Here is a 72,089-nt window from a genome sequence, read left to right as displayed (position 1 = left end):
ATGCCTGGTTAGCCACCCTAGACCTAAAAGAAGCCTATTTTCACATCCCTAGAGGGACTCATGTAGGAAATTCCTATGTTTCAGGGCAGGATCTATGCATTATCAGTTCTCTGCACTTCCCTTTGGCTTATCCACTGCTCCCACAGTCTTCACAAAATGCCTGGCTCCAGCCATTGCCTATTGCAGACAGAGAAAATTTCAAATTTACCCTTACTTGGATGACTGCCTGATTCAGGCAGACAGTCAGGAAAAGCTGCTGCAGCACCTAACATTTGTAAAGAACCTTCTAACCTCCCTGGGGTACACTATCAACAAAAAGAAATCCAAACTAGTCCCCAGTCAAAAGATTGTATTCCTGGAAGCAAGCTTGGACACAGCATCCCAGATGGCATTCCTTACTCCAGAAAAACAAGCCTATCTAACAGGCTACTTCGCTCTAATGGCTACCAGAACCAAGCTGTCCGCAAGGAAAATCCTGCAGGCCCCAGGGTTCATGGCCTCTTGCATTCTACTAATTCCATATGCCAGACTGCATATGAGGAATCTTCAATGGTACTTAAAAAGTCTTTGGTGCCAACATTCTCAGGACCTGGAAACAGTCATATCTATCATACCTTGGCAAAGGACAGAGTTTCTTTGGTGAGCAGCAGCATGCATCCACAACAAGGGACTTCCCTTTACTCAACCCCATGCTGCCCAGACCCTAACCACATACACATCAAACTATGCCTGGGGGGCACATCTGGATGACAAGTGCACTCAGGGCCACTGGAGCCCAAGTCATATTCATCTGCACATCAACCAAAAAGAGATGCTAGCTGTTCAGCATGCTCTAACAGCTTTCAGATCCCTACTCTCACCAGGACACCTGCTAGTAAAAACATGCAACACCACAGTTATGTGGTACATCAACAAGCAGGAGGGGACACACTCTCACAAAAGATGTCTACATCATTAGTGAAGTGCATCACAAAACTAACTCCATTAGTCTGCATATCACCTACAGACCAAGTACAACTCTGTAACCTCTGACCTTCAGAAAAATAGGGTCGAGTAGAAGTACTTCTTAGAGTTTGAACTTCACTAGCCATGTTCATGACTTCACCCTCTCTATAACCCCTATTTCTGAACTCTTGTGACAGAGTGGTAAGATTAGTTTCAAAACTGCTTTTGCAGACTATTCAGTCTCGATTTTCATCCCTTGACCGTTCAGTCATCATCTTCTTCTTCTTTCAGCTGTTCCCATTAGGGGTCGCCACAGCAGATCAACTGTTTCCATTTCCTCCTGTCCTCTGCATCTTGCTCTGTCACACCAACCACCTGCATATCCTCTCTCACCACATCCATAAACCTTATCTTAGGCCTTCTTCTTTTCCTGTTACCTGGCAGCTTCATCCTTAGCATCTTTTTCCCAATATACTCTGCATCCCCCCTCAGCACATGTCCAAACCAACGTAATCTTGCCTCTCTGGCTTTGTTTCCAAACCTTCCAACCTGGACTGACCCTCTAATTTACTTATTCCTAATCCTGTCCATCCTCGTCATACCCAGTGCAAATCTTAACATCTTCAACTCTGCCACATCAAGCTCTGACTCCTGCCTTTTTGTCAGTGCCACTGTCTCCAACCCGTATAACATAGCTGGTCTCACTACCCTCTTGTAGACCTTCCCTTTCACTCTTACTGATACTCGTCTGTCACAAATTACTCCTGATACTCTTCTTCACCCACTCCATCCTGCCTGTACTCTCTTCTTCACCTCTCTTCCACACTCACCATTACTCTGAACTGTTGATCCCAAGTACTTAAACTCATTCACCTTCACCACCTCTACTCCCTGCATCCTCACCATTCCTCTATCCTTCCTCTCATTCACACACATATATTCTGTCTTAGTCCTGCTTACCTTCATTCCTCTTCTCTCTAGAGCATATCTCCACCTCTCCAGGGTCTCCTCCACCTGTTCCCTACTCTCACTACAGATCACAATGTCATCTGCAAACATCATAGTCCACGGGGACTCCTGTCTGATCTCGTCTGTCAACCTGTCCATCACCATTGCAAATAAGAAAAGGCTCAGAGCCGATCCTTGATATAATCCCACCTCCACCTTAAACGCATCTGTCACTCCCACCGCAGACCTCACCACTGTCACACTACCCTTGTACATATCTTGTACCACTCTTACATACTTCTCTGACACTCCCAACTTCCTCATACAATACCGCAACTCCTCTCTAGGCACCCTGTCATATGCTTTCTCTAAGTCCACAAAGACACATTTTAAAAACCTTAGTTGGATGCATGCTATCTCTTCTCAGTGTGGTTTTAACTTGGCATGGCTTCCTGTATAATCTAGTGGCTACATTATTCTTTTCTTTAAGCACTTCCACATCTAAAAAATCCATTTTGGTGGCTGAATACTTATAAGTAAACTTAAGAAATTAAGTTGTCATATGGAGATATTCAACAAATTCTGAGATCAATCCCTCAGGTCCCTGCCATAAAAGAAAAAGGTCATCTACAAACCTCTTAAAAAAATAAAATATATTTAGAGAACCTATCATTGTTCAAAACACATGTTCTTTCCCATTGTGACATGACCAGGTTCGCATACTGCCATTAGTGCATCCCAGCAAAAAGAAATACATTATGCTGTAAAGTCAAACTAACAAGAGAACAAATCAGTGTTATCTTAGCATCACTGAAATTACTAACTTCCTTCAAATATCCACTCAGTAGAATAAAACCCTCTTCATTCAGAATACAGGTGAAGAGTGATTGCAAATCCGGGGTTAAAAAGAATAACCTTTCAACATCATCATCATTATCTACACAGACAAATCTTTTAAAAATTGTTTTGTATTGTGTAGAATGGTATGTGAGGTATTTACTAGCCCTCTCAACTCTTTTTCAACAAAAATCAACATGGATTCTGTCGTCAACCCCTGCCCGTAACAATGGGACCCACTGATGGTCTAATCTTATCCTTGTGCAACTCGGGCAAACCATTCAATATAGGTATCACTGGTAGTGACACTCTGAAATAATTAAAAAGGTCTGTGGTAATCATGCATGCTGCTAAATACCCTCTCAAAACTCTATGAATCTCATTCACAATCTCATGCACTTCATGTGGTCCTACAGCTACATATACATTGTCATCATTCAACATTGCTCTCATTTGCATAACATAAAAATCTTTATGTAAAATAACTAAAGACCCTCCCTTGTCAGCTGGATGGAAAACAACAGTCTCATCCATTTGTAAATCAAGTAAAGCTTGCCACTCACTCTTGTCCAAGTTGTAAAATCTTTTGTGCACGTCCTTTTAAAAAAAATATTCTCTAACATCTTTCTCACACATCTTACTAAAGATGTCTAACACAGGATCTAAAACAGGAACAAAGCTACTAGGTTTTTTATATACATCATAGCTACTACCAGCTTCAAACATAGATTTTAGCATAACATTTCTTGTAAACAGTTTTATATCGATAATAATATCAGTCAATAACATTTGAGAGGTAAGTTATAAAGGATAAACCTTTCCTTAATAACATAAGCTCAGCTTCAGACAAAACCCTTGAAGACAAATTGTGTATTATTCTACGTGATACAAAACTATTTTTAAAAGATTAAAAGATTTGTCTGTGTAGATAATAATCATGGTTTTGAAAGGTTATTCTTTTTAACTCTGGATGTGCAATCACTCTTCACTTGTATTCCAAATGAAGAGGGTCTTGCTCTATTGAGTGGATATTTGAAGGAAGTTAGTAATTTCAGTGATGCTAAGATAAAACTGATTTGTTCTCTTGTTAATTTGATTTTACAGCATGATACATTTCTTTTTGATGGGATGTACTATTGGCAGAAGCAGGGGGCGGTGATGGGCACCCCCTGCGCCAATAGTTATGCGAACCTGGTCATGTCACAATGGAACAGAACATGTGTTTTGAACAATGATAGATTCTCTAAATATATTTTATTATTTTTTAAGAGTTTTGTAAATGACCTTTTTCTTTTATGGTAGGGACCTGAAGGATTGTTCTCAGAATTTGTTGAGTATCTCCATATGACAACTTCATTTCTTAAGTTTACTTATAAGTATTCAGCAACCAAAATGGATTTTTTAGATGTGGAAGTGTTTAAACAAGAGACTAATGTAGCCAATAGATTATATAGGAAGCCGTGCTGAGTTAATACCACACTAAGAAGAGATAGTATGCATCCAACAAAGGTTTTTAAAAATGTATTGAATGGTCAAGGGATGAGAATTTCGAGACTGAATAGTCTGCAAAACAGTTTTGAAATTAGTCTTACCACTCTGTCACAAGAGTTCAAAAATAGGGGTTATAGAGAGGGTGAAGGTATGAACATGACTAGTGAAGTTCGAACTCTAAGAAGTACCTCTGCTCGACCCTATTTTTCTGAAGGTCAGAGGCAACAGAGTTGTACTCTGTCTGTAGGTGATATGCAAACTAATGGAGTTAGTTTTGTGATGCACTTCAATAATGATGTAGAGATCTTTTATGATATAATAAAGAAAAACTGGGTGATTTTGCAACTGAATGATAAGATAGGTAGTATAGTGGGATCATAGCCCCGGTTTGTGTTTAAGAACAAGTGTTCCCTAAAACGACTCCTGTGTTATGATAATAGAGCAAGGAAGAGCCAACAGACATCAGGTGGCACTGTACTCTGTGAGGGTTGTAACTATTTTTGCTGTATAGATAGAGATGATTCTTTTGTACATCCGATTATGAAAGAACAATATAGATTTAGAACTAGGGCTACATGCTCTAGTATTAATGTGGTTTACATATCATCTTTGCCAAGCATGCTCTTGCTTTTATATAGGAAAGATGGTGAGAATGTTTAAGGAAAGGATAAGGGAACATTTGTTAGCCATTAAGAACAAAGACCTTAGAAATGCTGTAGCTAAACATATATATGAAAAAGGTGATAGACATACTTTTAAGTTTAGGGCATTAGATGTCGTGGAAGAAAGGGCACGGATGGGTGATGTGACTAACGTAGTGGAACAGAGGGAGACTAGATGGATAGTGAGATTACAAACTGATACACATCCAGGTTTAAGTGGGTTTGTACCTTGAAAGCCTATTCTTAAGGCCCATGATTTGTTTAAATAATTGATGACCTCACTTGATCATGTGCTTTGTGTTTTAGTATTTATTCAATGTGTATTTTAAAGTTTTTTGTATTGGTCTGAAGAAGTGTTCATTAGGGCATGAAAGCGCTAACCTTTTATTAAAAAGTTTTGAATTTCAGGACTGTCATGGATTGTTCTGTGGATTTTACTTTTTGTGCACCATTGATTTTGTTACTTCCACAGACTTTTTTCACAGTGTATTACCTTTCTCTCATTTTTGTTAACCTCAGCAGTGTGCTCGCATATACCATATTTTCTACCACCTGTTGTCATATTTAGTATTATACACTTGCCTTCTTGAGTATAGTTTATTTCTTTCTTCCCAACTTTTACTATACTTAAAATTATACACTTGCCTTCTTCACTACATTACAACACATACTGTCTGTGAACAGGTGGAGGAGACCCTGGAGAGGTGGAGATATGCTCTAGGAGAAGAGAAATGAAGGTCAGCAGGACTAAGACAGAATATATGTGTGTGAATGAGAGGGAGGATAGAGGAATGGTGAGGATGCAAGGAGTAGAGGTGGCAAAGGTGGATGAGTTTAAATACTTGGGATCAATAGTTCAGAGTAACGGTGAGTGTGGAAGAGAGGTGAAGAAGAGAGTACAGGCAGGATGGAGTGGGTGGAGAAGAGTGCCAGGAGTGATTTGTGACAGACTGGTACCAATAAGAGTGAAAGGAAGGTCTACAAGAAGGTAGTGAGACCAGCTATGTTATATGGGTTGGAGATAGTGGCATTGACAAAAAGGCAGGACTTTGAGCTGGATGTGGCAGAGTTAAAGATGTTAAGATTTGCACTGGGTGTGACGAGGGTGGACAGGATTAGGAATAAGTATATTAGAGGGTCAGCCCAGGTTGGAAGGTTTGGAGACAAAGCCAGAGAGGCAAGATTACGTTGGTTTGGACGTCCTGAGGAGGGATGCTGAATATATTGGGAAAAAGATGCTAAGGATGAAGCTACCAGGTAACATGAAAAGAGGAAGGCCTAAGATAAGGTTTCTGGATGTGGTGAGAGAGGACATGCAGGTGGTTGGTGTGACAGAGCAAGATGCAAAGGACAGGAAGAAATGGAAACAGATAATCCGCTGTGGTGATCCCTAACGGGAGCAGCCGAAAGAAGGTGATGAGATGATGACTGTCGGTCTAGGTGCTTTTTTTGCTCTTCTTCCTACCTGTGTGGAGATAGTTTTTTGCTGGATTCTTGGGCTGTTAGGGCTCCTGAGGTCCGGCGCAAGCAAGTCCCCAAACCATTAGGGCTTCTGAGGTCCAGTGCAAGCAAGTCCCCAGGCCAGAACATTCCCATTTTAGAGGAATTTTTATCATGGATAAACCTAAACATATAAAATGAGACTATAGTCCTAGGAGATACAAATATTAATTGGCAAAATCTAACTTCCAACTCTCCAGTCAACAGCATAAATTTATACAGCTTTACTCAACTTATCAAAACTCCCACCCATGGCCCATCTACAGGATCAGGATCTATCTTAGATTGAATATTATTTACCTGCCCCCACAATTACTCAAACTCTGGCACCCTTCCCAGTATACTAAGTGATCACCTCCCAGCATACACTCACAGGACTCACCCTAATATAGTCAGTACACACTCCTATAAAACATCCAGAAATCTCACCCACTTTGTCCAAAATAATTTCTCAAAAATTCTAAAAACCCATAACTGGCTCCCACTAAAAACTCTCCCCCTAGACGAGACAGTTAATTACATTAATAAGCTCTTCTTGGATACTCTTAATAGTTTAGCCCCCATACTTATCTAGTGAACAAAAGTGAATCACACCCCATGGCTAACAAAACTGACCAAATAATGCATCTTTCATAGAGACAAGGCATGGAAAACTTGGCAAAAAGATAGAACACAACAAAACAAAATTAATTTCAAACAACTAAGAAACCGAGCCAAGAAGCTAGTAATACAAGATAAAAAAAACTATTTTTCCTCTAAGCTAACAACCTTACAAAATAATCCAAAGAAATTCTAGAAGTCAGTCTCCAAAAATCCAAAAATTAATCAAAGACTCCTCAACAAGCCCAAACCAGTACTCCCAGAATACTAATAATCTCATACAAAATGACAATGTACCACTCATTCCTGTCAAAAATTCCAATCCTTCCGCAACTCACCCATTTTCTATTCAACCAGTACCCACATCTCTCATATGTAAACTATTAAAAAAACTCAAACCATGCTGTCTTTCCACAGACAACCTTCCTCCAGAATATTTGCAACTAGTAGCAAATGCAATTGCATATCCAGTTAGTATTCTTATAAACCATCTTGCAGAAGGATACATTCCACATCTATGGAAAAAATATATTATTACTCCACTACATAAAGGTGGAAACTCTCATGACCTCTGAAACTATTGTCCCATCTCTATACTTTCCCCACTGTCCAAAATCCTTGAGAAATGTGCACACACACACACACACACACAAAATTACTCAAGTACCTCATTGATAGTAATCTTCTACCTTCCACTCAACATGGCTTCCAGCCAGAGCACAGCATTATTACAGCCCTGCTCTCATTAACCGATACTGTCAACAAAGCCTTAGATACAAGTCACCCCACTTCAGTAATCCTATTGGATCTAGCTAAGGCTTTTGACACAGTATCACATACTAAACTTCTGATCCAATTAACAAAACTTGGCTGCGCCCCCAAATCCCTCAGCTGGTTTACATCATACCTAAACAATAGACAACAATCTGTAAAGTGGCATAATGTCCAATCTGATTATCTGTGAAACAACATAGGAGTCCCACAGGGTTTCATTCTGGGACCATTACTCTTCAGCATCTTTATTAATGACCTCCACAAAGTCTCTCAACTAGGTAAAATTATCCAATACGCAGACAATTCGACAATAATCCATACTTCAAACAATTTCTCTGACCTCCTCACAGTTACTCAAAATGCTTTTACAGAGATTGAAACATGGCTAAACAATTCACAACTGCTACTAAATGCCAAAAAAAAAAAATTTCTAGTATTCTTTTCAAAACCACAAGATATAGACTTTAAAATCTTTATCTAAAGACAGAACTGAAATAGAAATAGTAAAATCTGTCAAACTGCTAGGCATTACAATTAACGACAAGCTCACCTTTGAAACACACATTCTCAACGCAATAAAGAAAACACACTTTAAACTTAGGCAAACTTTATCATCATAAACTTTACATGGACAAAAACAGTAAAACAAAACTGTCAAATGCCTTACTCATCCCTGCTCTTCTTTATGGTAGTGCCATCTCTACTAACCTTCACTCATCCCTCAGCAAAAAATTTCAGTGTTGTTACTATAAAATAGCTATATTTGCCTCAGGAAAGCCTAACCGCTCACACCACTGCCAAGCAATCTCTGAAGTGAACTGGATGGATTTCCCAAACTATCTTTGCTATACCAACTAATGCTAGCCCATAAACTAATTTATAAGCCAAATACCTCCCCAGCACTCTCATCAATACTACAAACTTATATGCATTCATGTTCCATAAGATCCTCCAACAAACTGCTACTAAGTGTAGCCAAGCCCAACAAAAGAGCTTGACAATGTTTGTTCTCCTATCACATTGCTAAAAAATGGAACTCCTTACCCTCCCATACTACCCAAATAGACTGTAATAAGACATTTAAAGGTAGCATTAAAAACGTACTTCCTACATAACCTCAAATGCTAATGGAAATCAAACAAACCACCATAAAACCTTCACTACTTATTTCTAACCCAGTTCCATAGTAACTTTTACCCTGACAGTAACACAGCTCTATTACCGCTATAACTGTTCAGCAAGAATTGCCATGTTTTTTTTTCATGCAATGCCAAAAAGAAACAACTCAAGCTTTGTACTATACTACCAACTGTTATCTAAGTTTAAGTTCTGATACATACTTATAAGTTTTATATTGTCTATGTATTGTACAAAACTGTTTCAGGACTGCATGACACTTGACTGCTGTTGATGGGAACTACACATTGTTCCCAAACTCTCAGCACATAGCAGTCAGGAATTTGTTTATAAGGTTAGACATTACAGTGTGTAACACTTCTTCTGTGTCATATATATGTCATTGAAATGTCCCAGATGCAGTTAATTCCAGTGACAGATACACTTTCTTAATTAGTGAGAGAGGATTACCCCTCTGGATGTGTGGACTTGTGTGTGTTGCACACAAGTCAAACTGGTCTACACCTGTGCTCTGTCCATTCAGTACCTGTTGATAACCAACTACCAGTTGGTTATCACTTTTTTAAATGAGGCTATTATGCACATTACCAGGAAATGATCTTGTAATCTTTAGGACTACCCTTCACAAAGACAAACTGTTAAGGGTCAAGTCTAACAATATTCTTGATGTCAGATTTTTTGAGGTTGGTTATAATGCATTCCATGAATTTGCAAATGAGGCTTGTAAAGCCAGCACATCTCTGGGTCAGTTGTAAGGCCACCTATATTGAAAAGGGTCACCATTGAATAAGGGACTCAGAAATTCAAGGATATAGTTGGTATGGTAGTCAAGAAAACTTGACTATATTTGCAGATATTATTTTATACCTGGTAAAACCAAGGATATTACCGTGTTATAGAACACTTTGAGACAATTTAAAATCTTTTTGGGATAAAAAAATGAATGAAGCTAAAACAAAGGCAATAGTGGTAAATAATGTACCCACACAAGAATTGGATGAGCAATATCCATATTTATGTAGACATGATAAAATGAAGTACTTAGGAGTATGGATTAAAACTGACTCCAGTGTGGCAGCTAAGGATATGTGGGAAGAGACTAAGCAAAAGATAATAGAAAAGCTGAGACATTAGAAGCTCTGTTTTATGGATATGGATAGTAAGATACAAGCAGTTAAAATGTTTTTAGTCCCTTAAGTCTTATACACAGGTCAGGCATATTTTTATCAACCACAGAAGAAGTTGTACATAACAATTAATAAAGAGCTGAAGGACTTTATCTGGGAGGAAAAGACAGCATGAGTCAAGTGGGATAAGTTGATTCTTCCAGTAGAGCAAGGCAGATTGGCATTGCCCAATTTAAAGGGGTATTTCAGAGCTACACAGTTAAGGATCCTATGCATAGTACAAGCAGAACACTGTAATCAAAAGTTGAAAGGGATAATGATGAAAGAAGGGGGAAGCTCAAGAAACAAGGAGAGACTGGGATTTGGATGCAGACCTTTAATGAGAATAAAAATGATCATACGGATATTCATAATGTAGCAGAAAGTATTCTAAGAACTAAGCCAGCACGGGAATAGATAAAGGAGATTCTGTTGATAGGGATGACTGCAACTAGGGATACAGATATTAGGCAAGAGGGGGCTGGAATTTATTGGAGAAAACTGGCATAGGAACCAAAGTATTGGGAAAAAATAACCAGAGAGGCAACTGTAATAGAATGAGAAGATGCCAAGAATTTATTTGGACTGCAGTTTAGAGATTGCCTTCCCTATCAAAGATTGATATTAGAGTATAGTCAAAGATAAAAAAATGTGGGGGTCCTAAATGAAAGACCAGAACTGGTAGAGTTTTTAGTAGAATCTAGAAGAGAAGTTGCTGTTAAAAAGGGAATAATTAGTAGGGCATACAAAATATTACATGATAACTATAAGAAACAGTCAGAGGAGGTTAGAAAGGATTGGGAAGAGAGACTGGTTAAGCAATTCATAAAGAAACAGTGGGGGATATATGTTTGTCTCCCAAATATGCAACAAAATCTTGACGATTTAAGATCTTTGCTTGGAAATGTTTACATAGATATTTTTATTCCCCAATTAGACTCCAGAGAATTTTCCCTCAGGTAGACAAGTTGGAAGTGTGATGGGGAAGAAAGAGGTAATTGTGAACATATTTTCTGGGAGTGTAATGAGTTGGCAGATTTTAAAGATTCTCTGTAGACTACTGTATTGGATATACAGGGTGAGCTAATTGGTGTAACTAGGGAAATTATTTTTTCTGAGCTATGATACAGAATTGGAATTGCCTAGACAATGTAAAGACTAGCTGAGTCTAATTATGATGGCTGCCAAAAAAGCAATTACTAGAAAATGGAAATCAAAGTCTAAATGAACTGTATTAGAAGTAGTGAATATAGTAACAGAAATAAAACAACTCAAATTTGGATCTTTAGAAAAATGAACAAACTGCATAGGAAAAATGGGAATTGTGGAAAGGATGCATACATGGGAGGAAGGAGGTTTAAAGGAAAGTAGGATTTGAATGAGCTATGTAATGTTTGACTGACAATGATGGGACAGATTATAAGCGATGTATAATGTTTGCAAATAAAATTGTGTCATTGTGGTTTGTGATGTAAAATGCTTGCAACTGGGATTATGTCAATATTGTTTGTTTTCATTTATATAAATGTACGATTGCCTATGTCATAAGTTATAACTTAATAAATATGTTTTGTGTTTAAAAAACACATCACATTGGAACCTGTAGCTCATTACATCTAGCAGCCTAAGAACTGTCACGAGTGACTATTTCAAAATAATGATTTTACTCTAAATTTGCTCTGTATTCCTACAGTGCAGAGGATTTAAATAAATCTGTGTGAAGGTAACTGGACTTGTACAGGTAATGGCAAAAACCCACCTTTCTTTGCCATAGAACATGAAACACCATTCACTGTCACTTAGCAGTGGTGTATTATGCCAATCCCTTCGCAAATGCTGAGGACAAAAAAATTAAGGCTTTTTATGGGCCACGTGTGTTGTGTGTGAGTCTATTTTTGACAAGACTAAATGTGTAAAAAAGGGGTTGGTAGGACAGTGCTGAAAAAGGTAGACAAGCACAGGGTAGGACACAGGAGAAAGAATACAGGAATTTGCAGGATGGTGGTGGGAGAGTACCATAGCTATCCACTTTTTAAGAACATAAATGTAGAATGGTACTCACAGTTTCATGACTTTGGAGAGTCACCACACCAGGGACAACAGAATAATGTTGTATAGGTAATTGGACCAAATCAGTTGTGTCATGATGACACACAGGCAAAGTGGAGAGCTATTTATATGGCATAATGTTTTTGTGGGAAAGGTGTATTTTTGTTTCAGAGAGGAAAGTTGGGAAAGGAGCTTTGGAATGAAGAGTTCATATAGGTTGGATAGGTTAGGTAACAGGCATAGACATTCAGGAGAAACAAGGCAGACAGGGATGAAGATGGACATAAAAGGTTGGAAACACTATAATTGGGAGAGGTAGGTGACATCGGAAGGGCATCCATGTCCAGCTTGTGAACAGCAAAAATCTAGTTCTCACCCTCATAACTGTCATCACACTCTCCTGTGTCAGCTGCCTGGGTTAGTGCCAGATGGGGGCATCATTTTGGTAATGCGATGCAGAACCTTATCAACCCTGACAATTCAGGCACTGAGGCCTCTCTCCATTATGACCACCACCAGACCTGTCAGCTCCTGAAGTGTGAGAAAATCACCACCTCGTGTACTACTGCTTTTGGAGGGTACCACTGCAGCAGCTGCTGGGGCAGAGCTACCTGACACAGGTGGAGCAGGAAGGACAGGAGTTGTAGGGCAATGCTAACAAGTTGTGACCCAGATGTTCAGGATGTCTGTGGTGCCTGTGGCATTGCTGTGACAGCCATCTGTGGAGGTGTGGGGGGCCAAACCCCAGTGGTTGGTCTAGCTTCCTGTGCTGATAGTCATTTTTTCAGCAGCAATGTATTAGAATATGTGTGTGTTTTATATATATATATATATATATATATATATATATATATCAAGAAAGAGAGAGAGGTATGAATAACCAAAACAAAAAAAAATAGACAACTGGGAGGGGCACAAATAGAAAATAAGATCAACAGCATGTTACATCAGTTTTTTTTATTTAAGTACATAAACTAATATGAAAAATAAATATGCACATATTTGCCACATCCAGATATGATGTGAGGGCATCAATGTCTCATAAAATCAATCATGATGATATGGTATGACAAATAGAATCATATACTTGACTATGCCATATCAGATTTATGCTGTCAAAGTTAATAATTACATTTGTAAAATTTATTGTTAATGTCATGCAGTATTGCAGTTAATATCTTATAAATACTATCCTGTAAAAAGAAATTTAATGTGTGCTTCTGGGTATTTAACCCACAAGCAATTAAACTGATGGACTTGTTGCCTAATGCGTTAACTAAGAGCTACTGCAGCAGGAATGTATGCCTGCTCAGGATGATGTAGAGTGATTGGGCTGAAAATACTTCTCTGCTTTGCATTCAGACATGATTAATACTTACCCCGTGTCTCTTTGAGATGAGTTAGTCTCTCCTGAAGCACTTCACAATTTTCTGGTATCTCTGCTGAAACTGCACAGTAGAGAAAAGAAAAAAAGATATATGAAAGTATAATGAATAACTCCATTAGCATGCTAACGCTGTATCATAGACAGGTGATGCATCAGTTTACAAATACAACTGAGAGGTGTTTGCAGTCTTCATCCTCCTGACTCAGGTTGTCACACTTACACCACCCATATACTGACACCTGGTATAATCTCCCTGTAGCAGCCTCCAACTGTAGTGCTTTAGGAAGAGTGCCACAAAAATACCTAACTTCTCAACACCCCAACTTTGTGCTTTAAATGGAACACCATCCTTACTTTTGCCAGCCATATCTACAGAAATCAAGCTAGCTGTATGTCTGAATTATCGTCCCATTCAGATATCACATTAAGAGTTTGTGTGCAAAGATGCTAAGTCCTGCCAGTTGCATTTGTGCAACTGAAAGCACAGCAATGGCTTGGGAGACACATTGGTACTGATTACTTCAAAAAGCACAGAATGTGTGAAGTATGCCAGTGAGATTTGGTCATGTGTGATGTTCAAGCTATTGATGTGTTTCCAGTGTTAAACACTGAAGTGCTTTATGATGCTTGTAATAGTCCTGGTTGATGGGTGGAAAAATTGTATGACATGTGACACACTGAGCTGTTGGGACTTGCACACTAGAAAAATTGAGTAGTACCACCTTGGAATCAAATCCATGAGAAAAAAGAATACATTGTTAAACTTTGTTTATCGACTGTCAGTGCCACAGGAGAACTTGCTTTTTATCATCGTAATTAGAGGTATACTTATTTAGTAATGAATGGAGATATACTTCAAAGATGCTTGTATGTCTCTGACTGTACTTAGTTATGGGATTGCACTTCCATGTAAAAATCCGTAATTTTGTTTGTAAATACATTTCAGACACTTGCAGTTGCATAACCTAATACATGGTAAGTTAGCTTACATACATACTTCACAAGACATACTGTCATAAACAAATACTTATGATCGGTGATGACTCATGCACATCATAACTATGCTTGTGCATTCTACATTAAATAGCAATATTGGCATGTTTAATGTAATTTACACACATTATATTGATCTATAGCAAGCAGTAATAATATATTTGTTGCAATAAACATTTATTTATTACATTAGATTACCGGATAGTGTCTGACTGGGCACGTAGCCCGTTTTCAGCAGAGAGCTGGGGAGTAAAGCTCCTGATACTCATTTGCGTTTATTGTTACATTCCTAATCAAAATGTTGTGAGAAATGGCATTCCGATCTCCCTCCACAAAATTATCAGTAAAGTAGATTCAAACACTACATCATCTGTTCTCTTTCAGCTGCCTGCACTAACACTTTGTGCCACAAAGATAGCTAGTAGATGGAATTCATTCACTGACTACTATTCAGAGTGCTGATAGCAGCGTGCCACAGCCAGGCTTGTTTGCACTGCAGAAGTGGTCCAAATTAAACTTTTTGTACACTGCTGAGTGGAGCTCAAATGTAAAAGGCATTGTGAAAAAAAAGGAATATTAAATTACTCAAAGGGTATATCTAGCAATGACCATAGTCAGAAGTACATTACAGTGACACATTCATCCTTCTCACCTCTCCTTGCCACATCATAATCTTAATTTCTGGCACAAATTATTAGGACTTTAGGTAATGCCAAATAACAAGAAAGGAGGTAGATAACAGCTCACATGTTAGCAATACTGAATACTTGAGTTTCAAACAGCACAATGATATAACAAAATGTGTGTCAATATGTATTCATACCCCTCTGTAAAATTATCTGAATACTGGATTTGAACCCTGTATTAGCTGCCTTCTTTGTCTAAGCTCATCGCACTTGCACCATGTGCCACAGAGAAAGTTACCTAACAGGTGCAGTGTCTTCACTGAGCACTGTCCGGAGTGCTGACTGATGCACACCGGTGCCAGGCTCATTTATGCTACAGACAGCATCTCAAATTAAATGTTTCACTTTTTCTTTAGGAAGTGAACTCCCATCCATTGCTAGGTACCATTGCCATTCAGGTGTGTGCAATACCAAATAGCATGCAAATGATGAAGAGAAAATAAAAAAGTACTTAAATAGAGGAAACATGACATACTTTGTTAAAATGTACAGTTCTGATGTTTCCTCAATTTTGTTGTCTTACAACATGAAAATACGCTATTAATCATCAGTATGTTACATAAAACATCAGCCTCTTTGGACTTGAACACCATGACACCAGGGCATTCACAGCATTTTCCACAGTCACGTACATATGCTGTGAAGAAAATAAAGTAGGTAACATATACTCAACATGTGATATAGTATCGATTGATATTACAGATGCATGAAAGTTGCCCTTTGTAATTTGCAGTTAAATGTTTAGATGACTGGGATACTGGCAACAGTTAAGCTAATCTTTCCTCATAAAATATAAAATAAAAATTAGCAACACTGAAGCTTTTTTCTTCTGTTTATTTTGTGAATATCATTCCCTTATCTATGCTTTTATAGCAAAATTGCGATGCATTTTGCCTTGCTTTTGATACCTGTTTCAATAAGTACTGTACTTATAATTGCAGACATATTTTATTCAGACACACAAATTGTGGTCACATATGATTCATACAAATGTTAGGAATGTTGCTTTCCTAAGTCAGTCAGTGTACTCAAACTTTCTTGTAGGTCTTTTCTCCCTGACATACCCTCGGTAAGTGTTCATCAAAGAGGACTGACTGTCAACTACTCGTCACATTTCCTTTTGTAGTAGACACCATTGTAAATAGTTATTTTAGTTGTTGTTTATTACTGTTATTTTAGATATGTATATTTGTCTTATAATATTTCTTTTATCATATATTAATGCTTTGTTGTTAAAAATTCAATAAAAACAATTGAGAAAAAAAAAGAGGACTGACTGTGAAACCCAGATTGTACCTGCAGTCAGAGTAATCATTCACAGTTGCAAGCCCTTAGCAGGTAACACTTCTCAATGCTTATCATTTCACTGGTCAGGCATATGCACACAGTCATTTAAGTCCTTAAATTAGGCTGATTGATGAATGACTACACTAAGGGCTGCTATTGTACATGGTTTGATGCTCACTGCACACATGATAGATGCTATTTTGTATTCATTAAATGGCTCTATACTTAGTGTAGAGCCTCAAAACAAGAGTAAGTGGCATATGCAAATGAAAGCATAAGTAGCCAAATTACATACTAATTAACCAATCCAATGTGGCAGAACTATTCAGAAACCTATAAAGCAATCATGTACCCTCAGTGTAGCCTTTTGCCCTGAAATCCAAAACTCCTAGGATTATAGCCATGATTACACTTAGAAAAAAATTGTTAGGGGTTGCTGCTGCCGTCATTAACCTGTATGTACAATAGGCTTTAATTCAAGGTGCTGCTGTTCCTGCTGTCACCAGGCCTCAGGCAAGAAGAAGAAGGGTGTTTAGATCCATTTGACTTACCATGGACTACATGACACTGAAATTTTAGAGCGGTACTGGGTTAACAGGGAAACATTAGAGGAAGTATGCAATCTCTGCAACCCTCACCAGAGGCCCTAGAGAAATTGTGGAGAACCCACCCTACTGGAAACAGAGGTATGTGTAGCTTTATGGATACTAGCTACAGGTACTTTCGTAACACCCATGGGTATATATTAGGGGTGTCACAGGTTTCAGCTTCAGGAATATTACATCAGATTCTAAATACAATGCTACAACATATAATAGAACATATCTGTTTCCCACATACCCCAGAGGAGAGAGCAAGAACCATGCAAAAATGTTATGCAATAGCACACTTCTCTGAAGTTTTGGGGCCATAGTTTACATCACCATCATCACCTTTTCTGATTTTTTTTCCCATTTTTTTTTTACATGAGGTAAGGGTGTCATGTAAACTGTTACCATCTTTCCCTATTTAATGCCATACTCCTACCTTCAGTGGCCCTCATGCTGACTGTCATATGTCCTCTTTCACGCAGTCCATCCAATTCTTTTCTGGATACCCTGATTTCCTCATGCCTTCTTCCTGAATTTCTGTCCCAAATCTTCTTCACAAGATTGCCTTCTGATTTTCTGCACGTCTGCCTGAACCACCGCAATCTGTTCTCTTTGACCTTTTCTGTAACTGGAGCCACTTTGGCTTCTGTCCTTATGTCTTAATTTCTGTGTCTATTCCATAGTGTGCATCCTACCACCAGTCTCAGGCACTTCATCTACATCATCTCTAGCTTTCTCGACTGCTCTGCCTTTACTGCCCAATTTACTGTACCATACAGTCGTGCAGGTTGCACTACTGTTCTGTACACCTTACGTTTTAGCTTATTTGGCATTCTTCTGTCATGCACTGCACCTGACACTCTGTGCCAATTGGCTGCAGCCCCTCTGATTCTAGTTTTGACCTCCTCTTTCAGACTTCCCTTCTCTTCAACCACCCCTCCCAGATGCTTGAAGCTGTTAACCTGTTCCACTATTTTCCCTTGTATCTCAATTCTTATCTTCTGATTTCCCCCATTTGTTGCCATTACAATTGTTGTACATGTACTCAGTTTCACCTAATATGCATTCAGTTTTACATTCATTCCCCTGTATTTGCTGAAGTTCTTCTCAGAGTCTGCCTGTAATGCTACATAGTCTGCATAGAACAACTTTGTTGATCTGTTCCCTGTGACCTGTTTGGTAATGTAGTCCATCACCAGTATGGACAGCAGTGGGCTTAGAGCTGAACTCTGAAGCACACACACTCCCTCTGTGAGACCGAACATTGATCATACTTGAGTCATTGAGTTCTTGTACATAGCTTGCACTAACTCTACCAATGTTTTTGAGACTTTGAACCACCGCCAGAATACCCAAATCGTCTTTCTTGTGACCTTGTCATATGCTTTCTCCATGTCTAGGAATGCCCAGTTGGACTCTTTCCTCATTTCTAGCTTTTTCTCAAGTATATGTCTCACTGAAAACAATAGGTCAGTTGTGCTTCATCTTGCTCTGAAACTGACCTGCTCATCTCCCATTTTACATTTTACTACCCTGCTTATTCATTTATTAGTTACCGTCTCCAGAACTTTCATGCAGTGCAACAGGATTTTGATGTCTCAGTACTGTCCACAGTTGTGTATGTCCCCTTTGTTCTTGAACACCAGTACAAGTATGCTCATTCTTCAGTCATATGGGATATGCCTTGCTCTCCCTACAACTATGAGTATCCTCAGGATCCATTTCTCCCTTATCCTGGCCTCTGAAACCTTTAAAGAAAAAGCAATAGTGTTAAATAAACTAATTACTGTCATATGCAAATTCTCATATGTTTTTAAGGTGGAACATGTCCTAGGTGAGGGTCAACAGTTACATAAACAATCATAGACAATAGATTAAGAATGACAATTTAAAAATATTCTGCAATACATTTACATTAAAAGAAGTTTCTGTGTAAGCAAACATTAACTATCCAGTCTGCTCATTAGATATATCTGCAACCCAAAGTTACAAAGGATTGGGGAAAGGACAGGGCACAGTCATTTTCACTTGTATGGGGGGGGGGCAGGAGAGCAAGCCTGACACCAAAGAAGTGCATGTGTGCAAGTAAAACAAAAATGTATTCCTTGAGTATTCAATTTTCAGGGCTAGTAGTAAGATATGTATTAGCAGTCAGCAGTAATGCTTAGATAAGTAGTGTGTGTGTGTGTGTGTGTGTGTGTGTGTGTGTGTGTGTGTGTGTGTGTGTGTGTGTGTGTATGAGAGAGAGAGGTGGTATGGGCAAGTATTTGTTGAATCTGTGTATCTGCATGAACACAAGAACTGTGCTAACTCTGTGTCCTGGCATCTCAGACAGGTGTGAGTCATGCATGTTAGACTAGTCAGTTCAACAGCATCACACATGACCACAAGAACTGCATCTTCCAGGAGTTGCAGTGATAGTTCCATGGCATTGGCTAGAATTTCGGGTACTACCCAAATGTCAGTGATGTCTGTTGGGCAAGCTGTCATCACAACTATGTCCTGGACCATGACCATGTTGGCTACCATTTCTGGGTGTGGACACTAGAATTACTGATGGCACAGTGGAAGGAGTACCACTACAGGAGTAGGATTTTGCTCAGCCACATCGGCTAACAATGAACAGTGTAATGGTTCTCTGGTCACATGTATGCTGACCCTCCCTCAGCAAATGTTCCATTGCAGACACTGTCTGATCCATTGTGTCATTTATTCTGTCCAAAGACTCATCCACATGGTTCAGGCAGGCTCACATATCAGAATACAACATTTAGTACTCACACTGTCTCTTCTGAGACCATGGTGGAAAGTGCTTGTGCCTCCATGATGGACCAAAACATATATTGTGTGGCACCTACTGTCTCAACAGCATCAGGAGGAGGGTTGACAGCAGACCTCCTCTGAACACTTCTACCAGCTTGCCTCTGTGTCTTACTCTGTAGCTGTAAAGAGAATTGTTTAAGAAGCCAAACAAATATCTTTGAATGTATCCATCCATCATACTCAAAGTACATGAAAAAGTAAGGCTTCATATGAGTATACACAACTTAATACAGACTCCATCCCCCACCAAACAAAGAAAGGAATTTGTAAAATTTATAAAACATTGTTAAAAGGATAAACATTGCTGGAACTCTGTAGTACATTGCAACATTAACAAAAATAAACACCTTTCAAGGAAAAATGGTCAACAGTTTAGTGTGACATGCACTTCTGAGGAAAGCAGTTTAACACAATCTGTGTGCTAATAAGGTAAAACACCATAAACTTGCTAATAGGTAATACAACAGTCTTCTGCACTGAGTTCAGCTTCCCAAATTAAACTTCCCATTAAATGTAAGGTAACATTATTTAGAAATATTTTTAATAGTCAAGAAATAACTGATGTACAAAGCTATGCCAGAAGCTAGTCAGAAAAATGCAGACAGTAAACCAATAGTTGTATTGTAAAATGTAATCCATCAGTAAGGGTTAATTACATCAAGTTGTAAAAAACAATAATATACCTTTGCAGTAAGTCAGTTGTTAAAACATGTTTTTAAATCAAATAGTCTCAAGGTCTCTGGATCCAACAGTCTCTCGTACTACAATACAAAGTCCCTTAGCTGCATGATTGCCTTTATATGGTACAGATCCAGTGAAATCAGAGCTGTGACTATGCACATGAGGTATGAACTCATTAGCATTCATGAATTTCACAGTTTGCACTAAGTGCAGAGCAGGAAAACATAGTGTAAGGATCTACACTATTTTGTTCACATGATCTAGCAGTGCAAGAATGAGCACTGTGAATGTGTTATCTGTTAATGGCTTGTAAGCGTGAATGATTAGTCTGACTGCAGGAACAATCAGGGTTTCACAATCGGTTCCCTTTGATGTATACTTACTGAAGATGTGTCAGGGAGAAGAAACGTACAAGGCAGTTTGTGAATACATTGATTTAGGAGACCAACATTTCTAACATTTGTATGAATTGTTTATGACCACACATTGCATCTCTGAGTAAATTTTATCTGCAATTCTAGGGAAGTACATTACTCAACGAAACAGATATCAACAGAAAAGAAAATCACATAGCAGGCTTGCTAGAGAATGACAGATAAGGAGTGATGCTCACAAAATAAAGAGAAGAAAAGAGTGGCAGTGTTGCAAATTTTTATTTTATATTGCATGAGGAAAGGTTACCTTAACTGTTGCCAACATCACAGACATCCACATGTCTACTTGCAAATTACACAGGACAAGTTTCAGAACTTTACTCCATTGTACCTGTAATGTCAATTGATGCTATATCACATTTTGAGTATACAGTATGTAACCTACATTTTTTTTCTTCACAGTACATATATATATATATATATATATATATATATATATATATATATATATATATATATATATATATATGTCTGTGGCACATACTGATGATAACCTGAATTGTATGTTGTGAATGCTTTGGTGTCCAGGGGTTAAAATCCAGAGAGGGTGCTATTTGTATGAACATAATGATGTTTAAGGAGCATATGCTCATTTTGCATTGCAACAAAGTTGAGGAAACATTAGAATTATATGTTTTAACTGCTTGTTTCATAATGTTTCCTCTAGTTATGTATTTTTTCTTCATTGTTTGCACACCATTTGGCATGGTGCACTCTTGACTGATAGCAGTCCCTAGCAATGAACAGCAGTTTACTTCCTAAGGAAAAAAGTAAAAAAAAATTGGATGCCTTCTATAGCATAAACAAGCCTGGCACCATTGCATTGCTGTCAGCACTCTGGAAAGTAATCAGTAAACAAATTCCAAATGTCAGCTAGCTATATCTGTAGCACAAGGTGTAAGTGAAGTGAGTTTAGAAAAAGAGGGCACACAATGAAGGTTTCATATCCACTTTACATATACATTTTGACTGGATTCAGAATAAATATTAAAACCTAAAGTACATGGAATGAACAGCCTAAAGTCTGTGATAATTTTGCTAAACCTAGCTGGGCCAGAGGCCATAGAAAGAGAGCATTCATTTGTGTATGCACCAGCAGTATATGAAGGAGAAGGTGAAAACCTTTGTATTGTTATACAGGCTGACTCAAGAGAAGACCCCAAGTGTTTGAAGCACAAGTTCAGAGAAATGTGTAACTCCCAGACAAATGTTATGTTAGAAAAGCATTTGTTTTACACAAAAGATCAGAAACCAGTTGAAACTTTGCAGCTTATATAACAGACTTGAGAAATAAAGCTAAGACATGTTGGTTTGGTGACTTAAAAGATGAGTTAATAAAGGACAGCCTTGTGTGTGGTATTAATAATGCTGCTGTGAGAAAGATCTTGCTTTGTGACAGTGATTTATTGTTGAGTAAAGCCATAGAGATTTGTCAAATCCATGAAATGACATAAGAACACACAAGTATGCTTGCAAGTGACAGGAGCATGGTTTCAGCAGACTCCAGAGCAAGTGTAGCTAGCATGCAACATGTGGCAGACAGAAGTAGGCTTAAGCACATGGCAGCCACAACTCCTGCTGACTCACCAAGGAAACCACATAGTTTTCCAGCTTGTTCTAAGACTAGTTCAGTTAAAGGGGCATATCCATCAAGTGCAGTACAAATGTGAACCAGCAAAATCCAAGCCCAGCCTTATTGTTAACTGTTGCAGTTGTGGTGCAAATCATGAGTCTTGTTTGTGTCTTTTGGCTTTTCTGGGTTAGGGGTCACCACAGCGGAACTCCGGTCTGCTAATGATTGGCAGTAGAGTTTTACGTGCTGGCTTGCCAGGCCTAACGCACAACCTTCAATGAAGGAACACCCATTCACGCAGAAATGCTTAGCAGAGTCAGCAATGTTACAAGTGTAAAAAATGGAATGGTTTCCAAAAAATTTGGAAGTCAACTAAACCTCTCACAGTTGTAAAGAAGGGTCTCACAAAAAAAGGTTCAAGTAGAGCTGCAGCAGTCAGCTTTCTATGTAGATGGTGTATCAGTAGTTGGTGAAAGTGTTAATCCACAGAATTTATTGGCAAAGAGTGAAGTGTTTTGTACTGTCCATATCAATGGTAAATCCATAGAGCTTAAAGTAGACACTGGTTCAAAGTGCAATGCTATATCAGCAGACACATTTGCTAAAATGAGAATGAATGAACAACTCAATGTGGCCAGTACCATGAAACTTGTTGGTTATGGAGGTGAAGAAAATCATACAGAAGGCTCAGTGATGCTTTCATGCTATTTGGCCAAGAACTGTTACAACTTGTTATTCCATGTAGTCCGAAGACCAGTGCAGTCTTTATTAGGTCTCAAAGATAGTTTGAGAATGAATCTTTCTTTTACCAAAGAAGTGCACCACATAAGTGTATCACCTAGTTCTAAATTTTCTGAAGCCATTTTCTCAAAATATGCTGAGGTTTTCAATGACAAGTTGGGCAAACTTCCATTTGTGTATTCCATAAAGTTAGACCCAGATGTCACTCCAGTAGTCAGACCAGCAAGAAGAGTTTGGATAGCTATACAAGATAAAGGTAAGGTTCAGCTGGATAAAATGGTGCAGCAAGGTGTAATTTATCCAGTTACAGAACCAATTGAATGGGTGTCATCTATGGTAGCAGCTCACAAAAAAGGCTCTGACAAAATCAGAATATGTATTGACCCAAGAGATTTGAACAAAGCATTGAAAAGACCATATCATCCAATACGCACAAAGAGGTTGCAGCCCTAATACCAAATGCCACTGTTTTTTTTTCTGTTTTGGATGCAAAACGTTCATTTTGGCAAGTGATGTTTGATCACAAATCCTCATTACTAACCACTTTTGGTACTCTGTTTAGCAGATACAGATTTCTAAGGATGCCATTTGGAATAAATTTGGCAAGTGAAGTCTTTCAGCGTGCAATAGAGCAAATTTTTTCGGGTTATTCTTGTGCCATAATAGTAGATGATTTATTGGTTGGAGGCAGTGGTGAAGCAGAGCATGACAGAAACCTAAAGAAAGTTCTAGACACAGCAGATGAAGTAAACTTGATGTTCAGTCCTCTGAAGTGCAACTTCAGATTTCCAGAAGTTACATATGTAGGTCATTTATTTACCAGCACTGCCTTGAGACCAGACCCAAACAAGCAAGTAGCTATTCTTGAGATGTCAGCACCAATGTTCCAGCTCTACAACATTTCCTAGGCATGGTCAACTATTTAGGCAAGTTTATGCCAGACTTCAGTGAGTTGACAGCACCTTTGAGAGCGTTGATTCGCAAAAATGTTGCATGGTCATGGTTAGAAATGCACCAGAAGGCATTTGAATACCTTAATCAGAAAATTGCCACTCCATCTACATTAAGATACTATGATGTGAACAAACCAGTCACTATTTCCTGTGATGCTTTAAAATTTGGTCTTGGCACAGCTATACCCACCAGTAACCTATGCATCTAGAACATTTACCCAAACTGAAATGCAGTATGCTCAAATTGAGAAAGAACTTTTGGCAGTAGTATTTGCACATTCCAAATTTCATGATTATATTTATGGTTGAGCTATTCAGATTGGAACTGACCACCAACCTCTAGTTACTATTATAAAAAAGTCTATGCATTCAGCTCCAACAAGATTACAAAGAATGATGCTCAAATTGCAAAAGTACAACTTCAAAATGGTCTATACAAAAGGCAAACTGCTCTATCTGGCTGATACCTTATCCAGGTCACCCAGAAATACAATGGAACAGCTTGATGCAGAGAATTTTGACTTTGAAGTGATGGCAGTGCATAATTTTTCTACCACTAGGCTTGATGAGTTAAGAGATTGCACAAAGACTGAGTCAATTTTGCAAAAGCTCAATCACTACATTAATGCTGAATGGCCATCAAAGCAATCTAGTGTACCACCTGAAGTGCAAAACTATTTTCTTTACAGAGATGAAATGTTGATGGAAGATGGCATTATTTTCAAAGGTCCTAAAATTTTTGTTCCTGCTTCCTTACAACATGAATATATTAATGTATCGTGGTCACCCAGGTTCTGCATCCACTAAGAGGTGAGTGAGAGAATTAGTATTTTGGCCATCATTATTGAAAGACATTGATAAAGTACTTTCTTCTTGTTCAGTATGCAATATTACTAGACTACATTTGCAAAGAGGACCATTTCAGCTAAATCAGATTCCTGAACTACCTTGGTCAACAGTAGCCACTGATATCTTTGAGTGGAACAATCAACACTACTTAGTATTGGTAGACTCTTATTTGAATTGGTTTGAGATTGATCTACTACCTAATCTATTATCCACTACTGTTATTACTAAGTTGAAACATCATTTCTCAGTCCATGGTAGTCCACACAGTTATTTCTGACAGTGGTACTCAATTTACTAGCCAGTTTTTTCAGAAATTTGCAAGAGAATGGGACTTTGTAAATGTTACTGGCAGTCCTGAATATCCACAGTCAAATGGTCTAGCTGAACGTGCAGTGCAGAGTGCAAAGCAGTTACTTGAAAGGTCAAAGTGTGACAATACCAATGTTTTTTTAAATTTGCTTAATCTTAGAAACATACCCCGTGATTATATTCTTGGCTCACCTGCTCAAAGACTTCTTTCCAGGCAAACCAGAACTACGCTACCCATTTGTTCCAGTTTATTGAGGTCTAAAGCTAAGAACAATAAAACCATCAAGGCTCAATTATTCAAGAATTGTTCTGTCCAGAAGTCCAATTATGGTAAGTTGAGCAGATTTCTTTGCCCATTGAGGGACGGAGAGAGTGAGAATACAAACAGGGAAAGGTTTCGACTGGATTGGTCAAGTTACAGGTATATGCACCGAGCCGAAATCCTACCTTGTCGAATCTGAGGGTGTGAATACAGGAGAAATCTCAGACATCTTCCTGTACCAGAATCATCATCGCAACACTATCCTTATGATACAGACTCTAGATCTCAGAGTGAACCAAACTTTGTTCCCAATCCCAGAGTGTGTTCCAACCTCTGATTCCATTTCTGAAGATGTTCCATATACTTCTGAGATTGAACATTTTGAGGAGACCACTCCAGTTACTAAATCCAATTCCAAGTTTTATGTCACACAGTATGGACGAATATCCAGGCCCAGTGTGAAATACGATGCAACATGGACTTAACTGTGTATATATGTACCTAGTCTTGTATAAATGCATGATAAACTATTGTCTATGATATCTGCATGCCAAATAGATTCATAATGTTGCATTTTTCATTTAAAGAGGGAGGATGTAGATCAGAGTGTACATGCTGTGTGCTGTGTCTTTAAGAAGCATGTCAAAGACTGAGTGTGCATGTATAAATGCCAGGCACATGCTATTCCTAGTGCCATTTTGAGAGTGCAGCCAGAGAGAGAGCATGTATGATTGCTGCAGTTTGTATATAAGTTATTTACGTTATGTCAGTAAACTTCTATCATGATGTGTTTGTATAAAATAAAGCTGCTTGAACAGAATCCTCGAAGACTCTACCATTGTGTCCAAAGTAGGAGAGTAACACTTCCTAAGGAAAAAGGCGAAACATTTCATTTAGTCTGCCTTTTGTAGAGTGAATGAGCCTGGCACTGTATGTCCTTCATCACTGTGGATAGGATTCAGTGAACAAAATGCACCTGCTAGGTTACTTTCTCTGTGGCAGTAGTTGCAACTGCAGTGAGCTTAAGGAAAGAAGACAGCTGATGCAGCGCTCAAATCCAATTTACAGATAGTTTTACAGAGGAGGGTGTGAATACATATTGGCACACATTTTGCTATATCATTTGTGTTGCTTGAAACTCCAGTTTTCTCAATATTGCTAACAACATGTGAGCTGCTGTCTGAACCCCTTTCCCATTATTTGACTTTATCTAAAGTCCTGATATTCTGATCCAGAAATTAAAATTCTGATGTGACAAGGAGATGTAAGAAGGATGAATGTGTTACTGTAATGCACTTATTGCTCTGGGCATTGCTAGATATACCCTATAAGTGATTTCATTTTCCTTTAATTTTTTTTAATAATGGCTTTTGCATTCACCATCTGCTCTGCACAGACATGTATAACTGAAGGAAAGAGGTGAACATTTTAATTTGGGCTACCTTTTGTAGCACAAATGAGCTTGGTGATGGTGAGTGGCCATCATCACTCTAGCTAGTATTCAGTGAATAAATTCCACCTGCCAGGTAACTTTCCCTGTGGTACAAGGTGTAAGTGTAGTGATATGAGAGAACAAAAACAGGTGATAAGGGTTTGGATCCAGTTTACAGATACTTTTACAGAAGAGGTCAGAATGCTATTTGTCACAACATTTGTATTAGGACTGTAACAGTAAATGCAAAAGAATATCATCATAACTGTGTTTATTGCAAGAATTGTATCATTACTACTTGCTATAGAAACCCAATATAATGTGTGTAAATTGTTAAACATGGCAATGATGACATTTCATTTACAATGCACTTGCAGAGGTACGATGGACACGATATTTTTGCTATAGGTATTATGAGTTATCACTTATCATATGTATGCATGTAGGACAGCATATCTTCTGAATTATTTATGTAACTTAAACCATGTATTACTCAGGTTATGCAACTGCATGCACCTGAAATGCATTTACAAAAAGAAATACTGCATTTTACATAGAAATGCGGTCCCATGACCAACTAAAGTCACAGTCATACAGGTATCTCTGAAGTATATTTCCAGTCATTGTTACATAACTATACCTGTAATTACCATGCTAAAAGTAAGTTCTTCTGTGGCACTGACAATTCATAACTGAAGGCTAACATTTTATCCTTTTTTTCTAATGTGTTCAATTCCCAGGTGGTACTATTCAATCTTACCAGTGTTTAACTTCCAATAGGCCAATATGTCACAAGTAATACCATTTGACCTCTGACCAACCATGCTTATAACAAACACCATAAAGCATTTCATTGTCTAACATTGGAATGTGTGTCAATAGTTTAATCATCACACATGGCCAAATCTCAGTGCCATATTTCACACCTTCTGTGATTTTTGATGTACTCATTGGCAATGTGTCTGCCTAGCCATTGCCATGTTTTCAATTGCACAAATGCAGCTGGCAAGGTTGTGTGTCTGTGTGCACAAGCTCTTACACATGACATCTGAATTGGGCACCAATTCAGACACATACTTTTAGCTTGACGTCTGCAGACATGACTGGTGAAGGTAGGGATAGTGTTCCATTTAAAGAAGAAAGGTGGGGTGTTGAGTCCAGGATTTTTGCGGCACTCCTCGTGAAGCGCTATAGCTGGAGGCTGCTACAGGGGGATTATACCAGGTTTCAGCATAAGGCCGAGGCTTGGAATAGCTTGGCCTGGGCTGTTTCCAGTACAACTGGCATCCCACACACTAGGGAGCAATGTTGTTATGACTGCAGTGACATGAAGAGGCATAAGTGATACATCCTGAGCTATGGGAGGATAAATTTAAGACTGCAAACATCCCTCAGTTGTGTAAATATACTGACCTATCACCTGTGTCTGATAAGGCATTAATTAGCCTTCCACTGCAGTTATTCATTATGCTTTTGTGTTTTTGTTTCCTTTCTCTACTGTATGGCTGAAGCAGAGATACCAGAAAATCATGGGCACATCAGGAGAATAACTTCCTTCAGAGAGGCATGGGAAAAGTATAAATCAAGTCTGAATGCAAGACAGTGAAGTATTTTCAGTCCATTGCTCTAGATCATCTTGAGCAGGCACCCCTCAACTTTTATTTCAAGCATACATGCCAGCTCCAATAGCTGTTGGTGATTGTATTAGGTGGTGAGTACATCAGCTGATTTGTATGTGGGTTCAATACCCAGAACAGGCATTAGATTTTTTTACAGATAGTATTTAAAAGAACTGCAATACTGCATGAGATTAGAAATTCAATTTTGCAAATATAGTTAACTTTGAAAGCATATATCTGATATAGACAAAAAAGAGAGTACGCTGGTGTGTAATAGCCAGGTATCCAGTCATTCAAGTACACAAAATATTCACGTGAAATAACCACCACGCTAGATGAGCAATGTGGAGATGAATCTTTTAATGGTAGTGAGCGCTTTCGCCCGTAGGCTTCTTCAGACTTTTAAAACATTTAATTGCAGTTACATTACAATTTAAATAGTGCTCTGTACAACACTATTGGTCAGTCAATCAACATTAAAAACGTCATTCAGCATTAGAAGATTTTAAGGTGCTATCTTGCTTCATTTAAAAATCGACATTTCATGACAATATGAAAAACATTATTTAAAACTAAATTTAATAAATAACTATAAAAATATCTATAAAATTAAATATAAGCGCACCAATGCAGGTATATACACATTGCATAAAACAAACAACATCTATGGAACCTGCACTACACTTTCTTATATGCAAATACTGTATAAAAGCCTAGGTTAGTAAAAAGTGTCATAACTAATATGTATGGAAACCTGTAAATAGTATGGAGCACAGTTGTAAAAAACCAAAGGCTCTTTATCATACGGAGAGGGTTCAAAAAGTACATGCTTATCAAAGGTAGGTGGTTATATAACCATGAGCAGGGGAAGTACATTGTCCAAGGAGTAGAAAGAAAAAGGAAATGAATTAAAATAAATATAAATACTAAACCTATATATATATGAATACTAAATCTATATATATACTACTGGTGGGGTACTTGAAGTTTTCTCCTTCTCAAGAACGGTTTCACCTGTACCTTATCATTCAGACCTGGGTATTGGTCAGCCCTACATCTAATAATCCACTTCATTTCGTTCTCCAGAGTATAGTTTATTATATCACCCCCTCTCATATTGGTTTCAATTTTTTGAATGACAAAAAATCTGAAAGTATGTGTGGCCCCTGATTCCATATAATGTTTGGCTAATGCATTGAACACTGAACCTATTCTAATGTGATAAACATGTTCTCTGATGCGTTCTTTCAAGCATCTATTGGTTTTGCCAATATAGAACGCAGAGCATGCTTCACATATAGCCATATAAACAACATTTGAACTGTTACAACTTGTGTTGGTGTGAAAATAAAACAGTTGTTTTGTAACAGGGTGGGTAAAATCTGTTGTTTCTTCAATATACATGCACTGATTACATTTTCCACAGGGTCTGGTGTTAATATTACGTTCATTTATTCTCCCTATTTCCAGATTGTTCTTGGGTCTACATAATAGTCTCCTTAGATTTGGTTGATTCTTAAATACAATCTTCGGGCTGGAGCCCACGATCTTACTTATTTCATTATCTAAAAGTAAGATGTTCCAGTGTTTTGCCATAATTTGTTTGAGATAGAACACATCTTTCGAGAAAAACATAGAAGCTCTAATATTCTCTAGGGTAGACAATGTGTCAGTATTAGCTGGTTCCATAGGTTCTGAAAAATAGGGTTTGGCCACAGTGTCTCTAAGATTAGTTACTGCAGATGTAGTTTGTACAAATGTTCCTAGATCATATCCCCTTTGTACAAATTTAGTCCTTAGATCATCCAGTTCCTTCAGGTAACCCTCCTCATTAGGGTTCAATCTAGAAGCCCTGATTATTTGACCCTTCAAAACGTTATTAAAAACATATTGAGGATGCATACTATCCCTGTGTAGTATAGTATTCCTATGACACAATTTCCTATGTATTGAGGTGTTAAGTAAACCATTGCTGAGTCTAAAAATATTGACATCTAAAAAAGATATCTGCTCATGTGAGTAGGTCAATGTAAATTTTAAAAAATTAGTTGAGGTATTGATGCATTCTACAAACCTCAGCAAAGTATCCACATCACTCATCCAAATAAAAAAGAGGTCATCCACAAACCTGCGGTACAGACCTACATGGTCTTGAAACATATTAAGCTTAAAAAGAAAGGTTTCTTCCCATTGAGCCATGACCAGGTTGGCGTAGCTATTGGCACAAGAAGTGCCCATAGCCACGCCGTCCTTCTGTAAAAACACATCTTCTCCAAACATAAAAATGTTATTTAGCAGAACAGTTTCCAATAGGAGTGTAATAAAATCAATTTTCGCAGAAGAAAAATCAGAATGAGTTCTAAGGTAATCTTGTATGTACTGTATCCCTATGTCATTTGGGATCACCGTAAACAAACTCACAACGTCTAGGGTGACTAGTACGTAGTGTATGTTATCATTCAAATGTTTTGTATAAGCATATAAATCAAGCAAGAATTGTTTACTGTCTCTTAGTATGTTATTATTGTCATTTACAAAAGGTCTAAGGTGAAACTCGATATAAATAGAGAGGGGCTCAGTCGCCCAACCTTGGCCAGCTACAATCGGTCTCATCGGAGGTTCCACGGTGGACTTGTGGACCTTCGGAAGACCTTGTATAATTGGAATAAGTGGATTGACTACCTTAAAATAGTTATACAATTCTTTAGTAATAATGAAAGATGCTAAAAGTTCGTCTAGCATGTCATATATCTGAAAAACCTTTTCCATTACTGTATTCATATCAATTTTCGAGTAAAAACGTGCTGGTCGTAACTTTTGGATTTTACTTATATATCTGATATGACATAGTCAAATGCATGATTTTGTTTGTCATATCATACCCTGGTTTAATTTCTCCAAGTCTTTTGGGTTTATAATACTATGATGGGAATGGACCCCATTCCCAATGCAAAGTATGATTAAAGTTCATGAAATTAGTATTGCTTCAATGTTGCATCAGTCTTTGATGTTAGCCAGAAGTGCTCTTTGTAGCGCCCACAGTGTGCATAGAACTGACTCCTTCTGCAATTCATAAAGCATTACATGTATTGGTAACATATCTAAATATGACTGTAAATTATTTTTTTATAAAACTGATTGCTCCTACTACTGTTGGAACTGTCTGGGTATCCTTATTTCACATTGCCCATGTTTCTGCCTGTAAATCCTGGCATTTTGTGACTTTGTGTCTCTCTGTACGCAAGACACTATAGTCACTGGGTGTAGCGACTTCAATGATCAGTGCTACTTCTGACTTCTTTCCTGGACTACTGTATCTGGTTTTCTTGCATCTATTTTTTGATATGTTGGTAATGAGTGATCCCATGTCATATAAACATAATTTTCTATAATGCTTTGTGGCTCATGTTTCCAGTACTTCAATATTATAATGTTTGCTCAATCCTCACTGTAACAGTCTTGCCATATTATTATGCCTTACAATGTACAGTCCTTCTGCCATTAGTTTGTCATATCCAGCAACAAGATGTGTGAATGTTTCCAGTTCTGTTTTACAAAACCTGCATTTGTCTGTTTGTCCCACATGTTCAGTGGAGTTTGTGAAGCAATGTGTACATAGTCCACTATCCTGGGCCACCAACATCATCCTTTCATCTTTTGTTTAAAAAAAAATTAACCTCTCCTTAACCATTCCTAAGTTCAGTCCTGATCGACCTGGAGTTGTTCCAAAAGTTTTCTGTACTTGCAACTATATTTATGCATTTTCCAAATTTCTTACCTTCTCATCTGATCCTTCACCTTATATTCTTTCTTTTGTTTTTTGACACATTCAGTTACTGGCTGATTTTTATCTACTTCTGGTTTGATTTCCATTCCCACTTGACACCAGTATTTTTTGCAAAACTAAGCAGGGAAGTCATCTTAGACTTATTCTCCTCATGTTTTAAGACTTTCACTACATTTGGATCTTGTGATGTCAGCAGATATGTATGCAGTCCTACAATTGCGGATCTATATATGTAATCAATTTCAAGAAGGCCCATATCTCCTTCAGAATGGGGAATATATAATGTTGGTATACAGTGACTTTTATAAATCATTTGATAAGCATGAAACATTTTACTTGTTTTCTTGTCCAACTGATCCAATACATTTTGGTGCCAGTCACTGACTCCAAAAGTGTAAGTTAGGACAAGAAGAGCAAATTAGATTATTGCCTGGACTTTGTTCCTAGATGTCAAAGCTGTTTTCAATATTAATTTTAGTCTTTTAAAATGTTCCATACTAAGTTTTATTCACATTTGTTCATGTTTTATTGTTGATCCTTCATTGATTCCCAAATATTTGTACACTCCCTCTTGCTCAAGTTCTTTTATATCACATTCTTGTCCCAAGCTGATTTTTTTCTTGGTGCTCCTATTTTCCTACTTTAAAGGTTGCTTTTGCACATTTATGAAGACAAAATGACATTCTTAAATCATCTGAGAAAGTCTGAGCCATTTGTAGTTGTGCTTTCAGTTCCTCATTTGATGAACTATATAGTTTTAAATCATCCCCCAAAAGAAGATTAGAAGTCTTTACACTTTGTAGTCATGACCTAATCCGTTAAGTGGGCAGCTTAATGGGTTAAGAGAAAGACAAAAGATCAGTGGTGACAAAAAAGGTCACCCTGGAATACCCCTTGTTGGAAGTTTTATGCCTGGAATAATAGTTTGTCCTTTATTGTGGTTTAACTGCAAAGTGGTTTGCCACTGTTTTATGGTCACTATAATGTAATTGATCAGTGTACAGTATATCTTACACATTCGTAAGCACTCTTTTATCCATGAATGTGGGATGCTGTCAAATGCTTTTTTATAGTCTATCCATGCCATACTTAGATTCTTCCCCTTTTTACAGATCCCCATTATGTCTTTATTTAATAACAAATGATCCTTTGTTCCATATGGCTTTCTTTTGTTATCCTTTTGTTCTATTGCCATGATTGAGTTTTTTTCTAAATGACTGTAAACTCTATAGGCATCAATTCCAGTGTATAGTTTATACATTGTTGGAAGGCAGGTTATTGGTCTGTAGTTTTTAGGATAGTTTGCAGGTTAACTTTTAAGGTGGAGGATTGTTTTTCCTGCTGTTAACTAGGTTGGCATCTGTTCATGGTGTGCATATAAGAATTTCTTACTCATTGCTAAATCTACATGTAAAGATGTTAATACTTTTATCCAAAAGTTAGATACTGCATCTGGGCCTAAGGTTTTCCAATTAGGAGCTTTTCTTAATTTTGTTTCAGTTCATCTGGCTGTCAGTTAATTCCATTTCATATCCTGTATATTTGAACTTCTTATTCTTTCTTTTACTTCTTCTGTCCATTCGGCATCTTTGTTATGTTCTACAGGATTTTCATAGATATTTCTCCAAAATGTGTTTATTTCTTCTTTTTTGGTGGTGTTCCAGCTCCTTTTGCCTTATTTCCCAATTCTCTATAAAACTTGTTTGGGCCATCAATAAATTGCTTATTTTGTACTTTTACTTTATATTTAACTGCATATCTTCCTTATTCTTCCTGTGCTGATATATTTAGTTTATTATTTGCAATAGTATATGATAGATCCTGATCTGTTCTGATATTGTGCATTGCTTTTATCACGTCTGTCTTTCTGAGTATTTTTTGTTGATCTGTTCCCTGTTCTGTACTCTTCCAATAGTGACACTTCTTGTCTTAATTGCTTTATATTTTTCTCTACTCAATACTCCCATGATAGCATTTGATTTCACCCCTTCCTTTCCCTTGCTCCCCTGTGTTTTTGTGGCACAACTCTATCTCTTATTAATTTAGATGCACAGTAATATATCCTATTTACTTCTATCATGAATTTCTATGAACAGTCCTGATTACTGTGTTCATTTGTTTTATCACACTTTTAAAATGTTGGTTCTTACAGACTTTCTGTATTTTATTTCTTTCATTGATTTTAGGATGCCTATCCATCTCTATTAAATCAAGCAACACTTCCCTTAGGTCATTTTCTTCTAAACTGAGGGCACATTCTTTGTTCTTCATTTCCTGTGGACATTCCACAGAAAGTTCCAAAGCATCTTCCTGTCCCATATCCTCTTCAGTTTCATCCTGTGTCATCTGTTGCTTTTTCATATGGGAACTCACTAACTTATCACTGTGGTCCCACTTCATAAGGGCGGTGCCTCCACAGACCCTGGAAATTACCGCCCCATTAGCTTGACAAGCCTTATCTGCAAAGCCATGGAGAGGATCATAATGGAACTCATAAATAAAGACATAGGGAACTTGCAGACTTTGGATCCAACTCAGTTTGGCTTTGTCAAAGGCAGATCCTGCCTCTTAAACTTGGTTGACTTTTTCGAGACAGTCACCAAGGCCATTGATGAGGGAAAGGCAGTCCATACAGCCTACCTCGACCTGGCAAAGGCCTTCGACACAATACCCCACTCAGGTATCATCGAAAAACTCATCAGCTTGAATGTAAACCCATACATCACAAGATGGGTTGCAAACTGGCTAAGTGACAGAACCCACAAGGTCAGAGTTGCTGGAGCCATGTCAGACTCAAAGCCTGTCACAAGTGGTGTCCCACAGGGCTCAGTCCTGGGTCCACTCTTGTTCGGCATCTACTTTTCTGAAGTACAAGCAAACACAGGAGGGTTATGGCTGACAAAGTTTGCAGATGACTGCAAACTGGGCCATAGTCGAAAACACATCTGACACAGATATCCTCCAGAAGGGCCTCACAGAAACGGATAACTGGTGCCAGAGCCATGGCCTGAAGTTAAACGCCAAAAAATGCATAGTCATACCCTTCGGGAAAAACAAGGTTACCCCTAGCTACCATATAGGTGGCAATCCACTGAGCACAGAAAAGTCATCAGAGATCTGGGGACCCAGGTTGAAGTAGCCTTTCGTTTGACACTCATGTTGCTAAAGTAGTTAGGAAAACCTTCTATATCACCCACCTGATCATGAAGGGATTCACATCTAGATCAAGGGAGGTCATCGTCCCCCTGTACTCATCACTTATTAGACCTATTATTGAGTACAATGCCCCGTTCGGAATGTATCTGACCAGACACCTGCTGCAGCTTGAAAGGCCCCAAAAGTTCCTCACCAAAAGGATAAAGGGTCTCAAAAATATGTCTTATGCTGCCCGACTGAAAGAACTCCAGCTCTATTCAGTCTCATACCGCTTGCTCAGAGGTGACCTGTGCCTGACATATAAGGCCATGTCAAACCCAGATTTGATGAATATGCTTCACCTCAAAAAATCTAGATCCCTCAGAACCACAAGGGCGGGAGACTTAAACCTTGACACGGTTATAAATAGAACGTGCTGGAGGGACAGATTCATCACCCAGAGACTCCCTATGCTGTGGAACAAAATCCCGGTACATGTGAGGCAGAGCACCTCTCTGGCCTTGTTCAAGAGGAATCTTGACCAATGGATGGGAGATTGCAGATATACCCCAGGGATTACTTCAGTGTCACTGCTTGACAGAGGCACAGCAAAATGATAGGCATAGTTTTTATTCAAACTAAAGGGGTGGCGAAAGCCACATAACTATGGGCTAGGCTTATAAATGCCCTTGGGCAGATAGCCTAGTATGAACCTATGAACCTATGAACCTATGAATCACTCCACAAGATTGACTATTTCAGATTTGTCACAGGTTCCTGTTCCTTCCCTTGCTGTGCAACTCCAACTGAACTTTTATACTGGTTTGCTACTAAAGCCTCAAAAGTATCTTCATATGGCAACTAATCAGATGTTTCCTGCTCAAATGGTTTCGCCTTAATTTGGGGAATCATTATTCTATCCTGCTGTGGTGTTGTCAGACTTAGATTTTCTACACTAAACCCTTCACTTCACTTCACTGGTAATTCATTACCTCAGTTTCTCTTTCCTTAACATCTCCATTACTAATCATTTTATGATTGATTGCATGACACATTAATGCTTTCCCATCATATCTGTATGTGGCCATAGTGTACTTATTTTCTCTCATGTTGGTTCATTTATTGAAATAATAAAATATTGTGATGTCATTAATCTAATTCTCTCTTTTTTGTCTCCCTAACCCTATGTCTGTTTTTTTTAAATACATTGCTGCTGAAAACAAAATGGCCATCAGCCCAGGTAGGTAGACCTACCACTGCAGTCTAGCCCTTCATACCTCCAGAGGTGGCTGTGGTGGCAAAGACACCTTGTATATGTGGAGTCCAACCAGTTAGATTTGCTCCCATAAATCCTACCTACTCCAAACTTTTGTGTTCATTACTGTCCCTGTCTGTCTTGTATGTCCTGTATGTCTACGCCTGCTTCCTAACCTGCCCTAACTACCTGACCATGTAATTTCTAGGCACCTATCCCAACATTCCTCTCACTCCCAAAAAAAAGAAAAAGGGGCACATGTCCCACAAAAAAAATATTATACCCCACAAATAGCTCTCCACTTCACCTATGTGCTGTCTTGACACACTTGATTTGGTCATATTGGCTATACAACATTATTCTGTTACTGTCACTCATGACTGATGTGGTGACTCTCCAAAGTCATGAAATTGTGTGTAATATACTACATTTATATTCTGAAGAAGTAGATAGCTATGGTGCTGTTCCAGCACCATCCTCCAAATTCCTGTATTTTCCCATTTTCTACCTTCTGCTTGCTCCCCCACCCCAATTTTTACCACTGTCCTATCAACCCATTTTTCATACAGTTATTCTGGTCAAAAAATAGAATCACATACACAACACACATGATCAGAAATGGCCCATTGAAAACCCTTATCTTTTTGTCATCATTTGTGTGGAGGTTGGCATTGTGCACCAAAGCTAGTGATAGTGAAACATATATGGCAAAAGCTGAAAATTTTAATTTCAGTCACACTAAAATGTTCACTTTTTAAAAATGTGCTTGCACCCGCTGTGCTCTTGGAATACAAAGAAAAGGCACTACTTTGAAACAGTTACTCTAATAATTGTTAGCCTGTTAGCTAAAATGCACTAGAAGTTCCTATCTGGGGTGCTGAGCTAACTTCCCTGTCTGTAGACTGATGTTTTTGCATAATGCTATGTGTTTGAGTACAGCTGTATGTCAAATTGTTATTTCATGACATTTTACATTCCTATCATATCCATGTTTTACTGCAAATGTCTTTATTTACTAAAAGTTAAAAACTGAAAGAAAAAAAAAAAACAAGCTAGAGTTTTCACTGTGTGATATCTTAAACTTCCTGTAATGAAGGTCTATGGGATATATGCAAATGACCCTTTAAGAACATCAGTTGTTTCAACTACATGGCTTCTGAATGTCAATGACTTTTTTTTACTTTTTAAATCTTTATAGTTACAGTCAGACAAATGGTTTATCAGTGTGACATTTTCACCCTTTGGTTTGGATATTTATCTCCAGTTACAACATTTCATTAACATACTATTTGAAGAGTGTGGCAAAAAAGCATTTTCAAAAACATTCCATCCCCAACAGAGAGAGACTTAGTAAACCACCCTTATCCTGCTCATGTCTTAATCTTGTTTCAGGTCTCCTATCCCTTCTTGCTCCCTATAGTAGGCACTTTATTGTACAGAGCATGACAGAGTATTAATGAGGAAAACCCTAAGAGTAGCATACTGTAATGATGGTCTTAAATGTATCATAAACAAAACTCTTGTTTCTCTCTCTCCATCCTTTCTGCTTCAGTAAGTTTACCACTGTCCCTTCAACTGTATGATTTAAACTGTGTGAAGTAGGTGTCCCTTTGTGGCATGCTGAGATAATGCTCATATCTATAGACTGATTTTCCAAGGGTTTGAATCCAGACATAATCAAATTGTTATTATCTTCAATACACTATTTTATGTGCAGCTGCTGCCTACATATTGTTTTGAGCCACCATTATCCTGCTTATGTCATAACTTTCTTGATCCCTGCCTCCTTCTCCCCCTTTCTATGTCTTTTCCCCCTTCTGTGTCATCACTCTGTCTCCTCAGCAGTTGTGCAATGCCTGCCACCAAGCAGCACCTGTACCATAGGGGAAATAGAAGTATACAGCTCTTAGTAAACTCTTGTGATTTTTTTCCCCTCTGGCCATATTACTCTGGTGCTCTTCATGCTGCTCTGCTTTGCTATATGCAGTCATCCAAATCTTCTCTTAAACAGCCTGAAGATTTGAATGTACACCCTGTAGGATGTTCCAGTTTCAAACAATGTTAGGAAGCATTCTTCATTGGATCATTTACTATGCTTCTGGCGTAATGTATACCTTATGTAATGTTAAAATTGTCATTACAGTGAAGAAGCCTGATGCCTGTAGTGTCCCTGCCCTTGCCTCATTGTTTTGTAACTCATCCTTCAAACCATTAAAACTAAGGTTGCTGATGTCTCAGTCATGGTTATAGTTTCTGACCCCTGTGATTTTACAAGTGTCACGAGTGCAATGAAAAGTAATACATACATTCTCCTTTACTTCAACCTAATGTCATATTTGAACTTTGAGAAGTAGGAGTTCCTGTGTAGTGTGCATAGATACTACTCAGGTCTGTATATTTGTTTTGAAATACTGTCAGTGTTCAAATCCAGATGTATGCCAAAGTGTTTTTGAATGTTTTGTATGACTCTCATGGGTATAAGTGTTAGCTACAGATTTTCTTAACACATCATTATTCTGCTGCTGTATTAATGTGTTTTGCTCCCAGTCAGGAACACAATGTCTGAAGAGCAACACAACACAAATATGTGCAGAAATGAGCAATAAACCTAGCTCGTAGTATCTCTGTATGGTCTGTATGTGTACTCCCGTCACAAACTGTCCACCTCTTTGCAACCCCTTGGTGTCATCAGATAAACCACCTTGATTCAAAACTGTTTCTATAAGCCATGTTTCCACCAGCAGTACCATGCTTTGTCTATCATGTGTTTCATAATACATCAGTAGCATACATATCAGGACTGACGAACTGTAACTGTCATGACAAATGTGTAAATCATGACACCTGAAATATGATCCAAGCACATTTCTGTTCTGTATTCAATCAGATTCAGCTGGTATTATGTGAATGCTCCATATTTGAGTAAAGGTTGGCATACAGCACCATATACTACTGCTAATTCCCGTTCTGAGTTTAACACCTCAAGATATAATAACTCATGTGCTAACACTTTGCCATCAACTGTGCAAATGAGTTTGCCAGCTGTGCACTTCATGGACCTAAACAAAAAATGTATATTAGTAGGTTGTACAACTTATGCATCTGTTAATTAAATTTTGAAGCCAAGGTATCTGGATTTCACAGTGATGTAGATTCAGTTAAGTCAGTCTGTTAATGTATATGTGAACTCCCATCATGGTGTGTAGACTTTTCACACATATTCCATCATTGTTACTCAGAAGCACAATGACATGTTTACAAAGTATCTGTTTGTATTGACAATTAACATTGTGTAAACATGAGCCAAGACAACTGACAGTGACACAATAAATGGCTACTATTTGCATCCAACCATCCCAGGATGAACTGTTATGAATGCTTGCTTGATAATCCACTGTTTTACACTTGTGACTGTCATTGACACCCCCATGCTATGAGGCAGGTATATGTTCCTCACAGTAACACAATGTACATAAATGATAGTGTATAGATGTTAGCACAGAGGTATGAAATTACAAGGGGTAAGCACAGTGCTGTTACATTGGCCTGTCCAGGCACATGCATTTTTCCCAAAACCTGTGATGCTCAGTAGCTGATGTTCCAAACAGTGAAATTTTAATACCTACAAATGTGCATTTTCACATTATTAAAGTCAGACTTCTACAGTGGCACTTGCAATATATACTGTATTTTCTAGATTGTGTAACTAGTTAGGTAGGTGTTTCAAATCTGACAGTGGTGAACTAATGTGTGTGTGTGGTTCTAATGACAGGTAAGTAAAGCCTCAAAAACAGATGTGCTGTGTTCACTTCCACTCAGAAGAAAACGTTAACTTTGGACAATGCTCCCAATGCACTTAATCCCACTTTTAACACAAACATATTCTCTGCAATACACTGATGAGACCATGCTGCCAAAAGTGCACTCTCTCCCATTAAGAGTCAGACTTATCCTGTGGCATTTGCAGTTAATACTGTGCTCTTTAGATTTTGTAACTAGATAGATAGATGGTTCAGTTCTAACAGTGGTAAAGTTTTGTGTGTGTGTGTGTGTGTGTGTGTGTGTGTGTGTTCGCATACTTGGCTCTTGTGACAGATAAGTAAAGCTTTGACAACAGATGTGATGTGTTGTGTTCCCCTTCCACTCAGGAGAAAACTTTAACTTTTAGACACATCTCCATCTGCACTTTATCCCATTTTAACACAAACATTTTCTCTGCTTCACACTGATGAGGTCACCCTGTCAGGGATGCACTCTTTCCCCTTAAGAATTGGACTTTTCCTGTAGCAGTTGTGATTAATGCATTGCTTTCTTGATTGGTTAACTAAATACGTAGATGGTTCAAATCAGACAGTGGTGAATTTGTGTGTGGGAGTGTTTGTGGTTCTAGTGACAGGTAAATAAAACCTCAGGAATAGATGTGCTGTTTACACTTCCACCCAGGATGAAACTTTAGCTTTGAACACTGCTCCCTTTGCACCTTATCCCACTTTTATCACAAACATCTTCTCTGCATCACACTGATGAAGTCATCCTGTCAAAAGTGCACTCTGTCTTCTTAAGAGTCAGATTTCTTGTGTGGAGCTTGCAGTAAACACTGTATTCTTTTGACTGGGAAGATAGAAAGGTAGGAGGTTCAATTATCTGAATGTGAAACAAGATAGGAAAGAAGTTCAGTTCTCCCAGTGGTAAACTTGTGTGTGTGACTTCAGTGCCAGGCACACATATCTTCCTAAACAGAAGTGCTATATCTATCCTCACTAGAGGAAGAATTTAACCTGGAAGAGGACTCCCCCTTCCCCTTATCCCACTTTTACCACAAACATGTTCTGCACAACACACTTACGGGGTCATCCTTTCATAAATGCAGTCTCTCAGTTTTAAAGTCAGAGTTCTCCTGTGGTCCTTGAGGTTAATAATGTATTCTCTAGACTGTGGAACTACATAGGCAGGGGTTTCAAATCCAACACTGGTTAACTAATGTGACTGTGTGTACTGTCATGTACAGTTGGCTCCATGACAATACCCCTTAGGTAAACTTCCAATTAGGAGACATACTTTCACCATCAGAGGGCTACCCTACAAATTTCTGTTACCCCAAGTAATACCCAGTTGTGGAAACACAATGTTGGCATTATGCTTTCAAAAATGAACTACATCACGGTTTGCAGTATGACTTATCCCATGGTGCTGGCTGTTGATACTCCAGACTGCATAATTAATAGATTGGAAGTTTGAATCCAGCAATAATTGACTACTGTGACTTTGTGTTTATCATGCTGTAAAGAAAAGGCTTCTAATCCATATAGAATGTGTAACTGTGTATTGTTAATGTGCTCTACAGCCACCTTCTATTCTTTTTAGAATAACTTCACTGTATTGAGCAGTGATGATATTATCCATTTAAATGTGCACTGTCATAATTTTAAACTAACATTTCCTGTGGCATGTATGATTCAGACAGTGTTATGTACCTTGTAATCTTAGGTCATCAGTTCAAATGTAGCCATTACTCCTTAGACTCATGTAGATAACAATGTTGTCACCTAGCTATCTGCTGTGGGGTCTACTTCTAAATTTAGAACTTTCAAAATGTCGACTTTCTTATGCTCGAGACCATAAGATTGAAGTTTTGAAACTTCAAAATTTAAATAAATAAAAAGAAAAACAAAAAAAAATTTTTATGTTTTTGCAGGGGGGCAAGCCTGCAAGCCCCCCTGCACCCCTTGCTAATTAAATATACCAACTTTAAGATTGCACTACAGTGAGGAAGATGGTAAATATACCATTTCATGCTGTATGGAGATCTCCATGTGAACAGTTTGAAGTTTCAAAACTTAGATCTTATGGTCTTGACATAAAAAGGTTGACTTTTTGAAAGGTCAAAATTTAGAAGTAGACCCTTGCTGTGTACATGTATAGCTGTGGATTTCTTGTACAATAATTTCTGTTAATTTCTCACACAGAAATGCTTTATCGGATAATGATGATGATGCCATTGGATGAAAGTGCTTTCCTAATAGAACAGTTAAGGCTTTTCCTGTGGTGTGAGAAAATGAGACAGTACCCTGTATGTTGTTGACTTAGTAAGACGTGTTTGAATTTGTGCATATGATTGCCATTCTTTCATCACAGTGATGACTGTATTACACATCACATGTGTTTCGGCATATCTAGCAGCAGGTGATGTGTGTGAAAAACACATATAGCAACAGTCGTTTAAAGAAATTGCAGGCACACATATACCTTGCGGCAATAACATGATGTCATGGCTTCAAATATCCAAAGTTATCACAATTTTAGCAACATTTGCACTGTGGCATCTTCATTCTTTACAATATCATGTAGTTTCTGTCATCACATAGTCAGGTGTTCAAAACCCACACTGAGTGACTGTGATCATTGTGTATCCTTATGCATGAATGACATCCACAGCTGTTATGTGTACAGTTACAGTGGGAGAAGCCTCCTGCATCCTTTTAATCTCATACAAATTTGTTTTAAACAACTTTGCTGAGTTACCACTTAGGACACAGGCAAACTTACATTTATATAACAGAAAGTAAACTATATTAACATGTCCACAGTTACAAACATTGTCCCTCACATATATTCTTCTGTACAATATAATCAGTCCAACACTACATAAGTTGGTCAATTCCTGCCTTCCAGTAAACCTCATTGTTCCTCCAAAACATTTTTCTGCATGTATTATTCCCACGATTTCCATTTATTCTATGTAACTTTCTTTTACCCTTTTCTAAAGATTCCACTTCCAGTTCTTTTATCTCTGTTACAATATTCACTACTTCAAATACAGTTGGTGTAGACTATGATTTCCATTTTCTAGAAGTTATGTCTTACCATAATGTTCTATCTGTGTTGTTGATCTTCATTCATTCATTACTGATGGGTTATCAGTTCCGTCCTCGGAACCGAGCCAGCCTTATACCAAGCTCACATAAGCCAAAAACTCTCGAGCCAAGATCCTACCCACAATGCTCTGCTCCCAGTTACCAAGTTTGCAAGTTGATGGACAAAAGTAGAGGCTACCTCTGGTCATAACAGACCTACAGTAATGGAAAAGGAGCATATGAAATCCACCAGGAACTTCCGCAGGGGGGCGGAGGGTGGGGAGTAATGAATGAATGAAGGTCAACAACACAGATAGAACGTTATGGTAAGACATAACTTCTTTATCTGATGTTGTTAATCTTCGTTCATTCCTTTCTGATGAGACAGAGTCCCCAGCTACTTGTATCCCTGGGCAGCCCTCGTGGAAGGACATTTCTGAGCACCATGGAACCAAAACAAGCTCTTCCTCTGGAGCTCAAATCCAATTTGTAATGAAGGATAAAAGTATGGGGTTTGGCCCAAGTTGCAGCTGAGCAAATGTCATAGAGGGAAGCCCTAGCATGGAAAGCTGCTGAAGTTGCCATTGACCTTGTAGAATGGGCTTTCACTTTGTGAGGCAAGGTGATGTTGTTCTTGTTGTAGATGAAGATAATGCAATTTCTCAACTATGATGCCAATGTAACTTTAGAGACAGGATGACCTAGTCTTGGTCCAGAAAAGGCCAGAAATAGTTGGACTGATTTATGGGTAGATTTTATTCTGTCCAAATAAAAATAGATTTGCCTGTGAACATCTAGGGAGTGCAGGCAATACTCTCCCTTGTTAGAATGATTAGGAAAAAATACTGGGAGGTCAATAGACTGGTTGATAGACTGCTCTGACACCACTTTCGGTAAAAAGGAAGAATTAGTTCTCAGTGAGACTCTATCCTTATGGAAAATAAGGTAGGGACGTTTGATGCATAAGGCTTGAAATTCTGACAGACATCTAGCCGATGAGATTACAGCCAGAAACAATGTTTTCCAAGAGAGTTACTTTAAATCAAATGAAGATGCAGGTTCAAAGGGGGGAGCTGTTAGGGCTTGTAGAACCAAGGCCAGATCCCAAGGTTGTACTGGTTTTCTAAAGGGAGGTTTTAGGTGAAAAACGCCCTTCAAGAAAGTCTTACAGAGTCTTCGTGACATGAGTGAAGAGTCCTGGAAGCCAATGCGGAAATTAGAAATGGCAGCTAAATGAACATGAATAGTAGAGGCTGATACCCCAGTTTGAAAAAGATCTGACAAGTAATCTAATACCACTGAAACTGGGGCTGACAAGGGGTTCAATTGTTTGTTCGCTGCCCATAATGTAAAGCTTTTCCATTTGCTGAGATAAATTAGCCTGGGGGATGATTTATGAAATGCAATAAGAATATTGCGCACCAGGGAGAAGAGGTTATCCTGTCTAGCAATCACTGGAAGTGGAGGAACCAAGCTGTCAGCTTCAGGTTTGTTAGATTGGGGTGAGTCAGGCCCTGTGGATGGGAGATCAGTGTCAGAGTTGGATTGAGAATCCATGGTCGATCTAGCAGGTGAGGCCAGAGGAAGGGGAACCAAACTTGTTGAGGCCAATATGGAATAATGAGGATCACTTTGCTCTTCAACTGCCATGCTTTCTTCAAAAATTGGGAGATGAGGGGTAGAGGAGTGTAAGCATAAAGCAGACCCAAGGGCCAAGCGTGGACTAGAGCATCTCTCGGTGACTGTCCCTGAGGGGGGATCAGGGCAAAGTAGTTGCTGCACTTGTAGTTGATTGGGGAGGCGAATAGGTTACAGCAAGGCTAGCCTCAGCATTTGAAAATTTTTGAGGCTATCACAGGATGGGGGGATCACTCATGAGGTTGTAGAATGCACCTGCTTAATTTGTCTGCTATCACGTTGGAGCTCCCGGGAATGTGCATTGCAATTAGAAAGTGGTCGGAAGCTATCATCCATTGCCATATTTTCAAAGCCTCTCAGCATAACGGGTAAGATCTGGTTCCCCCTTGCTTGGTGATGTACCGGACTACTCACATGTTGTCTGATTGGATTGCAATAGTCCCTGACGGAAGGATCAAGTGGAATGCTTGCAACGCAAATAGCACCACCCTCAGTTCCAGGACATTGAAATGCAAATGAGCCTCTGTGTCTGACCAGGTGTCTTGGACCAAGTTTCCCTGACATAGCCCCCCCCACCCCATCAGAGAGGCTTCTGTGGTGACTGTGGCTTTTGGCTGATGGGGTCTGAAGGGGCAAGACCATTGTTGTGGATTTTGAGACATCCACAAGAGGAAATCTTATTTGCATCTCTGAGTTACACTTATCTGAAAAGACAAAGGGTGTTGTAGAGGGTACCACTGAGTGAGAAGTAGCCACTGAAGAAGTCTCATGTGGAACCTGGCCAGAGGAACAATGGTGATCGAGGCTGCCATCAACCCCAAGAGTTGGAGTATGGACCGAGCAGAAGATTTGTGGTGACAGATTGGCGGCTGAACCTGTTGTCTTATTCTTTGAAGTCTGTGATCCTGAAGAGATGCTGTGCAATTCCTCATGTCCAATAGAACTCCGATGAATTCTAAAGACTGTGCCAGGGTCGTGTTGGACTTCTCCCAGTTTATAGTGATTCCCAGGTGCTGAGCTGTGAGAAGAGTGTAGTCTAGGGCTTCTTCCAGTAGATGCTTGGTCAGGGTGGTAAGGAGCTAGTCGTCTAGGTATGAAAAGGCCTGGAATCCTTGAAGTCATAGGGGGCTGTAGAGAGACTGAAGGGCAGTGCTCGAAATTGGTAGTGACTGGCTCCTATGCAGAAGCGGAGGTATCTTCTTCAGCACTTGTCCACTTTTATATGGTAATACACATCTTGAAGATCTGCAGACAACATCCAATCTTCTTCTTCCAAAGGAGGAATGATAGACTGAACCGTGAGCATCCGGAATTTGTCTGTTTTTACAAATTTGTTTATTGTGCTGAGATCCAGAATTGGTCTCCAGCCCTCTGTCTTTTTTGGCACTAAAAAGAACCTTGAGTAAAAAACGGATCCTATCTGGTCTGGGGGGACCATTTGGATGACTCTTTTTTGTAGCAGCTTTCGGATTGCATGCGCTGCTGCTTCCCTTTGACTGGGAGGGATGTCGGGTGAATTTCTGGGTAAAGTGGGACAGAGATGGAAGGGAATGTGGTAGCCACTGGATATTATTTGTTGTACCCAAAAATCAGTGGTTATGGTTCGCCAGGCAGTGGGGTACAAGGAAAAATTACCCCTGACTGCTTTCAGAGGTGAGCAGTTGGGCAACGCTTCAGGAGCACTGGTAGGGTTGCCCAGAGAAAGAACCTCTGGAACCTCCCCTGCCCTGAAAGGGACATCTTCCATTAGAGTTTTCCCCTTTGCCCCTATATGAGAACTCGGCACTTGCATCACAGAAAGAACCCTGTGATTTTCTGTGCCACATCTTCCCGCTCCTCTGATTTCTGGAGTAGAATCGTTGAGGGGTGGAGTGTTGGACACCAATGGCAGACAGGGTCTTACCATCTTGTTTGCACCTTGTCAGCGTATCTTTAACCTTAGGGTCAAACAATGAAGTGGCCTCGATAGGGGTGTTCATAAAGGAATCCTTAAAGGAGTCCACAAAGTCGCAAAGGTACATCCAGGCATGACGTCTCATGTCTATGCCTGCCGCTCTAGCTGCTCCTTCCATTGCATGTGAAATGAGGCATATGGAAGAATTGGATATCGATTCCAGGGTCGCTATCTAAGATGCTACATTGTCACGCACCTTATCAGAAACAGCTCCTGCCAAAGTTTCAGAGAGCTGGTTGATAAGGTCTCTCTGGAGCCTTGTAAAGTGTGCCAAGTAGTTCAAGAACCTTACAGTGAAGGTCATTGAAGCAAACACACACTTCCCAAGTCTGTCTATCGCCCAGGACTCCTTGTTGTCACCACCATAGCATCTACTGGAAGACCGTTGGACCAATGAGGTTGTTCAACAGGTTGAGATAAAATCTTGTCAGGCCCCCGAGGTATAGCTTTCAAAGTGTCAGGAGCCTTCCATGCATGCTGGACAATGAGCTGGACAAGCTCATTGGCCTGTTGGGTAACCCAGGAGGTAGGGGGCTGGGCATGAAAGGCCTGCAGGAATACAGATTCCTCTGAGGAAGGGTTGGAGGACTTCCAGTCACCTCTCTATCTTAGGATCTCGAGGATGTCACCAAAGGACACCTCATCAGAGGGTGACCATGGGGACCCTTCCCCGTCATCAAAGTACGTATCTTCAGTCAGAGACACCTCAGTGGAGTCCATGTGCTTCCTCTTGCATGAAGCCTTGCAAGTGACTTCCTCAGTGGGGTGCTCTGGGGAAGATTGCGAGGAGGGGATGTCCTGAGGGGGAGAAACCTGAGGCTGTTGTGCCTGGGGTCTGGTAGTTGTGGCTTGTGACAGTTGTGGCACAGAGGGGGGCAAAGACTCCGTCAGGGAGGTTTTGCCAGCAGAGGCAAGTGCCCTCTCCATGGCCTGCAAGGCCGGACTGCCTGAAGAAGGATGGGAGCCCGGAACTGAGCATGTCAACCTCAGAACCAGGGTCACACCCCACTCTGACGAGCCGACCCCCAGACCAGGAGTCTCAGGAGGACTGTGGAGTGTGAGGGGAGGGGGATTCCTGTAGGGTCCCATAGAAAAAACTGTCGTCAAACCAAGAACGCCTACCCTATGGCACAGCCATTAGCCTGATAACAGCCCAGTGCACTGAGGGCCACAAGGATGACTCCAGCTCCAAAGTGAGGTCCACTGTTGGTGCTGAAGGAATGGAAGCTGCTGTCCGAGGAAGGGGCTTCGATGCTTCCCTGGAAGTTGAAGGAGGAATGTAAGTTGGAGTCTGTGGAGAAATATGGTCACCTGCAAGAGGCAGTGCAGCTTTAGACAAGTGAGAGAGTCCCCTGGCCACAAGCAACTGGTCAAGAAGCCGCAACACATCCTGTTCTGAGAGGCTCCTGGTCGACCTCATAGAGAGACCTGATGGAGATTCTGGCCTGTCTAAAAAGGGGCTGTACTGACTTCCCACAAATGGATCCAAGGAAGGAGAGTACTTAGTCCTTGCGAGTTTGTGTGGTGCAGAGCCCGGAACTGAGGGTGTCTGCACCAAGGAGAATGGTGCCAAAGTTATCTGTGCTGACAAAGGCAGCACCATAGGCATCAAGGGTGTCTGCACCGTGAAGGGTGATGTGGCAAATGTCTGCACCGATGAATATGGTGCCATCGAAGAAGGTACTGGTAACGACAGTGCCAAAAGTGACTGCACCGAGCAGCATGTTGGTGCTGAACGTGTCTGCACCATAGAGGGCAGTATCCCGGAAGTCGACAGCCTTGGCAAGGATGGAGCCTAAGGAGTCTGCACCAATGGTGCCGAAGGAGACTGTACCTGTAGAGATGTTGCCAAGAGGGTCTGCACCAATGTCAGTGGTGCCAAAAAGGGCTGTGAAGAAACTGTCTGAGCCGTAAGTGTCTGCACCGGGAACTCCAGTGCTGGTGGTGATAAAGAAGACATAGCTGGAGTGAGAATCAACTGGGGCAGTGCCGAGGCTGGGGCCGAAAGGACCACAGACGGCAGCGCCAGGCACGAAATGTTTACCTTTTTGTGAATCGACTCTTTGCGATCTCCAGAGGGAGATAAAGTGAGCGACCTCGAGGAGGAAGATGAAGAACGCCTCTTACGGGATTTAGAAGGAGGGGGTAAGCCCTCCAACTCAGAGATAGTCTCGCAGAAAGGAATTTTAAGGAGGCCTTTTAGAATTTATTCTTCCTTTCATTCAGAGTCCTATTCGAAAAATTTCTTCAAATCCCATATGGAGGGTCCACTGAAAGGTGGGAAACATTCAGGCAATAAACACACAAATCATGGCCATCAGCAAGTGGCAAGTTAAGGCCGCATTCCTTACATTGTTTGAAACCAACACTACTTTTCTTATCAAACATTGTGATATCAAGGGAGAAAGTACAACACTACTAAGAGGTTAAGAAAACTACCCAGAAGGGTAAGAAAGGGAGAGAAGAAGAATTACCAATGATGGTAATGGAGCATTACCTCAAAGGTAAGAAAAAGGTAAGAAAAAGGAAAATACTATAGGGAGAGAGTCGCAAAGTTGCGATAGGGATAGAGATAGTAAAAAGCTGAAAACTTTCTAAACACCAATAATAGAAAAACTTCAAAAAATTGAACACTTAGCTGAGAGAGAATGGCTTGACAGGGGTGCACAGTAATGCGGCAAACAAGATCAGGGTAACTGGGAGTAGAGCATTGTGGGTAGGATCTTGGCTCGAGAGTTTTTGGCTGACACGAGCTTGGTATAAGGCCGGCTCAATTCCGATGTCAGAACCGATAACCCAGCAGTAAGGAATGAACAAAGATTAACAACATCAGATTTAAACTTAACAAGGACTTACTATATCTAAGCAATTCATAACCTGTATCATAGCCCAAAAAAAAAATATTTTAGTTACACCCAGTATTTCTGACAGAGTACTCTGTAGGGGAATTTCTAAAGTATCTTATAATCCCCAAAATATATGTTCCCAGTTACCGCTTTCTTCCCCATCATACCTCCAACAGTTGCCATCTAAATGAGAAAAAATCCTTTGGAGTTTGCTTGGGGTATACAAATACCTATGCAAACACTTCCAAGCAAAAATCCTAAATTTTCTACACTTTGTTGCATATTTGGGAGCCATACATATGTCCTCCTATTGTTTCTTTGAGAATTACTCATCCAATCTCTTTACCCAATCTTTTCTAACCTCCTCTGATTTATTCCTATAGTTATTTTGCAATATTTTGTATCCTGTACTGTTCTTCTTCTTTCATCTTTTCCTATTAGGGGTCACCACAGCAGAACTGTCCACAAAACGATTGGCAGTGGAGTTTTACAGTGTCAAGTTGCCAGCCTGGCACCCAACCTTCCATAGAAGGCACACACACACCTAGGGTCAATTTAGAGTGTTTAATCCAATCCACCTGCAGCATGCTTTTGGGATGTGAGAGAAAACCGGAACACCCAGAGAAAACCCATGCGTCCACAGGGAGGACATGCAGACTCCGCACAGAAGGCACCCCTGCCAAGAATCAAACCAGAGTACCTCTTGCTGTGAGGTGGCATCACTAACCACTGCACCACGACGACCACCTCGGCAGCCAACTGTCTACTAATTTTCCCTTTCTTTAACATCAGCTTCTGTTCTAGATTCAACTAAAACCTCTAGCAGTGCAGGTTTTTCACTTAGGATTCCTCTGTCACTTTCTCTTTGCCTTTACTCTGATATCAATCGCTGATAGGGAAGGCAGTCTCTAGACTGCAGTCCAAATGTCTTCTTGACCTCTTCCCATTCTGTTACCTTTTCCTCTCAAATCATTTGTTCCCAATAGATTGATTCCTGTGCCAGTTTCCTCTAGTAAATTCCAGCCCCATCTTGACTATTCTCTATACTCCTAAGTGCAGTCATCCCTATAGGCAGAATCTCCTTTCTCCATTCCCATGGTGGCTTAGTTCTTATAATACCTTCTGCTAGTTTATGAATATAATATTCTGTATGACTTTGTTATTCTCCTTATGGATCTACATCCAAAATCCCACTTTCTCATTATTTCTTGAATCTCCCCCTGCTTCATCATCATCTATTTCCACGTTGAATTTTAGCTTTCCGCTTGTGTTTGGTATAATAGCCTTAAGTGTAGTTCTAAAATATCCCTTCAAATCAGGTAATCCTAAACCACCTTGTTCTATTGGAAGGATCAACTTATCCCAATTAACACTTGTTCTCTTCCCCTCCCAGATAAAACCCCTCAACTGTCTGTTAATAACTGTCCACAATGTCTCCTCTGGTTGATAAAAATATGCCTGACCTGTGTATAAAATTAAGGGAACTAAAACATTTTACTGCTTGTATCTTACTATCCATATTCATAGACAAAAGCTTCCATTTTTTCAGCTTTTGTATTATCTTTTGTTTAGTCTCTTCCCACATATCCTTAGCTGACGTAACAGAATCATTTTTAAACTATACTGATAAATACTTAATTTTATCATGTCCCATAAATATGGATATTGGTGAACCATTTCATGTGTGAGTACATAGTTTACATCTATAACCTTTGTTTTATCTTCTTTAATTTTATATTCTGATACATAGCTTGAAACTGTCTCACAATGTTCCACAACAATGATATCTCATTTTCTTGTTTTATCGGGGACAAAATATCATTTGCAAATAAAGCAAACTTTTCTTGATTACCATATCATACCAGTTATATCACTGAATTCCAGAATCCCTTATTTTCTTTGCTGATGGCTCTGAATATAATGCAAATAATGAAGGGAAAAGAGGACACTCCTGCCTGGTTCTTCTGTTCAGACACAACTCATTAGAGAGGGACCCCCCACTTTGTTTTTATTTTGCCTCCAATTCCTCATATATCGTCCTAATTAGCCTTATTATTGTATCAGGGAATGCAGATGCTTCCATTGCCCTAGTCATAGAATTCCGGGTTTTCTTACATTCTGCTTCCCTCTGAATCATTATTGTTCTATTAATGTTGGTAAATGTTTGTTTCCATTCCACAAAATCACAGTGATCCATATCTATCAAGTTTGGCAACATATTTGCCATTCTGTTAGCCATTATAGAGATAAATACTTTATAATCATGGTATAAAACTGAAATGGGCCTATATGAAGCTGGATCTGGTGGGTCTTTACCAATTTTGGGTATTACAGCCACCACTGCTTTTTTCCAGGATGCTGGCGCTTCCCTTCATTTTAAAACACTGTTAGGAATAACCTTCCAAGTCTTTATCACTTTCTTCCTACCTAGCTTCCAAACTTATACCAGAGTACTATCTATTTCTAGAAACTTTCCTGCAGGTTGGTTGTACATTGCCATTTTTATCTCATCTCCTCTTATCTTAAATGTTAATTGTTGAGCCTCATCTGCGTCTAACCTTGGCATATATATAACTCATACAAATTGTTTGCATCACAATCATATGATGTAATGACTTCACATAGGTAGAGAATGACGTAATGAGTTGTGTTAAGATTTGTACTGTGGTGCATGTAATTCATGTACATGTAGTTAATTGGTGGACTTACACAGCATGCTGTTAGACTTTCGAGTTAGTAACCTGTTCAGTTCTTGCAGAGGGCAACATTTTATGAGTGTACAGACATTACACAAACACTTCATGAAGCTATTATTCTCAGAGGTTAATAAGTAAGTATTAGGCTAGCTGCCCTTGCTGGCCATTTTAATCCTAGACTGTTTCCCTTTTTGTACTGTAATTAACCTATGCCAGTTGGTTAGAGATTGAACTTACCTGTCCTGTGGTCGATAATTATATATTCCTACTAATGAGAATAACCATGATCATACCATTGATAATTTGAGCAGACCTGTGCAGCATTTAGGCCTCTGTCCATTAGTAGTACAGGGGGCAGTTCTAGGGGTAAATTTTCTGTTTCCCATCCATAAATCCAAGTTGAGCTTGAATATGGACAGGGATGGACTTTGTTTTCTGTGGAGGGGGAATCTGTTCCAGATCAGCAGTATCCTCTTTGAGATATATCTGTACCTCCAAACCAGTCTGTTATGTTGCAGAAGAGATTTATATCCTTAGGCAGAGTATTTCTAATGTCATTTGACTTGCTGGTGTGCAGTAATTCTATCAGTACAGGGTCAAAGGATGCCTTGTATGGCAGACACAGGTCACCTCTTAGCAGTCTGTAAGATACCTAGTAAAGTGACAGGGTATTGAGTTAGTCCATGTAGGACATGTTGCTTAGGTCTTGAATTCCCTTATTAAGTTATCTCTGTGGGCATTCCAGTTGTTGCATATGTCTGGACAGATACAGTGACTGGCCCAATGAGAGCTGAATATTTTTTTTTATTTATTTTACATTTGTTGACCGGGATAGTCTGACTGGATATATGTCCATTTTCAGCAGAGGCCCAGAGAGAAAAGCTCCAAAGGAAAAACAAATACAATTACATAGGAAAACAGTGAAAATCAATACAATACAATATAAATATTTACAGTATATCAGAAAACAACAGTTACTTAGATCCTCAGTTGACATCTATGAGCATCAAGGACATTGAGAAACATGGGAGTAAGTACATTTCAACACAACTTGAATAAGTCAGGTTTAGAACATAAGCAAGACCAGTGTAATTTAAAGTGTATAGTTAGATTATGCTTAAATTGTTTTGAGGAGATATTAGCTGGTACGGAGTTCCAGATTTATCCTACATAGTTGGTGAATAGGGAGTCGCCGGCTGAGTTGTTTGCTTTGATAGTTTGGACAAGTAGTTTTTTTGATGATCTAAGTGTGTTTAGATTGTTATAGGGGTAGATTATTGGTTTCAGTGTTGGGGTTTTGTCTGGTTGGTGTAAGATTGTATGGGCAAGTACCAGCTGGTTGAGTTGGATTAGGGAAGGTAATTCAAGCCACCCAAGCGATATTAGATTAGTGCAGTGATGTGTTTTGTAAGGCAGGCCAGTGGCAAATCTGGCTATGTGATTATAGCAAACCGATAATCTATTAACTTCAGCTTTACCTAGGTTGGTCAGAACAGGGGAAGCATATAGTAAGGTTGAATGTAAGTGAGAGCGAGCAATGGCCATGCAAGCACTTGGCATGAGAAAGGACTTAATCTTGTAAAGTGACCCTAGTTTTTTGTTGACAGTTTTAATTGTATTATTGATATGAATGTCAAATTTAAGAATGTTGTCGATATTACCTCCTAATAGTTTTGTGTGGGTGTCAGGATGAATTGTGGTCCCATTGTTAGAGGAAATAGTAAAAGACAGGGGATTCGACCTGGATGTGGGGGTAAAAAGTAGCAACTTAGTTTTGTTAGGGTTTAAGATCAGATGACGGACAGAGAGCCATTTTTCAACTTTGTTAAAGGTTTGCTGGGTTTCTAAACACAGATTTGATTGGGAGGAAGCTGAGCAAATTAGTGTGGAATCATCTGCGTACTGTATGATGTTTGAATGTGGTATGATACTATGGAGATCGTTAATGAATCTGGAGAACAAGAGGGGACCCAGTATAGAACCCTGGGGGACACCCAGAGTATTGGGTAGGAGGGAAGATATTTCATTTTGCCATCGTACTGCCTGTTGTCTGCCATTTAAGTAAGTTTGAAACCAATGGAGAGCAGCTGTATCTAAGTAGTTCATTTTAAGGGTCTGAATTAGTAGGTGGTGATCTACCATATTGAATGCCTTGGATAGGTCTATGAATAGGGCCGAGGATGACTTGTTATTATCACGGTTCTGATTTATTATATTAGAGAAAGCAACCAGGGCTGAGGTGGTCGAGTGGTGAGGCCTAAAACCATGCTGGGAGTTGGACAGTAAATTATTTTGGATAAGGTGATGCATTAATTGCTTGTGGATACATTTTTCCAATATTTTGGTGAGAGGAGATAGTATGGCAATAGGGCGGAAATTGGATAGTTCTGTAGAACTACCTCCTTTATGCAATGGAATCACATAGGATGTCTTCCAGATGGAAGGGATAGTGGTTTCAGCTATGGACCTGTTGACAAGAATGGAAATAGGATAAGTTATAGCTTCAGCAGCTTTTTGCAGCTACTCAGCAGCGAGGCGATCGGCTGACAAGGTTGTGGGTTTTAATTTTTTAAGAAGAGCTTGAATAAATGCAGTATCAACTGGGTGGAATTGAAAAAGGGGTTGGGAATTAGAGGTAGAGAGGTTAATAGTGGGAGAACTAGGGGGTAGTTGACTAGCTAAGGATTGGATGGTCTCAGTAAAGCAGTTGAATATGTTAGCAACATCCTTTGGTAGTTTGTCCGAGGTGGATACAGGGGATGGGGTCGAGGTTTGGCCAGGGTGCAGTAGTCTATTTAAGCCTGCCCAGAATTTTTTTGGGTTGTTATGATTTTCGTGCTGTAACTGGAAATAATGTTTTTTCTTATCAAGTAAGACTGATCTTTTGGTTTCATTTCTTAGCTGTCGATACCTAATTTGATCTAGGGAAGTTTTGGTGGTTCTCCATAGGGTTCATGCTTTGTTTCTAACAGCCATTTTAGATTTGGTTTCAGTAGTAAGCCATGGAGTGATTTTTGATTTTACCCTGGTGGAGTGTATAGGAGCATGGTAGTCTAAGATTTCCAGGAATTTATTATTGAAGTGAGCAACCGCTTCTTCTAGGGATAGCTGTTTTAAGACTGACTAGTTACAAGATTTAAGTTCCCTTTGAAAGTCAACTAGGTTAAAGTTTTTCTTGGTTCTTATGGTTCTGAGAATTGGATTATGGTTAACTATGGCTTTATGCTTGATAATATAGGTGAGGAAGTGCTCCCTCATATCATCCGGAAGGGTACCTGAGGTGTACATATGGGGTTCCGAGTTAATAAGTATCCAGTCCAGTAAACTCTCTTGATTACTAGCGTTACCTATTCTGGTTGGGGTTGTAATGGTTTTAGTAAACCCGTAGAGGTTAATGTGGGTGGAGGGTGATTTGGAGGAGCAGGTGGCCCAGTTTATGTTGCAATCACCAAGTACTATTGTTTCATGTGGACAGTTGCTGGACAATGAGTTGAGAATACATTCAAGGTTAGTTACATTATTCTCAGGAGGGATATATATGCATACAATCCTAATACTTTTATTCTTATTTATATGTAGTTTGGTGGATAGTACTTCTGCATTATTTTTTGGAAAAGGTTGTGAGGGGGTCAATAGTTACATTAAGATGAGATTTATAAAGTATGGCTACTCCACCTCCTTTTCTAGTAGACCTGTCTAACCTGAGAATATTATATTTAGGTGTCAATATTTCATTATCAGAAGTAGAAGGTTTTAGCCATGTTTCTGATAGACAGACTACATCAGGAGAGTGAGTTTCTAGGAGGGCATGTAGTTCATGCACTTTATTGTTTATACTTCTAATGTTAAGATGACAAATCAATAGTGAGTTAGGTGGTTTATTAATGGATTTTGTATTAGGGAGGTGAGCTAAGAGGGGGTTGGTTGTATTGAGAGTGGATGGGCCAGGGTTAGGATGGATGTCACCAGCTGTTGCTAGATTAGATTGTGTGTGTAAAAGGAGTTTCAAAAAAAATTTCTATAAGTTTATAATAGTTTCTGGTTTTAGAGCTGGTATATCTATAATAAATTGGATGATGGTGATTATAGGGTGTGATGTCTACTGCTGGGCAATTTAATATGTGGTCTATATCTTTGGAGACTATTGGGGTAGATGTTTGGTATTTTGAGTACTGGTATCCTGTTCTGTAATGATTTTCATAGAGTTAGAAAATATGAGAAAAGCAAGAAGGAGAATAGCGAGAGTAGTACTAGATTTTTAGATGAAATCATTGTGTAGATTAGTAATTTGTAAGAGTAAAACCAGTTGGTGAGAGAATAGATATAATGATTATAGTGAATTGGGGGGAAGGCTGAGGTTGTGGAAGAGTGGGGAGTGGTTAAGAATTAGTTTTAATATATAGCAGAAGGTTGATTTAAGTGATTAGGGTGTGGTAATCTGATTGGCTGTAAAAAGGTGGGAGTGGACAAAATTAGTACAAGTGTAGGACCACTGGGGGTGGGTGGGAATTGGAGGTAGGGTGGAGCATGGAGCGAATCTGAGCATAGCAGTGCTAAACCAGATCAGAAGGAATAAACCAGAGCACAAGCTATTTTAAATCAAGGGTGAGTAGTAGGGAATTTCAGTAACATACAATTTTATGAGTTTAGCTTAAAATTCACTGGTAATTATCTTCTGATTTTTCCATAATTATAATATTTGCAGGGTCTTTTCACACTGGTCACTGGGACCAAGGGTAAACTAAGGGGACAGGATTTTAGTTAGGGACACCTGTTAGTGCTATAGACCAGTTCAGCAGCACATATGTAAATGGCAAAGTCAAGTGTTATAGGGAATAACCTTAGTTTAGGTTATGGAGTTTGGGTCAGGGTTTCGGTTTAGTACCCAGCAGGGTGGATTCTTTCAGTGGAACTGGCTTACAGGATAGCAGAGGTGGGAGATTACGTTAGACAGTTTAGGTTGTGGAGTTTGGGTAATTTGTGGAGTTTGAATAAAGGAGGACAGTGACATCATTAGATCTAGACACAATCCCTTTGTTTATAAGTTATACAGTATAGAAGGACTTTTTTTTACAACAATGGACACATGTTGGTCAAAAGTTAGGTCACTGTCCACATAAGTTCCCAAAATCTCAAACAAATGGGTCAAATCATAGGGAGTTTATTGTCAATATGGTAGTTCTTTGGTGTAGATGACATCTCAAAGGATACAATAATGCAGTTTTTTTGTATTTAGGTTCAGTCCATGATCTTGGCACCAGTTATTTATTTGGGACAAACCTTCCTGCAGGATGGCAAAGTCATCTGGGGATTCAGTGACTGCTCCTAGCTTGCAGTCATCTGCAAACTTAGTCAGACAGAGCCCTTTGATATTGATTCTTACTTCAAAAAAGTAGATGCCAAACATGAGGTCCCAGTACAGAACTCTGGGGGACTCCACTGCTGATTGTTCTCTTTGTGGAGGTAACATCCCACATTTTGATTTCCTGCATCATGTCTGTGAGTCAATTGGCAAACCAGTGGGTGACATGGGGGTTTATTCCCAGTTTATTTAGCCTTTGTATTATGTCTGAGTGGTAAATTGTGTCAAAAGCTTTGGCCAGGTTAAGATATATGGTGTGTACCATTTTGCCTTCATTCATTGTTTTGGTGACCTTTTGAAAAAAAATCCATGACCAGCCCTTGACAAAACAAAACTGAGATGGGTCCAGTGTTTGGAGGCTCCATGTGTCCTGATTGATTAGTACTATGGTAAGTCTTTTCATGGCTTTGCATATGTGGCTGGTCAGACTTACGGCTCTGTAATTGTCTGGGTCTGTGGGGGATCTTCCCTTATGCAGGGGAATGACTGTAGCTGTTCTCCATTAATTTCATACAAATCCTATATGGAGGCTGAGACTGAACTGTGTTGTTAAGGGTGTTTCTAAATTATGCTTCATGCTATTTAAGATGCATCCAGGGATATTGTCAGGACCCACTGATACAGTATTTTTAGGTTTTGATAGCACTTTTAGGACTTGGACCTGTGTGCAAGCTGGAGGCAAGACAGTTTTAGGTATATCCTGAGTGACAGATGGAGGGGCTACAGGGGTAAAGTTAAAATTAAATTTATCAGACAGTAGGTTCACTATACCTTTATCCTCAGTGTAGGTAACATCGTTCACAATTGCTGCATTGTGTTTTTGAGATTACGAACATAGCTAAAAAATGCCTTGTGATTGTCTTTGGTTGGGTAGCTATTTTAACCTCAACCTTGGCTTTGATAGATTTATTAAGCTCCTGAGTTATTTGTTTATCTCAGTGGCAAGAGCTTTAGCATTCTAAGACTTACTCTTTTTACTTTTGATCAAAATTATTTTCCTTTTATAATAAACCTTTTGATATTATGGTTCCACCTTATGGGTTTGTTTCTGGGGTTTGCCCTGCACTTGTTCCTATGGGGTACAGTTGCATCTATGCATCTCTTTATATGCTGGTATAGCGTGATGGTGTATATGTCTACGTATCCAGTGGAGTTAACTGGATTTGGTGGGGATTTGAAGCTTGTTAGTGTATCACTTAGGAATAGGTAGTTTGCCTTAAAGACATTTCTAAAGGTACCTTCGGTGGAAGGGATCTGTGATTTCAATTTTATTTCATAGGAGACTGCTTTATGGTCAGACCTAACAAATAATGAAGATACACAAGGGACAGTGCAAGATGCTCCCATACTAGTAAGGACAAGATCCAAGATGTTATTTGCCCTAGAGGGTACTCTGACTAATTGTTCCAGGGCATCTGTATAGACAAAGTCCAAGAATCTCTGTGCTTCTGCACTAGTGATGGTGTGGTTTTCCCAGTTTTTAGTTCAGATCACCCATGATATTGGGGTTATTGTTGAATAATTCTAGTTCCTGTAGACTGGTGTTGTGGCTTTCTTATGTCATATAGGGAGTTCTATAGCTAGCTGATATGTGGTACAGGACCTTTCTGATGGCTATTTGGACATGAAGAAGCTCTAGTGCATCATGCTACTTTACCAGCCTTGATGTCAGTCTCTTCTGGATGTAGATTGAGACACAGCCACCTCTATTCCCCTCCTGCTCTGACGCCAATCTAAATTTATGGAAGGCATTATAGCCCTGCACAGCTAGAGTGCTGCCCTCTATATTAAACCATGTCTCAGTCACTACACAGACATCAATGTCCTTCAGGGTGAGAAGGGTTTCTAGAGAATGGAGTTTCTTGTTTAGGCTTCTAGCATTAATCCGTAACACCTTCATATTTTCCTTTGCTTGTTTCATTATCTTGGCAGGTTAATCTGGTTGGCATTGCCTAAAAAGGCACTATGGGGGTTGGACAATGCCTTTGCTAGTAATAGAAACCATAGAGGGGACAGATGCAAGCCATCCCCAGCAATGCAGTGTGGTTTGTCACTCTTATCCTGCCATGCTGACAAATATTGGAACCCCTTTGAATGACCCCCCCCCAAAATAAGCTAATTATTGAATTCAATTATTTTTTACTCATATTGAGGCATAATCCTTGAAGAAGGTAGACTGCTGCTCAATGCTAGGTTCATACCTGCCTTGACACATAGTCTGAGAGCCCCATCATGTCTCTCTTCATATAGTCAGGGGAAGTACACTGGCATGACCTATGACAGAATCATACTGGTACTTGTTGTTCAAGGACTTGAGTGCATGTGTGATCTGATGGATCCTGGCACCAGACAAGCAACTAACCATCACTCTTTCCTTGCTCAGCCTGGTAAGAGGCACATCTGTATGTCTTACAATGGTGTCAACTATGACAAGAATGTTTGATTGGGTTGATGCCTGCCTTATAGACTCAACATCTATGACTTTGGGACTCCTTGCACTATGTAAGGAGTTAGGTTTAACTTGCTGAGTGTGCTTTGTGCCTGCCATGTTTTGGAGTTTTTTTGAGGTTTAGGCAAGTTAGTCTTTAGAATATCAACGTATGATAGGTTATGTGTGTATTGTGATGGCCTTGAAGAGGTGTGATGTGTGGAGTACTGTAGATGATTTTGGTGTCTGAGATTACTGTGTGAGATTTTTGCCTCCAAAGATTTCATATATATATATATATATATATATATATATATATATATATATATATATATATATATATACACACATTTCTCACAGACTGTGTTTCTGCTGTTTGAGTAATATATGATTGTCAGGCATCATGAGGCAATTTTTACACTGTCTCATGATACCCATTTCAATCAGGCTGGCTAGAGAAATTGTGGGGAAGTGCTGGTCCATGATACTGACAGGAATCACTCTGGGATCTGGGTAACTATAATTACTTGGAGTTCAGTTTTAGGATAATGTTTGGGTCAACTCGCTACTGACTATTTAAAGTTCAATACACAACAACTAGCTTGGAAATCCTCTTCTACCAACAGCCAGAACTAGTAAACTAATTACAGTAAAAAAAATCACTAATTTAGTTTTAACAACAGTGCAGGCAGTATCAGTACACTCAATATTAAACTATTTTATCAAAGGTCTTTTAGCTTGGTGAGTAGTTTAAGGGGAGAGATTATGCAGAATGAAACTTATGTGCTTATTGTCAACACCAAATGAACAGGGTCATGGAGGGGATACATTGTCAAATTATCATAACACTACCTACCCTGACCTGGCCAAGGCATTTGACACAATACCCCACTTGGAAATTGTTGAGAAACTCAAGAGGTTAGGCACAAACCCATATGTCACCTAGTGGATAGCCAACTGGCTCACAGACAGGACCCAGGAAGTTAGAATTAGGTATTCCACCTCTACAAAGAGGCCAGTCACAAGTGGAGTCCCTCAGGGATCAGTCCTTGGACTGCTCCTTTTTGGCATTTACTTCTCAGAAGTCCAGGTCAATGTCAGTGGTCTCTGGCTGACTAAATTTACAGATGATTGCAAATTAGGAGCTGTCATTGAATCTCACACTAACACAAATGTTTTCCAGGAGGGGCTGACACAGAAAAACATCTGGTGTCAGAGTCATGGACTAAAACTAAATGCCAAGAAATGCATAACAGTATCCTTTGGGAAGTCATCCACCCCTGGTAACTATCATATTGACAAGGGACACCTTAGACTTGACCCAGTAGTCAGGGACTTAGGGACACACACAGATAGTAATCTTGCCTTTGATCATCATGTGTCTACAGTGGTGAGGAAATCATTCTATGTTGTGCAACTTATAAACAAAGGTATGGCATCTAAGTCCAAGAAAGTCATTGTTCCACTATATTTGGCATTCATCAGACCTATCATTGAGTACAATGCCCCCTTTGGTATGTACCTAACCAGGCATATCCAACAACTGGACTGTTCACAGAGGTTCCTCACTAAAAGAATACAGGGCATAAGTAATATCTCCTGTGGATACCACTTCAAGGCCCTATCCCTGTATTCTGTCTCCTATAGGCTTTTGAGGGGAGATCTATGCCTGGCATACAGGGCATTGTCAGACCCCACTCTGATGGACCTCCTGCATATCCACAAACACTTAAACCTTGCCTGTGATATAAATAGGACCTGCTGGAGAGATAGGTATGTATGGTATCTATGGAACAGGCTCCCCATCCATGTGAAGCAGAGTTCCTCTCCAATCCAACTCAAGTGCAACCTGGATAGTTGGATGGGAAACTGAAAATTCATCCCTGGTTTGGCACCTATGTCTCTGATGCAAACAAGTAACCTGTAAATGGTTCATCTCCCAGGCCCATGCTTACACGTATCATTGGTATCAGAACTTGTCAGAGATTTGGGATGCATGGCTTGGCTTAAAAAGGCCCTTGTGGTCATTAGCCTAGTAAACACCTATGAACCTATAAGGGGCAGGCAACAACAGATACACTGGATTTATCAACACAACTACAACTACAACAGTATGAGTGAAAAACAGTTAGACCCTTAGCTCTGAGTTGACTGGCCGGGAACTAGACTGACATACATTCAGTACATAAAAATGAAATTAGGGTTAAAATGCCAACAGTTGCACAACTACTTAAACAGCAAAATGCAGTACAACTATGTACTGGAATTACTAATACATGCTTAAAGACACTAGCTAAAGCAGATACAGACTGTTAAAATTAATTAAAATCAGATGAAGAAACAAAAACACTTCTATTTTTTTCTATATGTAATGGAACTTTCCCAATGCAACAGTAATGTAAATGATCACAGCAAACAACAGCTTTGAAATTCTTAGACCTTTAGCACTGAGCTGATTGGCCTGGAACTGCCTTAATACATAGACTATTCCTGAATTAGCCTGACATACACTCAGTACATAAAAATAAAACTAAGGCTTAATACAGTCAGACCACTTAAATAGCAAAATGCAGTGCAACTACATACTGGAATTACTAATATATACTTAAAGACCGTGACTAAAGTCACTTTTAACTTTGGAGAAAAAAATTATAAACTCATTTGATAATTTCCTGGCAGTGAAACAGTTGCCTTGTGAATTTCATGGTGTGAGTGCTCCTGCAGTGCATGCATTCACTAATGACTTGTACAGTATATCTACATGGGTCTACTTCTAAATTTCTAACTTTCACAAGTTCGAATTTCTTATGATTGAGATCATAAGATTGAAGTTGTGAAAGTTTGAAATTTAAATAAAAACACATTTTTTTACGTTTTTGCAGGGGGAAGCTCCCTGCACCTCCCACAACCCCTGCTAATTAAATATAACAACTCCAAGATCGCACTACTGCGAGGAAATGGTAAATTCTGCACTGTTTGGCGATCTCCATTTAAACTATTCAGACTTAAACAAGTTCGATCTTTGATTGCAACCATAAAAAATTTGAGCTTGTGAAAGTCGAATTTTAGAAGTAGACCCATCTACACATATAGAGTGTGGTTTAGCTCTGGGACAGTATGTGTACAAAACAACAGAAACAGCTTCCTTGGCTAAGAAACATTGATATTACACTGCTCACAGTTGTGTGAACATTAACATAGTTACCTCCTTGTCATCATTCTGACATAATATTATTGTAGAAATTATTGAATGTCTTTTTTTTACTTCACACATCAATTTCAGTTATTTGTGCTAAGCTCCATTGCTATGTCGTGTGGCTGACTCAGTCAAAACACAGCTCTGTAGAGTGTGTATTGTGATAGGCTCGGGTATGAATCTGGTAAAATCTGTCTGTTAGATAAGTGTGTCATAAAGGAGTGGCATATACAAAGAAATTATTTATGGCACAGTCAGAAGACCATATTTTTAGGGCATCATCCTCCAAGATAGGGGATCCATACACATTACGAATAGGAAAGGCTGTAAACCCTTCAGCTGTGTTCGTCATGACAGACACAGTAAGCCTGTGTCATCAGAGGTTGATACAAAGCTTTCTAATATATTTCTTGGCATGTGTTTGAGTCTGGCAAGATGTAGATGTTGAATATGTTATAGATTGTTCACAGGGATTACTTAATTTCCAAGTAATAATGCTCTGTATTGCATATCTTCATCCAAACATTTATGTTCTAAATTATAATTCTTTGTATTGTATATCTTCATCCAAACATTTCTGTATTACTGTCATTCTTTTCTTCACACTGTAGAGCTTTATAGGACATGACTACTTACATAACATTTCTTACAGTAGTATGGCATGATGCAAGGTCATCATAAAGTGTAATTGGGCCTGTGTTCTGACACTTTCTTGTGTGTTTGTGCTGGTTACATGCTGCTATGGCAGTGTGCAGTATTCGCTGTAAATTTTTGTGAGCATGCCCAGTATAATCATGCAGTAGATGTGCTACATTTATGAACAGAAACTTTGAACTACTGAATTTTCATCAGATCTGTGTTGTCATTTGTCACTTGTGTATTTTGAGTGTTACTATATGCAGGTAAGGGTGATAAACGATAGTGAGGGAAATGTTCTCACATGAAAGGAGACTGTGTTGAGCAGATGGAAAGAGTACTTTGAGGTGCTGATGAATGAAGAGAATGAGAGAGAGAGAAGGTTGAATGATGTGGGGATAGTGAATCAGAAAATGAAACAGATTAGCAAGGAGGAAGTACGGACAGCGATGAAGAGGATGAAAAATGGAAAGGCTGTTGGTCCAGATGACATACCAGTGGAAGCATGGAGGTGCTTAGGAGAAATGGCAGTGGAGTTTTTAACCAGACTGTTTAATGCAATCCTGGAAAGTCAGAGGATGCCTGAGGAGTGGAGAAAAAGTGTTTTGGTACCTATTTTTAAGAATAAGGGTGATGTGCAAAGCTGTAGTAACTACAGAGGGATAAAATTGATCAGTCACAGCTTGAAGTTGTGGGAAAGAGTAGTGGAAGCCAGGTTAAGAAGGGAGGTGATGATTAGTGATCAGCAGTATGGTTTCATGCCAGGAAAGAGCACTACAGATGCGATGTTTGCTCTAAGAGTGTTGATGGAGAAATATAGAGAAGGTCAGAAGGAGTTGCACTGTGTCTTTGTGGACTTGGAGAAAGCATATGATAGGGTGCCTAGAGAGGAATTGTGGTATTGTATGAGGAAGTCAGGAGTGGCAGACAAGTATCTAAGAGTGGTACAGGATATATACGAGGGTAGTGTGACAGTGGTGAAGTCTGCAGTGGGAGTGACAGGCGTGTTTAAGGTGAAGGTGGGATTACATCAAGGATCAGCTCTGAGCCCTTTCTTATTGGCAGTGGTGATGGACAGGATGACAGATGAGATCAGACAGGAGGCCCCATGGACTATGATGTTTGCAGATGACATTGTGATCTGTAGTGAGAGTAGGGACTAGGTTGAGGAGACTCTGGAGAGGTGGAGATATGCTCTAGAGAGGAGAGGAATGAAGGTCAGCAGGACTAAGACAGAATATGTGTGTGTGAAAGAGAGGGAGGATAGAGGAATGGTGAGGATTCAGGGAGTAGAGCTGGCGAAGGTTGATGAGTTTAAGTACTTGGGATCAACAGTTCAGAGTAATGGTGAGTGTGGGAGAGAGGTGAAGAAGAGAGTACAGGCAGGGTGGAATGGTTGGAGAAAAGTGTCAGGAGTGATTTGTGACAGACAGAGGTACCAGTAAGAGTGAAAGGGAAGGTCTACAAGAGGGTAGTGAGACCAGCTATGTTGTATGGGTTGGAGATGGTGGCTCTGACAAAAAGGCAGGAGTCAGAGCTGGAAGTGGCAGAGTTAAAAATGTTAAGATTTGTACTGGGTGTGACAAGGATGGACAGGATTAGGAATCAGTATATTAGATGGTCAGCTCAGGTTGGACGGTTTGGAGACAAAGTCAGAGAGGTGAGATTGTGTTGGTTTGGACATGTGCTGAGGAGGGATGCTGGGTTTATTGGGAAAAGGATGCTAAGGCTGGAGCTGCCAGGTAAGAGGAAAAGAGGAAGGCCTAAGATAAGGTTTATGGATGTGGTGAGAGAGGACATGCAGGTGGTTGGTGTGACAGAGCAATATGCAGAGGACAGGAAGAAATGGAAACAGATAATCTGCTGTGGCGACCCATAACGGGAACAGCTGAATGAGAAGAAGACTATATGACATTTTAGGATATAAATGAATATACACCACATGCTTGTCTAATTCATGTTTCAAGGTAATATATCCTGTCTATGGTTGTCAAATGACAACAAATGGCAAAACATATCTCTTTCTGATGTGCATGACAAAACAGTGGCAGGGCTCATTTCTTCTTGTTTATACATGATAAACAACAGTACTGTTGGTTATCACATATACATTCCAGTCCGTATATACATGTATTCAGTAAATGCAGTCTATGCGAACAGCCCTTAATGTATCCACTGTCCTTGCTAATTGTTATCTTAACTTGGCACATTATGACCATTTATATCACATTCACTCCCCTTTATTACAGTGTTGCATTGTGTCCTTCTCACATCCTTTGTTAGCACATCTGTTTTTAGTTATGTGCATAGGTCTAGAATTAACAGGATTAATTATTACATAACTATGGAAGTATGAATGTTTAAAAGGTTTCTTTTTGACATAGTGACATTTGACTGCATTATCTCTGAGTAAATTTTCTCCATTTACCTTTCCCTCTTGTTTATGTCCGTACTATTACCATTGTATTCTGTGTACATTCTCCCCATTTAATGTCCCCTGCATCTTGATTCTTGCAGTCAGCTTGCCCTTACTTCATATAAGCTGTCTGCATGTGCTCACATTATATGCTTGCTTACAGACAAGCTGTTTTGTTTACATTGTGTGCTTGTGCTTCCCAGCTGCCAACACTACTACTGGTCACAAAAAGTGGGTGCATATAAACGTGTAAGCACAATAAGCAGCATGCATATTCAATGAATGAGTGCTACTGCTCATTCCGCTAAAATGCTTAAACCGTGTAGGCTTTGTACAAAGCCTACAAGATTGTTAATGAATCTCAGGGACTATGTTTACCTTTCCTGCACTAGTGCAGACTGTGGAATTCATGTTTGCTAATGAGTTCACGCCACATTTGCATATTCACGGTGCTGGGAGGGCTGAATCTGCACTATATAAAAGTAATCGTGTTGGTAAGGAACTTGTATCATAGTAGGAGAGATTGTTTGGATCCAGAGAGGTCAAAACTGCTATTTGCTTTTAAAGCCTTATTTCTAGTTTAACATCTGACTTGCTGCAAAGGTATGTGTTTTTTACAGATAGATGTATTTTAACTTTACTGAAGGAATGCATTTCACAATACACCTATTGGTTTACTGTCTGCATTTTTGTTGCTAGCTGTTGGCATAGCCATGTAATCAGTTATTTGTTGACTACTAAAATATTTCTAAAAGATGTTACTTACTATTTAATAGAAATCTCCATTATTCGTAATTTTTGACAAAGCTAATTCTTTTTTGTTCAGAAAGTACTGCTTGATTAGCTGTCTAACCTAACTTCAGAATATCTCCTTAAATACTTCATCCATAATTCATCAGGGTCTACTTTAGCAGTTTCCCCTCAAGTGTTTGACAGTGCCCTGTACAGAAGCAGGCATCTTGAGTTGACATTTTTACTCTAAAAGCATCATTAAAATTCCACCAATACCTAGCTGCACACAGGGAATACTGGATGCTCGTGACATTACTTTCTATTCTCGTCACATCCATCTAATCAATAAAAAAGGGCATGTTGCCATGGATATGAACTTTCCCACTATCTCCGTTATCAGCTTGATGGTGTACGCATTCTGAGGCAATGTAGAAATTGCTTCACGTTTACTGACAACCAGCTAATTCTCAAACAAACTGATATGATATGTGAGAGATGTACTTACACAATGTCACTGGAGGCAAAGCTCTTGCATGAAAACACTCATAATGTCAATCTGGTTGTCAGTAGTATAAACACTGCAACCTTCACACACAGTTCAAAGCAGACACATAGACCCACAGATGTTGAGGAGCTTAAATGTAACCTTCCTAAACTCTAAAAACCTCCTAGATGAAGTAAACATAACAAATACCCTCAGCAGCCGCAAATACACTCTTTCAAAGCAACGCCCACATTAGCATATACAGCCACATCTCATGGAGCCTCTACATCTAAGCCAATAAGGCAAACCACCACACAATCCAAAATTCTGGTCATTGCAGATTCCATCGTGAGACACACTGATATCCCTCTCACCAGGCTGAGTAAGGAGAAAGTCATGGTCAGTTGCTTATCAGAAGCCAAGATCTTCCATATTATGTATGCACTCACATCATTGGACCACGACCATAGACCACGTGGGTGTAAATGACTTGAGACATATCTCCATAGACTATATGAAGAGAGATATTATGGAGCTTTTGCAATATGTGTGCCAGGCTGGTATGAGCTTAGCATTGTGCAGCATTTCACCTTCTCTAAGGATGATGCCAAAATATGAACAGAAGATAACTGACCTTAATAATTGGCTTAGTTTCTGGTGTCATTCTTAGGGGGTGCAATATTTGTCAGCATGGAAGGAGATGGCCAACAGACCATGCTGCTTTGCCAGAAATGGTCTGCACCTCTCCCCTCTAAGCTGTCAAATATTAGCTAAAACATTGCCCCCCCCCCACAGTGCCTTTTCTAGCAATGTTAAACTGAAAGTGCTTTAGATATAGCAAATCAAAACCAAGAAAATCTAAAGGTGTTACTGCTGAATGCTAGGAGTCTAAACAAGAGACGCCACTCCCTACATGTTGTCCTCAACCTAGAAAATGCTGATGTCTGTGCAGTAACTGAGACATGGTTTAAAGCCATGCAAAGCACACCAACACTGCAAGGTTATAATGTCTTCCACACATTTAGACAAGCTACTACACAGATAGGTACTAAAGGTGGAGGTGTCTCGATTTACATAAAAAAATATATATATACTTCAAGATTGGTCAAACAGGACAATGCACTTGAGCTTCTCCACATTCAAATCGCCATAGACAAAATCCTATACCATTTCCTTGCAAGCTAGAGGTCCCCCTCTATGACCCAGGAAATCCATAACATGTATTTAAAAATATTAGAAACACTCACCATCCAAACGAATACCATATTCATGGGCAACTGTAATTACTCCACTATTAACTGGGAACCATATATGACACCAAATGTACAGACATAGAGATTCCTAGATTTTTTTAAACACAAACTTCATGGACCAGACTGTCAATACACCAACCAAGGTCACAAACATACAGGATCTGGTCCACACTAATATGGGAGAGTGCTGCACACCCCCTAGTGTAATGCCTTCTGTGGTTTGATCAGACCCCAAAAAGGTCTCCTTTGAAGTAAAAATAAAACCCAGAACCCCAACTAACCCTGGAATGTTCACGAACTACTCAGAGGCTAACTTCCTACTAAGTGATAACATGGCAAAATTTCAAGCCCCCATAAACCCAGAGAACACTGCTGCCTACATGGAACTTTTCACAGAAACCCTATAAAACATGTTAATAGCTGCATAGAAGCAGCTGTACCTACCAGGAAGAAGTACAGAACTAACTCAAGCAAGACACCCTCATGGAATCACAGCATCAATATAACAGAAGGAACAAAATCATGGCAAAAATGAGGAGGTGTAGCACCCAGAAGGATAAAAGTGTTCTCATCAAACTAAACAAACAACACAGAGGGCAAGTCAAGTCTATCAAAGCTAAATTTGAGGTAAGTTTGGACTCCCAGGCCAAGGATGACCATAAGGTATTCTTTAGCTATGTCTGCAACCTCAAAGGCAGTACACAATTGTGTGCAGAGCTTACTGCTAATGGAGCCTCCTATACCAAACCAGAAGATATAGCAAACCCATTGACAGACAAATTCAGCTCTAGCTTTACCCTTCTCTCCTCCTGATCCTCCCCTCAGGAAATACCATCAAATATAACTCCCACTACTATCACTCTCTTTCTAAGGCCAAGAACACTACATCGATGGGCCCAAACAATATCCCAGGATACCTTCTAAACAGCATGAAACATGACCTATCAGACCCTCGAGAATTGCTATTTAATTGTAGCCTCCAAACAAGCTTTATGCCTCATGAATGGAAAACTGCAACAGTCATCCCTCTGCACAAAGGTGGGCCATCTACAGACCCTGGAAACTACAGACTCATAAGTCTCACTAATCTGATATGCAAAGCCATGAAAAGAATTATCATGGAAATGATCAATTAAGACATAGGAAACCTCCAGACACTGGACCCAACCCAGTTTGGTTTCGTCAAGGGCAGTCATGCCTACTCAACCTACTGGACTTTTTTTTTTTTTTTTTAATAAACATCTTTATTAAATTATCACATATGGCATAGGCAATCTTACATTTATATAAATGGAAACCAAGCAAAATGACACCACTTTAGGTGCAAACATTATACATCAGACACCATTGAAACAACTGTAGTTGTAAACATTATAGATCACTTATAATCTATCCAGTCATTGTCAGTTAAACATTATATGGCTCATTCAAATCCTGCCTCTTAAACCTCTTTCCTTCTCTGCATATATCGTTCCCACAATTCCCATTTGTTCCTATGTAGTTTGCTCCTTCCCTTTTGTACAGATCCCAATTCCAGTTGTTTTATCTCTGTTACTATATGTACTTATTCTAGTAAAGTTGGTTTAGACTTTGATTTCCATTTTCTAGTAATTGCTTTTTTTGGCAGCCACCATAATTAGACTCATCAAGGCTCTACTATGTCTAGGCAATTCCGATTCTGTATCATAGCTCAAAAAAAATCATCTCCCGAATTCACTCACCCAGCACCTCAGACAGAGCGATCTGTAGGGAATTTCTAAAGTCTGCCAACTCATTACACTCCCAAAAAATATGTTCCCAGCCATCTCTTTCTTGCCCATCACATCTCCAACATTTGCTATCTACCTGAGGAAAAATTCTTTGGAGTCTACTTGGGGTAAAAAATATCTATGTAAACACCTCCAGGCAAAGATCCTAAATCGTCTAGACTTTTTTGCATATTTGGGAGATATACATATATCCTCCCATTGTCTCTTTGTGAATTGCTTATCTAACCTCTCTTTCCAATCCTTTATAAGCTCCTCTGATTGATTCTTATAATTATCATGCAATATTTTGGGTCCCTATTAGTTCAGCGAAAATTCAGTTCAGTGAATGGCATTTTTGGTACACTTACATCGAACATGACGTTCGTTGAACTGTTCATACTGAGATCACGGTACAGTGAAGATCAGGAAATTTGCCCTTTTCTCACTGTAGTGCGATCTTGGAGTTGGTATGGTACATGAGCGGAATTCGATGAATGGCATTTGCAATGAAATGCTGTTTGTGGAAGAGAGTTTTCACTGAATTAATATAGACCCAATATTTTATATGCTTTACTAATTATTCCCTTTTTAATGGCAGTTTCTATTCTAGATTCTGTTAAAAACTCTAACAGTGCTGGTCTTTTATTTAGGACTTCCCTGTTTCTTTCTCTTTGCCTATACTCTGATGTCAGTCCTTTATAGGAAGGCAATCTCTAACCTGCAGTTCAAATAACTTTTTGGCCTCTTCCCATTCTATTACCTTTCCCTTTCTAGTTATTTGCTCCTAATACCTTGGTTCCTTTGCCAGTTTACTCCATTAAATTCCAGCCCCTTCTTGCCTATTATCTGTATCCCTAACCACAGTCATCCCTATTGGCAGAATCTCTTTTCTCCGTTCTTGTGCTGGTTTAGATCTTAGAATACTCCCTGCTATTTTATGA

This window comes from Protopterus annectens, chromosome 1.part1, assembly GCF_019279795.1.
Source record: "Protopterus annectens isolate FY-2018-M chromosome 1.part1, PAN1.0, whole genome shotgun sequence".
Lineage (NCBI taxonomy): Eukaryota > Metazoa > Chordata > Ceratodontiformes > Protopteridae > Protopterus > Protopterus annectens.
Note: the sequence above shows the minus strand (reverse complement) of the source record.